Here is a 72089-nt window from a genome sequence, read left to right on the forward strand (position 1 = left end):
GAGATATTATACTTTCCTTTTTAATGCTAAAATGTCATTCTTTTATGAAATAGTAATAAAAACAGACTGTAGTTGGCTAGGGGCAGCTGATTCTACTGGAAAATTTTTTAAGTTGGTACTTTACTTTGAAATGCTACTGGACTGAGAAAACCAGGAATCTGTGAACCACTGCCTTAAAGAGTTAGGATTTACAGGGGTGGAGAGTTCAGGGATGGAAATAGGCAAGAACAAATTCATACAAAGAGGAATCTGCAGGGCATTTTTAGGAGGGTGTAGGCCAGACTCTTCAAAACGAAGTGTTCTTGAAAAGGAGTAGCGGCAATTAAGTTTTCATCCATTTTGAAATACTTAGTGCCTCATGATGTTCGGTTCATAGTAGAAACTCAATAAATATTTGTTAACTGAGTGCAGTGAAAGTTCAAGTCAGCATCAGAAGAGCCAGAAATTAAAGTTTGAACTTCATTTTATAAACCAGAGCTTCCCAGCAGATGTTTCTAGAATGGGTAACCAATGTGCTAAGCTACCAATCTTCTCCCTCCTCAAGAGAGCCAGGCAGGACCCAGGGCATCTGATCAGCTCCAGCCCAGATGTGTTCTAGTATGCTGTACAAATATGACAATTGTCTATAGACGCTATGAGTGGAAGAGGATGGGAAGCAATGAGGGGGTCACTGAAGATAACTGAGCGTTGGCGAGATGATGACAGCAAAATTTCTATGAAGACCATTAGGCTGGTGGTAGAGCACAAAGTGGAACCCAGGCTGGAAGCTAGAATCATTGGGGGAAAAAGTTAGCTAATTGTTTCCCCAAATTCATTTCTTCTCCCCACTTCCTTTTTAATAAGACCCTGATTTTTCCATAGTATGGTATAGGTGGGATCGACTGTACCCCCAGTTCCATGGGTGAGCCCTGATTGGCTTAAACCAATCAGCATTTCTCTCCCCCCAGCCCACAAAGACAGGCACATAACCCAGTAAGAGCTTTCTTTCTTCTTTTTCTTTCCTTCCTTTTTTTTTTTTTTTTTTCTCTTATGGAAAAGAATCTTACATTTCTGTCTGAAGTCGACACTGGAAGCAGGTACCCCTAAGGGCTTGGCAGCCATCTTTGGACCATGATGGGAGAATCAGCCTGAGAACAGAGGAGGCGGAGCAGAGAAATGGAGAAAGGGAAACTGGCTTACCTGAAGCCTATTCTACCCCTGGACTCTGAGTCTCAAACTCCTGTGCCTGCTTAAGCCAGTTTGGGCGTTGTTCTCTTTCAGTTGCTGCCGAAAAACTGTGGATGCACAAGGCTGAAGTGATCCTCAGAGTAAGAGAGGAGAAAGTGGGCATTTGTGGCAATCAAGGACTCTGGGGAAAGCGTAGCTGCTTAAGAACAACACAAGAGAGGTCTAGGAGGCTACACTGAAGTGATTAGTCATGAAGGGACCAGGTGGCTTTGGGATGGAAAAGGAGGCCTGGCTCTAGCTTCAACATGAAAAAAGAGGTGCTCTACAGAATGCCTTCTGTCCTGACCTCTACTTTTACACTACAGCCTTCTCCTCAGGGATAACCAAGGTCCCCGGCTCTTCTCCAGGGCAATGACGCAACCAGTCACTAGATAGTAGCTGGATTAGCCATGAAAGAGTCAGGAAAAGGGAAAGGGTTGCTAGAGCAGGTCCCATGGATAAAAAGAGGGGGATACAAAAATGGGGGAAGGGGAGATCGTGAAAGGGGGAAAAAAATAAAATTGCTAAAGGAAAAAGAAAACATGGATAGAAACCCACAGAATAGGAGAACAGCATAACACGTTGCTACAGTAAAGAGTGGGCCTGGGAACAAAAAGATACCAATTCCAAAATCCCATGCATCACTTACTAGCTGTCTTAATTCACCTCTCTCAGTGTCCCTTTCCTGTCTATAAATGAGCACGATAGTGCCATCTTTAGATGATTGTGAGGCTCCAAAAATATCATACAGGGAAGCCCCTAGCAGAGTTTCTGGCAGGGGTAAGCATTCATTACTTGTGGTTGTCTCAAAAGAATAAAACGGATGAATGCAGGAAGACAGAGGAGGCAGAGAGTAAAACGCTGCTTTACTTAAATCCTGACCCTCCTCCGTAGCAGCCTGTATTCACTCTGTATACAAGCAGCACTAAGGGAAATTAAAAGAAAGGATCACCCTAAAAGAAATGGCTTCTGAACCAACTTGAGGACACAGGGGCAGTAGGGAAGGGTGGGACGTAGTGAGAGAGTGGCATGGACATATATACACGACCAAATGTAAAACAGATCGCTAGTGGGAAGCAGCCGCATAGCACAGGGAGATCAGCTCGGTGCTTTGTGACCACCTAGAGGGGTGGGATAGGGAGGGTGGGAGGGAGACGCAAGAGGCAGGGGATATGGGGATATAGGTATACATATAGCTGATTCACTTTGTTGCACAGCAGAAACTAACACACCATTGTAAAGCAATTATACTCCAATAAAGATGTATTTTTTAAAAAAAGAAAAAGAAATGGCTTCTGAGAAATGCCAATAACTTTTACTTAATTTCCTCTGGTGCTAGTTTCTCACGGAGCCACTTAGTAAACTGAATTGAACTGGACTGACAATACTTGAGAATTTTCAACATACAAGGAGGGGGGAAGGGGAGATCACTTAAAGAACAACGTACTATAACTAATCAAAACCTCACCGGAACTTGGTTTCATGTGGCAGTGTGGTGCTACCTCAAGCTTAATCTGGGCTAGCTGGGCCGAAGGGGCGTCTCGGATTGGAGCGTCCCATCCTCACTCACTGCCCAGGGGCTGGGATGAGCGGGAGGCGGCAATCGCAGGCGCTTTTGTTCACCCCTGAATTCTTTGTCACAAGAGCCCTCCTGGCAATTAGCCTGGGGGTTGGGCGGGGTCCGGCGGGGTGCGGGGTGTTGGAAAGCAAATGTGAGAAACAGAGAGTAGGCGGAATGCCCCCAGGACCAGGAAGGAGAGATGGAATTCTGATTCGGCGGTGGCACCTGGTGCCCGCTACTAATAGGGCTGTCTCCCACTTGAAGGTTCTCTATTGATATTAACAATCTGTAGTCTCTATAAGGCACTCTATTCGGGCAGCAATGAATAACACTAGCCCTGCGCCTGCATTATCTCCTCCAATCTTCTCAGCGTCTTCTAAGGTGTCTTACGGTCACCATTTTGATAAGATCACACCACGGGGGAGTCCAGCCTTGCCCCCAGACCTCCAGACTCGGGCGGAGAGGCGGCCCCGAGGCCCCAGTGAGCCGCAGATCCGCCTTCCCCGCCTTGGGAGGACCGCAGGGGCGGGCCTGGCGCGCAGGTGGCTGCACCCCGACGAGGGGGCGGGCTCAGCCGGCCGGTCGTGCCCCGAAACCCAGGCAGCCCAGACACCGCTCCACCTGCCCGAGAGCACGCAACGGTGCCGGCAGCCCAGGCGCTCCGCCGTCGCCCCCGCCTCGCAGAGCGCCCCTGTGCCGCCCGCCAGTCGTCCGCCCAGAGCCCGCCCCGACGCCGTGCTGCACGCCCGAAGCGCGCCCTCTGCCCTCGAGGGACCTGGGGCCCCGGCCGCCGTCATGCTGCCCGTCATCTACGCGGTCCTGGCGGGGGTGCTGCTAGTGCCGCTACTGGTGAACCTCTGCTCCCCCTACTTCTTCCAGGACGTGAGCTACTTCCTGCGGTTGGCCAGGATGGCCCGGCAGGTGCGCAGCTATGGGCAGCGCCGGCCGGTGCGCACCATCCTCCACGCCTTTCTGGAGAGAGCACACCAGAGCCCGCACAAGCCGTTCCTGATCTTCCGCGACCAGACGCTCAGCTACGTGCAGGTGGACCGACGCAGCAACCAAGTGGCGAGGGCGCTGCGCGACCGCCTCGGCCTCCGGCAGGGAGAGTGCGTGGCGATATTCCTGGGCAACGAACCGGCCTACGTATGGCTGTGGCTGGGGCTGGCCAAGCTGGGCTGTGCCATGGCGTGCCTCAACTGTAACATCCGCGGCAAGTCCCTGCTGCACTGCTTCCAGTGCTGCGGGGCGAAGGTGCTCCTGGCCTCGCCAGGTGAGCCTGGGGACCGCCACGCCCTGGCACCGGGCTCCTCCGCGCCTTGACGAGCCCGCTGCAGCGTGGCGGCGTAGGGGTTAGGAGAGGGTGGGGTTCGGCTCGGAACTGCAGGTGTAGAGGGAAGGGATGGCAGCCCTTCCTGAAAACGCCAATTAATGATCATTAGAACCTTCTGTCGTGGAAGCTGACTGTGCCAGACCCTTTGTTAAGCGCTACACATACAGTGTTGCTGTGAATGCTCACACGGGTAGGGTTGACTTTATAGTTGAGACCGCTCAGGCCAGAGAGGTGGAGCCTTATGCCCCAGATAACAGAATTGAGAGGAGGAGGTTAACCAGATCTATCTACCTCCAGAATCCAAGCTCTCAACCAGGGCTGACAACATCTGCGTTGAAATGAAGAGGGTCATGAGTGTGAATTCCGGAGGATCCAGAGACACTGTTCTCACCTCTGCTGCTTGATTGGCTGTGTGATCATGGGAAAGTCACTTTCCCTCCCTGTATCTTGGTTTCCTCCTCTCTAATGGTCTTCAAGGCTGCTTCCAACTCTCAAATGCTGTTAGCCTCCCTGGATTCTCACGGCAGAGAGAAGGTGACCCCACCTACTCCCCAGGGAGAAGACTTTCGTTACCTGCTGCGGGCTCTGGTGAGCCCCCATTACATCTATAGCAACAGTGACCTTTGGTTCTGTAGTTACCTCCTGCCACATTTCAACCAGACCCAAAATGGTAACTTCATGCCCCAGTGGTCACCAGTTCAGGAAGAAACCAAGAACCTGTTACCCACAGGACTGCTGGGTTTCCCTTCCCAGAAATCTTGTCCCTGCACTTGAATAAGGACCAGGGGGTTGCTTCTCACTCTATCAGTAAGAGGAGGCCTAACCAGGTGCAGGCGAAAAGCCATGGAGGAATAGGGAGCCAGGAAGCCTCACCTTTCTGGAATGTCTTTCTGTGCCAAGCCCTATCCCACATGCTTTTATAACCCTGAGAACTAACATATCATTACCCCCTGCCGTACAACTGAGGAAACTTAAAATTCCGACCTAAGTCTGTCCAGTTTCAAAGCCCATGACTTTCCCTACGTTACGCTACCTTCCTCTACGTGAATGGAAAGTGTTAGAGCTGGAAGAGACTCAGCATCCATCTGCTCTCCCCCTTCATTTCATAGCTGAGGAAACTGAAGCAAGCTAAGGAGGTCACCTAGTATCACACAAAGATGAGATGTCTATTCACTTGTGGGAAACCAGGAAGCTTACACACCTGTTTCATAGGGCATAAAATAAACAATCCAAAAAAAAATGAAGGCTTTGTATAAAAGTTTAAAAGCAGGGGGATAATTTTAAAGGCAGCCACATTATTTGAAGGGGATGGCTTTTCCTAGAAAATTCCCAACAATTTCTAGTTGCCTGGGAAAAGAGACAACTTCACTACTTAGTAACTGGAAGACTCTTAAGCCTATTACTTTACCAGTTGATTCAGAGGAAAGTCATTAGCACAGTGATCTGTGTACCACTTCGGGAGGAATTTAAATACTTTTTACCTGCATATTATCCCAGGCCCTCTGTGAGGGAGGTCAAAGACTGGGAGTTTTATTGACAAAGAAGCTTGGATTTAAATGACTATAATAGAGTTTGGTTCTGTAATCAAATCAGAAATACAGCCAGATATCTCCTTTCCCGCCCAGGCAACAGTCTTCTGTCATTGAGTATTATGCTTTGGTCAGTGTACGTGGAAAGTATAATGAAATTCTGACATTCAGATCAAATTTGAACAGACTTTCCAGTGGACCTACGGCACTCTCTACAGTAAACTGACCTTTGAGAGAGGCCACACATTTGAAAAACATTCTGTTTTTCCAAATCACTGAGAGACCATTACACAGCATGCAGAATTACACTCTGATCTGCAACTCTGATCTGCAAAGGGGGTAACAGAGTCCAAAGTTGCATGCTTGTTAATAAATGTGCCCATGCGTAAATGTGTTGAATGGACTGATTCTTAGAATTCTTTAAAGTTGGAAAGGATCTTAGAGATATTCTAATTTTATAATCCTCCAACTCTTAACGAGTGTGTTATACTGCAATAAAAAGTTTAGAAGAGTCACTTTAATGAGCGTAAGAATCACCTGGGAAGCTTATTTAAAAAAAAAAAAAAAAGGATTCCAGAGCCTCATCCCCCAAAAACACTGATTCGCAGGACTGTAGCGGGGCCCAGGAAAGTGTATTTTTATAGCAAGCCCCATGCCACCCCTAGATGATTTTGAAGCAAATCATCTAAGGACTAGGCTTTGAGAAACAATCAGTCTAGTTTCCACTTGTTTAATAGTTGAATGAACAAAGGCCCAGAGGGGTGGTATCAATTCCCTAGAGTCAGAGAGAGCTGAGGACAGAACCCAATTTTCTTCTCACTTCTAGGACACTTTTTATATTCTATTACACCATCTGAACATGGTACAGAAAGATGAAAAGATTTAGAAATGATGGAGGGGTGACAGTTCAACAGGGTTTGATTCTTTACTTCGAATTTCAGCCTCAGGGCTCATGGGCTAGTAAGAGCTCTTGAGTTTCAGCTATCTGTCAAATTCTGGAGTGTAGATAAAGGACCGGCACAGTGGTATTTATGATGAAGACTGATCCACTTGTCATGAATTTGGGGGACTCTTCACAAAGTTTAACAGGGCTCAACCTTATCAGGCATTTCAGTACCCAATTTTTCATCAGAACTTACTATACTTAGAGAAAACCAAAGACTCACAAACACTTCCCTGAATCAAACAGAACCACCCATCTCCCAGAGAATATAATTTTCTCTGTGGTACATTTCAGGATCCTTCTCCATAGAAGGGTACGGTGTATGTAATCACATGGAAAAATTGCCTTCAGCTATTGAAACCCACATAATGTTGTAGTTGATAGAAACCAACTTGTTGGGCCAGTAGTTTTTCAAGCAACTTCCCAAACATAGAATATGGGTAAAACAGCAAGCCATATTTAATTTCATACAACATAGGATGTTTTGTAAAAAAAAAATTTTTTTAAACACCCAAAAGGGCCCCCAAAATAGTAAGTTTGCTTTGTTTCCATTTACGCTAGCATTAAGATTGTCGCAAAAAATAAATAAATAAAATAAAATAAATAAAAAAAAAAAAAAAAAAAAAGATTGTCGCTAAGCTATCTCTTCTACTGGAAGAGTAACTCATTCATCAGCTCACTGGCCAGGTCTGCATTGCACAGCTCAACATAATCATGCACAGCTCCCCCAGTGCTGGCACTACTCTTGTACAAGGCTTTAGTAACAAAGATACTATGTCTTTCAAGACTGAGATCCAGAGAGGTTATAAAATATTCCAGATTATCTTTGACCTGGTTTTTCAGGGTTGTGAAAAGTAAAATTGGACCTCCTTTAAACAATGTGATAAGATAAAATGCTTCCAATAGCTTTCAAAAGTGTTGCATCATTGAAAGTTCCAAAACAGGAGAACATTCTAAAACTAGTGTCAGGACCAAGGAGAACTCTCATCAAACAAACTTCTGAGGTTAGATGGAGAAAAGCAGATGGCACAACAATTTTGATATCACATCAAGAAATATTTAGAGAGTCCCCGCAAGGTACAAGCTAGTTGCCATGGTGGGATGGGGAGAGAAGCTGAATTAGTTCAAGGATCTTACAGTCCAGTAGAAGAACTAAGCCACATATACACAAACGATTGTGATGCCCAGGAGAATGTGATAAGTATGCTGGGAGAGCTACCGAGTGCTGTGGAGGAAAAACAGCAGAGGGTGAAGGCTTCTTGGGGACACTGACACAGAGCTGGGCAAGTGCACTTGTAGAGGGGGAAGTCTAGGCAAGAGGAGCCCAGAGGCAGTTTTCATCAGGTCCCCAACACCAGTGAGATGCTTCATGAAAGAGTTTTACTATGTAAGGACAATAGCAGGCTGGACTTAAATAATAGTCATTTTTAAGCTGTTTACTGAAGAGACTCTACTGTAGAGAAAATAGGGACTCAGAGAACCCAAGGAATGGCCAACAGTAGTGGCCTCACTTCCATGCAATGAGATAATTTTCTAGTGCAAACTTATTCAAGGATCAGGGCATAGAGATATCCTGTCTCCATTCCTCTTTCTGGGCTGCCCAAGGAGTAACTTAGATGTGTTGCTTCAATGCACTTTGTCTCAACGGCTTACGGTTTTCTCATATATCTTTGAATAATGCCCTAATAAGTAAATGTTTGTGGCATTAATGAGTTCCATCATTTTGGCTGGCTGTAACAGGCTTTCTTCTCCAAAGTCTAAGAACTATTGGGATGGGCATGACAGCATGAAAAATGATGTTAAAAAAATAAAATATATCCTAATCTGAGAAAATCCATTTAGACCCAATCTCCCCCAGGCCCAGCCTCTCCTTACCACAGACTTGTTTTACCTCCCAGTTTACTTCTGGCAGAGGGCTACAAGAGAGAGGTGCTCTCTCTGGGACTCATTGCCAGAGAGGGAGCTGGTGATGAGCACAGGATGGGCTGGGGAGAGTCTGTGTCTAGGATGGTAGAGGACAGAAACCCAGACATCCAATGAGGAGTATATTCAAGAGCTAGGATCCCAGCCAAGTAACCCAAGCTCTGAAGAGAGAGCTAGCTTAAAGATGTTCTCTAAAATTTTTCTTCTTGCCCTGCTAAAGGTGGCAAGGGGGATGGTTGTACGTCTCCATTCAAAAACAAAGGAGCACATTGCTGGCATATTTGGGAATGGTTATCAGTTTATTTTCTTGTTTAGAAACAAGAAGGGAGTGAAGAGGTAAAAACAAAATTAACTCTAAATCAGCTGTTTATGTTATTGAATCCGAAGAAGGATAGCGTTTGAATTACTCTGCATAAGGACTGTAACCGGCCAGTGTTTGAAAAGGACCCTCCCACAGCCTCTGAGAAATAGGGAAGTACACAACTAGTAGACAGGTGACTTGGTTCCTTATGGACATCAAATACTTATAATTATGTAAGGCCTAGAATGACCTGGTAACCTCATGACGGGCCGTTACCCTTGATTCCAGGGCTATTTAGAACGCAAGACACTTTAACTGAGAGAAATGAAAAATAATATTAAGAAATTATATAATTATATAAATAGGAGATGAGTATGTACCTCCCTGTTAAAAATCTGCTTACTCCTAGTGGGACTTAACCCTGATTAAACATCTTTCTGACCTCAGGGTGCTTTGTGTTGTGGGGAAGAGGAGGGTGTGCATGCCTCTATTTCAAGGGTGTTCTAGCACATCTTGTTGAGGTAAAGACTAGACAATAGGTTATTAATTACTATCATTCCAAACTGCCAGGGATAGAAATGCAAAATCACAGTTACAAATGGTATTTTTAAAACTATTTTCAGTCTCTAAGGGCTGTGTTAGAACCAGTTTGTTTCAGTTGCCTTTCTGAGTGAAGAAAAGATAAGTCTTCAATTCTGATTTGTTCATCCACCAACCATTTCACATCATCCTGAAATTCTGATCAAAACCCATTTCCTTTCATTTTCTTCTTTTCAGATCTTACTTTATTAGTAAACATTCCTGGGGTGTTTTATTTAACTAACTTGGTCAGTTACCCATTCAGTGAGGCAATCTAATAGCAGAACAAGCTGCTAGACTGAATGCTTTTCCTATCAAAAAGCAGCAGGTTTAACCAGTAGCATCTTGCCACTTTGATGATGAAGACTGATTCAGCTCACCACCTGCCCTCTCCCCCTGCTTTCTAGGAATGGGCCTGTGTACTCAGAAATTTCTCTTCTTCCCCTTCTTAAAAAAAAAAGGTTATGGGTGAGGGAGGAAAATTCCTATGCTACCCTGATTTCTTTTCTTTTCTTTTTAACAAAATGAATTTTAAGGGGGAGCAGTGATTTCATAATCAGTCGATTTTCCATCATCCAAAGGTGTACTGCTTTCTCTGAGGTTCTATTGCCATCCATAATTTCAGCCTAGACTAATGAAGAAGTGACAGATCCACTCTGCACCCTTTAGGCAACTTTCCTTGAATCCTACTTTTCATAAAGCTTAAGGTTATGCTCTTCATCAAAAAATGAATGAGGGATTATCCATATTACTATGTAAAGGCAGATCCACATGCTTTAACCAGCACTGAGCATGTCAAGTAGACGGTGTCTTATGAAAAATCAAGGCACTTTACCAAAACTTGAACTTGAATGTCTAGTACAAGGAGGTGGGACCCCAGAAGCCTGGTATAATTCTTTTCATTTTGTATATAACCTTCCATACATAGACTCACTGAGCTTCTGTCCTCATTTGTAAAAACAGGGTTACCATCACCTATAACACAGGGTCATTGTGAAAATTATGCGAGGTGATGTATGTAAAGCTACTATACAAATCTTTCTCCACAAATGAAATTTGTAAATCTTTTATCACTAAGAATGCAAGTTGTGGTGGATGCTGTGATATGCTGCCCAAATCCCCACTCCAGGACTGAGGTACTCATTCCTCAGCTGCTGAAAGCATTGGTAGCTGACAGCTGTCAGCTAAGAGCCTTTCCAGGGCTTGCCCTTGGTTGAAGAAGGCTGCTTTGCCCAAGGTCAAGCACTACCACCCCTAATCTGCACCCAGTGACGGGTTAGTGGGTAGGCACGGAGGTAGAATCCACTTCACTTCATTTGGGACAACCTGAAGGGCCATTCTGGGCCCAGAGTCCCTGTAGGATCAATTGAGGGAGGCCACTGTGTGACTGCATCACAGTGCAAGTTCTCCCTCTATCCAATCTACTTCCCGTGCAACCCCACAGGTGTCATTCCCGAGAGCACTCCTACACACAAATCTCAGAGTCCCAGGGAGCTCAACCTGCGACAAGTAGATTTATTTGATCTTACATGTCCCTGTTGATTGCCACTTTTATCTTAAGTAAGCAGACTTTACAGTAAGAATTACAAAAAAAATACACGTGTGAAGCAGAAAACATGGGGCCCAATCATGTTTAGAAAAGACACTAAATATCAAATACAGAGTTAATGAGTTGCATTCACATCCAGAATTTCCCTTCAAATTTCAGTTTATATGTGTGTGTATAGATATGTTTATATAAATATTAGCATCTTTAGTTTAAGGGAAGAAAGGCTGCTACCATAGGACATATGAGGTATGCCCTGACATGGCTGGCGAGCCACTGGAACCTCAAGTCAATGTCCAAATGCAAATTCTGCACCGACAGCCCAGAAGCCATGTAGGGAAATTGTGTTGGGCAGGGGCAATGGCCTTTCCTTCACATAAGCTGACCTCTAAGAAAGGTCAGGGCTCACAAACCAAAAGCCTGCAGAAGGCCAGGTAGGAACACGAGGGAAGTAGAGGATACAATTTGCCAAACTGCTTGAACTGTGATCAAGCATGATACCTGCTTAATTACATCTCCTTTTACTTTTACTATTACTATTATTAATTTTTGATATATCACTAATGCCTGAGTAAATTTTCTTTTAAAAAATTACAGAAAAAATTAAAGTCCCTTTTGACCTATAATTTTTCTCTCATCAAGAGTGTTACCAAATCTAGCCTATTCTACCTCCCAAACATCTTTAAAATGCATCTACTTCTCTCTACCCTCTGCTGCTACCTTAATGCAAACAAGCTTGCTCTACCAAATGGTCTCCCTACCTCTGGTCTTGCCCCCTCCAACCTATTTACCTGACCTAAGCCAGGAACCTGGTCCCAACCTACATCCCAGTTTCTTCTCCCAACCTTCTTTCCCTCCCATTCTACACTCCAGTCAGCTTTATCCTCTTTTAGCTACTTTGGCACCATGCTGTTTGCATCTGGGTCTTTGCATAAGCTGTCCCCTCAGCTACAAACAGGCTCAGTTGCTCTCAGTGGATCTTCATCTTGCCAACTCCTGCTCACGCTTCAGATCTCAGTTTAGATAACACTTCCTATGGGTTGTCTTTGTGCCCCTCCCCTATGCTTCCAAAACACCACCTCCCTCCCCTCCTGTAACACCTATGACACCTTGTTTTAACGGATTATTTCTTTGTCTGTTTCTTCCCCCACTAGATCTGGGCTCTATGAAAACAGGGACAGTATCTGGTTTACTTACTGCTGTATCCAGTGCTTAGAACCATGCACATAGGGAACAGTCTTTAAATAGATGTTGAATAAATGTTGGGAAAGAGAGAGGGAAGGAGTGAGAAATAATCCAGGTAACTTATGAACGATTTAACTCAGTAGCCTCAGTCTCAGGTGAAGGGAGAGAGGGAGAAAGATTTCTTAATTCTTTAAGTAGCAACAGAAGTTTTGTTTTATTTTTAATTTGCTTTTGTAGTCCCTTACTTGTATGCAAGGCATACCCCTATCACAAAAATGATTTAATTTTGCATTTTATTTTATGAGAGGTTTATCAACTCACAGTATTGCAATATCTAAATCCTTTAAAATCAACAGCTTTAGCTTATTCCTCTGTCTCTTCCACATTGACTAATACAATACTTTGTGCAGATTCTTTCAACAGTAAACATTTATTGGGAACTTATCTAGTGGTGGAGGGGTTGCCAAGATGATTATATTATAATCCCTTAACCTCAAAATTTTCACTGTCAAATAGAGGAGAAAAAGAACTGAAGCGTGTCACACTACATACTAAACACATGTGACAGAAGTATATGCAAGCTCCTGTGGGAGGGCTATAGAGCTAAGTACAAAGAGGCTGAGTCTTGAAGGATGAGCAGGAGTTTTCACAGTGACCAGGAACTGGAGGGCATTCCGGGCAGATGAAATCACCTGGACAAAGATAGTAAGATGTGAGAATTATGGGTACACTCACTTCCCATAGATCAGTGTGGTTAGAGGAAAGGGGACAAAAGGTAGATAGAAGGAGATGACATCAGAAAAGTCGGGGAGGGGGCCATAGACTGTGAAGGACCTCAGGACCTCACACACTGCATAGAGAGTGGCTTCTGTCACAAAGGAAGCCATTGAAGGATTTTAAACAGAGCAGGAACAGGAAGTTGGGGAGTGCTGTCACTGATATTGGAAGCAAGGAGAGGTTAGAGGCAAGATCGGTCAGGAGGCAACTGCAATGATCTAGCTAGGAAATAATGAGGGTCTGAACCAAGGCATTGGCAAGGGACATAAGCACTCCAGTTACTGTTTTTACAACAGTAATATTTTTGATGATCTTCTCAAAATACTGAAGAACTACAGAGGAGTCAAAATACAAGAGGAGAGAAGAGCAACAAAAGGGAGAAGCTGATCTGATGGGGGTTGAAAATAAATTGATGTAGGGACTTCCCTGGTGGCACAGTGGTTAAGAATCCGCCTGCCACTCTCTCCACCATGTAAGAACACAGCAAGAAGATGGTTATCTGTACACCAGGAAGACAGCTCTCACCAGAACCTGACCTTGTGGTACCCTGATCTTGGACTACCAGCTTCCAGAACTTTTGAACTCTAAAAGAAGGTAGGTGGACAATCCTGCAGCCTGTGGAACAAAAACCACATTCACAGAAAGACAGACAAGATGAAAATGCAGAGGGCTATGTACCAGATGAAGGAACAAGATAAAACCCCAGAAAAACAACTAAATAAAGTGGAGACAGGCAACCTTCCAGAAAAAGAATTCAGAATAATGATAGTGAAGATGATCCAGGACCTCAGAAAAAAAATGGAGGCAAAGATTGAGAAGATGCAAGAAATGTTTAACATAGACCTAGAAGAATTAAAGAACAAACAGAGATGAACAATACAATAACTGAAATGAAAACTACACTACAAGGAATCAATAGCAGAATAACTGAGGCAGAAGAACAGATAAGTGACCTAGAAGACAGAATGGTGGAATTCACTGCTGCGGAACAGAATAAAGAAAAAAGAATGAAAAGAAATGAGAGAGCCTAAGAGACCTCTGGGACAACAATAAATGCAACAACATTCACATTATAGGGGTCCCAGAAGGAGAAAGGACCAGAGAAAATATTTGCAGAGATTATAGTTGAAAACTTCCCTAACATGGGAAAGGAAATAGCCACCCAAGTGCAGGAAGCACAGCAAGCCCCGTACAGGACAAACCCAAGGAGAAACACACCGAGACACATAGTAATCAAGCTGGCAAAAATTAAAGACAAAGAAAAATTATTGAAAGCAGCAAGGAAAAAACGGCAAATAACACACAAGGGAACTCCCATAAGGTTAACAGCTGATGTCTCAACAGAAACTCCACAAGCCACAAGGGAGTGGCATGATATACTTAAAGTGATGAAAGGGAAGAACCTACAACCAAGATTACTCTACCCAGCAAGGATCTCATTCAGATTCGATGGAGAAATCAAAAGCTTTACAGACAAGCAAGAGCGAAGAGAATTCAGCACCACCAATCCAGCTCTACATAAAATGCTAAAGGAACTTCTGTAAGTGAGAAACACAAGAGAAGAAAAGGACCTACAAAAACAAACCCAAAACAATTAAGAAAATGGGCATAGGAACATACTTATCGATAATTACCTTAAATATGAATGTATTAAATGCTCCAACCAAAAGACACAGGCTTGATGAATGGATACAAAAAAAGACCAATCTATATGCTGTCTACAAGAGACTCACTTCAGATCTAGGGACACATACAGACTGAAAGTGAGGGGATGGAAAAAGACATTCCATGCAAAAGGAAATCAAAAGAAACCTGGAGCAGCAATACTCATATCAGAAAAAATAGACTTTAAAATAAAGAATGTTACAAGAGACAAGGAAGGACACTACATTATGATCAAGGGATCAATGCAAGAAGTAGATATAACAATTATAAACATATATGCACCCAACATGGGAGCACCTCAGTACATAAGGCAACTGCTAACAGCTGTAAAAGAGGAAATGGACAGTAACAGAATAATAGTGGAGGACTTTAAACCTCACTTACACCAATGGACAGATCATCCAAAATGAAAATAAATAAGGAAACAGAAGCTTTAAATGACACAATAGGTCAGATAGATTTAATTGATATTTATAGGTCATTCCATCAAAAAACAGCAGATTACACTTCCTTCTCAAGTGCGCATGGAACATTCTCCAAGATAGATCACATCTTGGGTCACAAATTAAGCCTCAGTAAATTTAAGAAAATTGAAATCATATCAAGCACTGTTTCTGGCCACAATGCTATGAGATTAGAAATGAATTACAGGGGAAAAAACGTAAAAAACACAAATACATGGAGGCTAAACACTACGTTACTAAAATAACCAAGAGATCACTGAAGAAATAAAAGAGGAAATCAAAAAATACCTAGCGAAAAATGACAATGAAAACACAACAATCCAAAACCTATGGGATGCAGCAAAAGCAGTTCAAAGAGGGAAGTTTATAGCTATACAAGCCTACCTCAAGAAACAAGAAAAAAATCTCAAATAAACAATATAACCTTACACCTAAAGGAGCTAGAGAGAGAAGAACAAACAAAACCCAAAGTTAGCAGAAAGAAAGAAATCATAAAAATCAGAGCAGAAATAAATGAAATAGAAACAAAGAAAACAATAGCAAAGATCAATAAAACTAAAAGCTGGTTCTATGAGAAGATAAACAAAATTGATAAACCATTAGCCAGACTCATTAAGAAAAAGAGGGAGAGGACTCAAATCAATAAAATTAGAAATGAAAAAGAAGTTACAACAGACACCACAGAAATACAAAGCATCCTAAGAGACTACTACAAGCAACTCTATGCCAATAAAATGGACAACCTGGAAGAAATGGACAAATTCTTACAAAGGTATAACCTTCCAAGACTGAACCAGGAAGAAATAGAAAATATGAACAGACAAATCACAAGTAATGAAATTGAAACTGTGATTTAAAATCTTCCAACAAACAAAAGTCCAGGACCAGATGGGTTCACAGGCAAATTCTATCAAACATTTAGAAAAGAGCTAACCCCGTCCTTCTCAAACTCTTCCAAAAAGTTGCAGAGGAAGGAACACTCCCAAACTCATTCTATGAGGCCACCATCACCCTGATACCAAAACCAGACAAAGATACTAAAAAAAAAAAGAAAATTACAGACCAGTATCACTGATGAATATAGATGCAAAAATCCTCAAGAAAATACTAGCAAACAGAATCCAACAACACATTAAAAGGATCATACACCATGATCAAGTGGGTTTCATCCCAGAAATGCACGGATTCTTCAGTACACACAAATCAGTCAATGTGATACACCATATTAACAAATTGAAGAATAAAAACCATATGATCATCTCAATAGATGCAGAAAAAGCTTTTGACCAAATTCAACACCCATTTATGATAAAAACTCTCCAGCAAGTGGGCATAGAGGGAACCTACCTCAACATAATAAAGGCCATCTACGACAAACCCACAGCAAACATCATTCTCAATGGTGAAAAACTGAAAGCATTTCCTCTCAGATCAGGAACAAGACAAGGATGTCCACTCTCACCACTATTATTCAACATAGTTTTGGAAGCCCTAGCCACGGCAATCAGAGAAGAAAAAGAAATAAAAGGAATACAAATTGGAAAAGAAGAAGTAAAACTGTCATTGTTAGCAAATGACATGATACTATACATAGAGAATCCTAAAGATGCCACCAGAAAACTACTAGAGCTAATCAATGAATTTGGTAAAATTGCAGGATACAAAATTAATGCACAGAAATCTCTGGCATTCCTATACACTAATGATGAAAATTCTGAAAGAGAAATTAAGAAAACACTCTCCATTTACCATTGCAACAAGAAGAATAAAATATCTAGGAATAAACCTACCTAGGGAAATAAAAGACCTGTATTCAGAAAACTATAAGACACTGATGAAAGAAATTAAATATTATACCAACAGATGGAGAGATATACCATGCTCTTGGATTGGAAGAATCAATATTGTGAAAATGACTACACTACCCAAAGCAATCTACAGATTCAATGCAATCCCTATCAAATTATCAATGGCACTTTTTACAGAACTAGAACAAAAAAATCTTAAAATTTGTATGGAGACACAAAACACCCCAAATAGCCAAAGCAGTCTTGAGGTAAAATAAACAGAGCTGGAGGAATCAGACTCCCTGACTTCAGACTATACTACAAAGCTACAGTAATCAAGACAATATGGTACTGGCACAAATACAGAAACATAGATCAATGGAACAGGATAGAAAGCCCAGAGGTAAACCCAAGCACCTATGGTCAACTAATCTATGACAATGGAGGCAAGGATATAAAATGGAATAAAGAGAGTCTCTTCAATAAGTGGTGCTGGGAAAACTGGACAGCTACATGTAAAAGAATGAAATTAGAACACTCCTTAACACCATACACAAAAATAAACTCAAAATGGATTAGAGACCTAAATGTAAGACCGGACACTATAAAACTCTTAGAGGAAAACATAGGAAGAACACTCTTTGACATAATCACAGCAAAATCTTTTTTGATCCACCTCCTAGAGTAATGGAAATAATAAACAAAAATAAACAAATGGGACATAATAAAACGTAAAAGCTTTTGCATAGCAAAGGAAACCATAAACAAGACGAAAAGACAACCCTCAGAATGGGAGAAAATATTTGCAAACAAATCAATGGACAAAGGATTAATCTCCAAAATATATAAACAGCTCATGCAGCTCAATATTACAAAAACAACCCAATCCAAAAATGGGCAGAGACGTAAATAGACATTTCTCCAAAGAAAACATACAGATGGCCAAGAAGCACCTGAAAAGCTGCTCAACATCACTAATTATTAGAGAAATGCAAATCAAAACTACAATGAGGTATCACCTCACACCAGTTAGAATGGGCTTCATCAGAAAATCTACAAACAACAAATGCTGGAGAGGGTGTGGAGAAAAGGGAACCCTCTTGCACTGTTGGTGGGAATGTAAACTGATACAACCACTATGGAGAACAGTATGGAGGTTCCTTAAAAAACTAAAAATAGAATTACCATATGATCCAGCAATCCCACTACTGGGCATACACCCAGAGAAAACCACAATTCAAAAAGACCCATGCACCCCAATGTTCATTGCAGCACTATTTACAATAGACAGGTCATGGAAGCAACCTAAATGCCCATTGACAGACGAATGGATAAAGAAGATGTGGTACATATATACAATGGAATATTACTCAGCCATAGAAAGGAATGAAATTGGGTCATTTGTTGAGACGTGGATGGATCTAGAGACTGTCATACAGTGTGAAGTAAGTCAGAAAGAGAAAAACAAATATCGTATATTAATGCATATATGTGGAACCTAGAAAAATGGTACAGATGAACTGGTTTGCAGGGCGGAAATTGAGACACAGATGTAGAGAACAAACGTAGGGACACCAAGCAGGGAAAGCCACAGGGGGATGGGGGGGTGGTGGTGTGATGAACTGGGCGATTGGGATTGACATGTATACACTGATGTGTATAAAATGGATGACTAATAAGAACCTGCTGTATAAAAAAAATAATAAAATTCAAAAACAAAAAGAATCTGCCTGCCAATGAAGGGGACACAGGTTCGAGCACTGGTCCAGGAAGATCCCACATGCGGTGGAGCAACTAAGCCCATGAGCCACAACTACTGAGCCTGTGCTCTAGAGCCCGCGAACCACAAGTACTGAGTCCACGTGCCACAACTACTGAAGCCCGTGTGCCTAGTGCCCGAGCTCCACCACAAGAGAAGCCACCACAATGAGAAGCCCATGCACCGCAATGAAGAGTAACCCCTGCTCTCTGCAACTAGAGAAAGCCCGTGCGCAGCAACAAAGACCCAATGCAGCAAAAGATAATAAACAAATACATAAATTTATTTATCTTTTAAAAAAAGAACTGAGGCGAAGTACATTAAGGAATGATGGCCAATAGAAACTCCAGGAGAAAACTGTTCAAGAAGGGAAAGATGATTATTGTGTGTTACTTCGCTCTGCAGTCATATTTACAAATAATTACATTGTCATAATCTTGTCAATCCTGATGATTGGTTCTAGAGCTTCTAGAGCCAACACACAGACAAAGGTAGGAAGACAAAATTATAGTCTCAGAATAGATGTAAATACCATTAACCCAGACGATAAAGTGAAGATAATAACTGTTGGGGGTGGACAAGGGGGATGGGGATCAAAAATGATAAGTCAAGAGGGAGCAGGAAAAGCACATAATTTGGTGATGGAGAAGTGATTGCTAGAAGAAACAGCTAAAAAAACTTGAAAGTCATTGCCTCTAGGCAGCAGGTTTATTTGTGAGATAAGGGCCTGTTGATTTTCATTATAAACTCTTTTGTACTATTTGATTTATATTTGTCAGGTGTATGATTGTTTTGGTTAAAAAGTTTTAAAACTTTTTAAATGCATCTATCGAGATGATATCTCATGTCTTGATGGAGACATCATACATAAACATGTAAAAAACAAAGCATATAAGATGAATCAGGTTTAGCCTCCCTAAGGTAATTCCCTGGGATATTGAGTCACCTTCCTATTAAGGATAGGCCTATTCACTTCAGTTACCACCATTCAAGACAAATAAGCTTAAAGACCATCTCATCTTATGGTTTAGCGACACAAAAATCCAAGTAGCAAACCTGAAATGTGGTTTGCATATTACATGAATGCTTTTTAAATTTCTTGACCTAGGGCTTCCCTGGTGGCACAGTGGTTGAGAGTCCGCCTGCCGATGCAGGGGATGTGGGTTCGTGCCCCGGTCCGGGAAGATCCCACATGCCGCGGAGCGGCTGGGCCCGTGAGCCATGGCCGCTGAGCTTGCACGTCCGGAGCCTGTGCTCCGCAATGGGAGAGGCCACAACAGTGAGAGGCCCGTGTACAGCAAAAAAAAAAAAAATGTTTTGACCTTGACCCACTGTAAAAACTACACTTTTGTGTGACTCAGCACACACACACTCACATAGCTGAAACGAAACTTAAAAAAAACCTCTTCCTGTGTGTGATATGCTCTGAAAATTTCTATTTTATTTTTTAGAATAATGGTCACTTTAAATGATTTTAACAATCCACTGCTGTATTATGACCCATAGTTTGAAAAACATGCTAATCGATCCATTTTTTCTTAGGCCAGAGAATGTGCTTGTGAGATTTGGAGCTTATGTCTCAGATCAGCTGAACCTTCCTAGTAGAACTACTTGTTGCTGATATGTAAAAAAAATGTGTTATATAAAATTAGCTTCTATCATCTTTGTTAGTAGCATGGCTCCCCTGCTTTCATTTCTCTTTTTCCTTAAAATTTTCTTTTTTTTTTATCACTGGTCCTGTGGGGCACATATTAGGAATAACTATATATATAACAGATATGCATAAAAGTCATACACTTACATAATCTTGGTTTTTACCCATATGTCCATTTGTTTGCAGTTGTCATGTAAAATACAGACTTCAGCCAACCATCTGCTGCTTATGAAACCATTAAAACCCAACCTCCCCTCAAATATTGGGATCTTGGGATATTTTCAAATTTGGTAAATTCCATGTTAAAAATGCATAACTCTAAGTATCACTATATCTACACGTTTTAGCAAAGTTTAGGGAAAACAAAATCACTGCAAAATTTATTGCACTAATAGACTTGAATGAACTAATTTAGTTTGTTTGGATTTTTTGTCTCATTAAATTAAGAACTACACGAAGCTGTTGAAGAGGTGCTGCCAAGCCTGAAAAAAGATGGTGTGGCCATCTATTACGTGAGCAGAAGTTCTAACACCGATGGGGTCGACTCTTTCTTAGACAAAGTGGATGAAGTGTCAACTGAATCCATCCCAGAGTCCTGGAGGTCGGAAGTGACCTTTTCCACTCCTGCCGTATACATTTATACTTCTGGAACCACAGGTAAAAATAAAGAGAGGATTCTCCAAGAAATGGACCTATCCTGAAAGTGTTAAATGTTAGGTTAGATTTTCAAATGCTCTCTTTCTTCAGCAAAACTAATCAGATAACTAATACTTCAGGGGATTTAGCTCTTTGCCTGTGGGAACTGATCTTGTTTCATAGCATATGAAACCATTTGGGTTTCTCTAAGCTATGCACACCTCCCCCTACTTGGTGTATAGAACAGATAAAGAGGTTAACCAAGAACTACAAAAATAGTTATGATGATGGATAAGATTTGGCACTGAATAGGTTGTTGGAATTTTTTTAATGATTGCTGCATTTTGATTATATTATATCCAGAGTCCATATATAATGTATAACCAATTATAAATGGACCACCAACGAAGACTGCAGAACAATAATGGGGTTATATTTATACAAATATTTTGACCACTACCTTTCCAAGCAAGACTGACTTGGAGCTGTTGGTGCTGTGGGTGTAGGATGGCTCTTAGCTGAGGGCCTAAAATAATGTATTTCATCAAATCTAGGATGCTTTACACCTTCAGTGTAAGCTGCACCACTATTTTGTAAGCCACTAAGAGAAAACACTGCCAATTATCGGTGTTGCTGGAACCCTGCTACATGGAACAGGCAATATTAAAGGTAGGATGTACTAGGTGCTCTTTTAGGAGCTTTACGGCATTTGTTCATACAATTCTCCCACCACTCCCACCCACAGTTACAGGTGGGTACTACTCTTATTCCTATTTTACAGATTCAGAAACCGATGCTTAGAGAGGTTAAGAACTTTCCAAGATCAGAAGTAGAAGTGTCAGGATTCACCTTGGTAGGCTGACTCCACAGCTCATGCAACTGACCACTCTGCCAGAACACCTCCTAGTTCATCCATTTAACAGCTATTTGGTGTCTGCCTATTCTAGGCCAGGGGAAATGTTACCAAAACGTAATCAAATGAAGCCTGAGTGATATATTTAAGAGGAGGGCAGGAAGCTAGCCCCAGCATGCTAATTATTAATATTGGGAAGTTGACTATGTGAATCATTTATCTCTTTTGGTTAAAATTTTAACTTAAGCAGGTAATACAAACATGCATTCTCCTTGTAAAATTCTGTTAAGACCGTACAGAAAACCTGAACGAACTTTTTGGCCAACCAATAGATAACGGTTCCTTTGAGCCTCATGAGGAGGGGTGGCTGGGGATGACCTATTAAAGCTGATTCCCAGAGCATAATGTCTGTCACTGTTTTGTCAAAAGTTATATATCGCCATGCCAACAGAATGGTAGGATGACACAGTTAACCAAATGCTTCCACTACATCCAGACACTATGTTAATATATGGAAATTTTACCTTCATTTTTAATAGAATGGTAAAACTAAACTGAAAACTTTGGTTTGGGAAATAATTGAGATAAAACAAGCCCTTTTAGTTAGTGACTGGGTGTTCTAGTCTTAATACTACGTAGGTAAGTATATAGTATTAAGACACTTCTTCACAATTGCAGGTTTTGACATCAAATATAAAACCCATTTTAGGGGAAAACGAGAATAAGCAGTCTTTAATTTAATCCTATAATTCAGAATTTAGATTTAATTGGAATATAATTGGGTTGATGTTTATATTACTTTTCTTCTTCTCTCTGAATAAAATATTTGTTAAGTTACTCTTCCAAACATTAATTAAAAGAAGTCATTTAAGCAATCAGAGAACAAAATGTTTTCCTTGTTCCTCAAAGGCAGTCAGTAGCACAAAATTATATAATAGTTACCAGATATTCTTATTTCTTCATTAAAAATTTTAATTAGGAAAGTTTCTGAAAGTACTTCAAACCAGCAAAGGATGTGCATTTCTTTTTGTTCTTTTTTTTAAATATAATTCAGAGCTTTTACTATCTGGACAATTTTTTTCCAAGGTGAATACAATTGATTTATTGATGCTTTCTTCTGTTTCAACAAAGACCATGAATTGTGAATTGTGTTTATGATGATGGTAGTTTGCCAGCCATACTGCTTTGCCTTATAACAAATTACTTTTATTCAGGCAATATCCAGCTAAGGTACCATCAAATATTGAAGCATCTGAATCTACAGAGAATTGCCTTCCTCTTCCCAAAGCCAGTTTACCCACTCAGGTCTTAAACTCTAGCCCCAGCCCCTTGGTAATGACTTCATGCCCTTCCCAACTGAACTGACTCCCATGGGAAAAAATATAAGCATACTCTTTTAATTGAGTCTTACAAAAAACTTACATAAATTATAGTTAAGAAAATGCAAATGTACTTAGTGTAATAAAACTACACTGAGATACCATTTTTCACCTTTTAGATTGGCAAAAATCCCAACATTTGAAAGGATACCTTGGAAGGGCTATGAGGAAACAGGTGCACTCAGGTATTACTGATGGGAGAGTAAATGCCTTATAAATTGCCTTATAACAGGCAATGTGGCAGTGTCTATCAAAATTACAAAGACATATCTTTTGACCTAGCAGTCTCACACAAGCAAATTTATCCTACAGATGGAGCGTCATTCATAGTGCACAGTGCCATGTGGACCAGGTTATTCACTGCAGCGTCATTTGAAATCGCAAAATAATATGAATAAATTATAACACACACACAAAGGACTTGATGCAGCTGAGAGTGAGAGTAAATGAATGAAAAAATAGGAGAAAGTTCTACATACAAATATGGACAGAACTCCAAAATACATTAAGTGGAGCAGGGACAAGTGCAGAAAAGTGTGTTTTTTTTAAAATGGGGGAAAGGGCAAGAACATATGAGTAAATGAGCTTATATTTGTATAAAGAAACTCTAGAACAGTACATAAGAAATTCATAAAAGTGGTTATGAAGGAAGGAGATAGGATGGATAGGCTATTTACTCTTCCTGAATCTCAGCTTTCTCATCTGCAAATTAGAGAATATAATTCTACTTATTAATTATGAGAATTAAATGAAATTTTGAAAATACAGTTGACACTTGAACAATGTGCAGGTTAGGGGTACTGACCCTCCACACAGTTGAAGATATGCATATACCTTATAGAAGGCCTTCCATATAGGTTCCTAGGTATCTGCAATTTTTCATTCATGGATTCAATCAACCATGGATATATTTACTATTGAAAAAATCGTCACATAAGTGGCCCCAAGCCATTCAAACCCCTGTTGTTCAAGGATCAACTATACCTTGCAAGGTGGTAGACCAGAGCAGAAATTCAATAGACATTCTTTCCTTTTTTCTCAACTTACTACTGTAATAACCATCTAACTCAGAGATCAGCAAACTATGGCCTGTGGGCCACAAACAGCCCCGCCACCTGTTTTGTAAATAAAGTTTTATGGCAACAGAGCCAAGTTTGTTCCTTTTTGTGTGTGGCTGCTTTCAGCTATAATAGCAGAGTTGAGTAGTTGCAATAGAGACTATGACCCTGCAAAGCCTAAAACATTTACCATCTGGTTCTTTACAGAAAAAAATTGCCAACTTCTGGTGTAACTGAATGCAATCCTCTAATCACCAGCTGATGAATCTTCCTAAGCCACATCTCTCTCCCAGACCACATGTCTATAAATGACCACTCTTGGTTCACTCATGGCTTCTCTTGTGTTTACAAAGGTCTCCCGAAAGCTGCAATGATCAATCATCTTCGCACTTGGTATGGAGCCAACCTTGCTGCTACCAGCGGGATAACGGAGAATGACGTAGTCTATACCACCCTACCCTTGTACCACAGTGCTGCGCTTTTGGTTGGCTTACATGGATGTATCCTGACTGGTAAGCTTTTTCTCTCAACAAGGTGTTGGAGCCCAGTACACATTCAATGTGCTCATAAGGAAAAGTAATACAAAATTTGCTACTTTCCTGTGTGCCCAGAACGGTGTTTAATTCCATGTTGATAACTAGCTTGTTTGGCTCACAATAGCAAGCATCCAAAAGAATTTATAGGGAATTCCCTGGTGGTCCACTGGTTAGGACTCCATGCTTTCAATGCCAAGGGCCCGGGTTCAATCCCTGGTTGGGGAACTAAGATCCCACGTGGCAAAATAAATAAATAAATAAAAAGAATTTATATTTTCTCATGCCTGCTTGTCTAGTAATATAATGCTATAATTGTTCAGTATATCAAAGAGGAAACTTCTTTAAAATATTTTAGGTCTTTATCCAGGTTAAGGTACTTGATCCTTTGATTCCATAAATAATTCTCCTATGTCATTTCTGTCTTCAGAAATCTGCATGTTGATCTCCATTAGCATCTGATTTAAACTTCTCATTCAGTTGTCCCATTCTACTTTATTCTTCCCTACTTCTGCAGGTCCTCAGCTCTGGTCAGAATATATAGCTTTCCATCTTTTCTCTCTACTTCTGAAACTTTACCATTTAAATTAGAATTGCCATCCTTTCTCCTGTCAGTAGGATTTCTGCCCTTTGTGTATATAAAGTCTCAGTCCAATATCCACCTCTTCCAGGAAACCACGTCTAAGTTTCTAACTAAGCTAAAAACCTTAATTTTTTCTGCCATGTGACATTTTATTTTAAATAATTATTTATTATATATAGTAGCATATATGCATATACAAATACACATATGATTCTCCAAGCCTCTGCTCCTTTCCCTCATCAACTTATTGATCAGCTATAAAACACTTAGCCCAGCATCAGTACTAGTCTCCAAATCAGCAAGGAATGCCTGGGTCTGATCATATTGTTGGGCCCTTCAAGAACAGGGTGACTCTGAAGCTCTCGTAGGGACAAATCAATCACTCACACATTTGCTTAAGCACAATTGATATATGCTAAAAAAGAAAATATAGTATTTTTAAAAATTTCTCCTAAAATATTGGACTTTTGTATACTTAGGAGTAGAAATAAACTAATAACGTGAAAAATATTTGTGACATTTTTTAATTTCACTTTACTACATTTCATACCTATCATTAGATTGGATATGATAGATATTGTTTTTACCCATTGTATTAGTTTCCTATTGCTACTGTAATAAATTACCACAAACCTAGTGGTTTAAAACAACACAGGTTTATTCTCTTACTGTTTTGAAAGTCAGAAGTCCTAAAATCAAGATGTCAACAAGGCTGCATTTCTTCTGGAAGCTCTAGGGAAGAATCCATTTTCTTGCCTTTCCCAGTGTCTGGAGGCTGCCTGCATTCTTTGGCTTGTAGCCCCTTCTTTCGTCTTCAAGCATTTCACTCCAATCTTTTGTTTCTGTCATCCTTTCTCCTTCTGCCCTTGATCTTCTTGACTTCCCCTTATAAGCACCCTTGTGATTATATTGGGCTCTCCCAGACAATCCAAAATAATCTTCCCATTTCAAGATCCTTAATTTAATTACATCCACATAGTCCCTTGTGTCATGTAAGGTAGCATAGTCACAGGTTCTAGGGATTAGGATGTGGATGTCTTTGGGAACCATTATTCTGTCTACATCACCCATCAAAGAAGAATATCGCCTGCTTCCTGAAGACCCTGGCTCTCCATCGCTTATAAAACTGTCAGGCTCCTCCCCTGGCACTTACAAACTCTCCAGGATTGCACCCCTAGCTGCTTCCCCAGGTTCATCTCCCTTGACCCACCCAGGCTTCACCACTCTAGTCACAGGCCAGCAGAGTCTTGGCCATCCCCCAACCTTCTGGACTGTCCTGTCTTTATGTTCATGCTTTTTCCTCCGCCAGGAATTCTCTCATCTTTCTCGATATTCACTTCTCAAGACCTAATTCAAATCCTATGCCTTTCTCAGCACTTGCCCCCAAGTAGAATTAGTCTACACACACACACACACACACACACACACGCACCCTTAGGGCCTCACTAAGGGTGTGTTTATTGCACACTGACTCTTAGAAAAACTTGTGTCTTCTCCCCCATTAGATTGGAAGCTCCTATAGGACAAAACTGTGTCTTATTTATTTTTTTTGCATTGAATATAATTGGTAACTAATACTTGTTTGTGAATATAATTCATATATAAATTTTTTTAAATTTCTAAATTTCAAAAGTGACAAATATAATTAGGGACTTTTTGGGTAGCATTTCTTTATTAGTACTTTCTATGCCTTCTCTGTAGGTGCTACTGTTGTTTTGCGGTCCAAATTTTCAGCCAGTCAGTTTTGGGATGACTGCAGAAAATATAACGTCACTGTCATTCAGTATATCGGTGAACTGCTTCGGTATTTATGCAACTCTCCCCAGGTAACACTCCCCATGTTTCATTATCTTTTCGAAATGCATAAGATGGGAATTCAAGTCACTTTGGGTCATGCTAGGTTTCAGCTGCTTCTCGTATATCAGTTTTCAGTTTACACAACAGTTACTTTTCATGATAAAGAGCCTGGCACCACACCTACCACAGGGGATTTACCAGATGGCAGCTGCTGTAATAACATTATCATTCCCTACCTTTGTACCTGTTTTCACATCTGACCCTCTACCTAGCATATCCTCTGCTTCTTTCTCTACCTGTTTAAACCCTACTCATGGTCAAAGCCCAGTTCAAATGATACCTCATATGTTAAACTTATTTGGGTCACCCCAACAAAAGTCATTGCTCCCTTCCCCTACCTCATTTGTTTTCTCCTCCTTTGTGGCCCTTGTCAGATTGCAGGTGTTTGTCTTCACGCCTCCCATCCTCCCTAGGCTGTAAAATCTTTGATGGCAGGGACCACATCTTATCTCCCTGCCCTCTCTTATACCACAGGCATGCAGGAAACTTTTACTTAATGTTGCTTAATGAATAAACCCCCATATGGCTTTGAAACCATCTGACAAAATCTGTTACCAAGCTTAGAACAGATGCCCCAAAGGTAAGTAACTCCAAGGGCTTTGGATCTGCCCTATTTGCAGATATCCAGATATCTTGAAGGGGTTGTTTGAAAGAGTTCCTTCTGCCCAGTCCCTCAGCTCTCATCAGAGAAGGCAGCCTGCCTGGGGACCAGATGAAGGTTTCTCAACAGTGGCACTGCTAATATTTGTGGCCAATTTATTTTTTGCTGTATGGACTTATCCCATGCACTATAGGATGTATAGTAGCATCTTTGGCCTTTACCCAGAACATGCCAGTGGTACCCTGGCATCCCCCCAGGTCATGATAATCAAAATGTCTTCAGACATTGCCAGATGTCCCCTGGCAGGCAAAATCAACCCCAGATGAGAACCACTAGACTATATAATGCAGTAAAGTCACAAGATTCTACTTTCTTTAATCCTTTCACTCATCATAAGAAAACAAACTCAAAGGATCACTAAGTTGATCAATTGCTATTTATAAGAAACTGTTATGTTCAATTTATATAAAACCTACCTCAGAGATATTGCAGATTCAGTTCCAGACCACCACAGTAAAGCAAATATCACAATAAATCAAGTCACATGAATTTTTTGGTTTCCCAGTGCACATAAAGTTATGTTTATACTATACCGTAGCTTGTTAAGTATGCAATAGCATTATATCTTTAAAATGCAGTGTACATACCTTAATTTTAAAATACTTTATTACTAAAAATGTTAACGATCATCTGATAATGCCAGTTTGCCAAAAAACCTTCAATTTGTAAAAAAAAAAAAATGCAGTATCTGCAAAGTACAATAAAGCGAGGTATGCCTGTAACAGAAGCAGTGTAACATAAAGAATTATAAGATGCTCTTGCCTTAGTTCTTTCTCTCCTCACTTCATTCAGTCTCTGCCCACATGTCGCCTCATAAAAGAGACCCCTCCTACAAATTCTCAAACATACCACCCTACCCCTTACCATGCATCTCGTGGGTTACTGCTTTTCGTGGCACTGTCACTTCTGACATAGTGCATGTTTATATGACTGTTATCTTTGTCCTCCAGTTAAATGAAAGCTCCATGCACCAGGAGCTTTGTTGATTGCCAGATCCCCAGCACCGAGATCTGTATCTGGTACATCCTATGTGTCAACAGATTTTGCTGAATGAACCTCTAAATTCTTGCCCCTGAAAGATGTATAACTGACTTGAGGGAAGTAATGTGTTCCCCCAAGATGTCTGTGCTTAGCACATATTATTCTGATTCAGGGGGTACATTCAACAGATTTATGAGGGTCATAATTAGCTGTAAGCTGGGTGAGGACCTTTTCCATAGCACTGGGTGAATCTTGAGGACATTACATTAAGTGAAATAGCCAATCACAAAGAGACGAACAGTGTATGATTCCACTTATATGAGGTACTTAGAGTATTCAAAATCATAGAGACAGAAAGTAGAATAGTGGCTGCTTAGGGCTGCGGGGAAGGGGGGAATAGGGAGGTTAATGGGTATGGAGTTTCCATTTTACAAGATGAAAGGAGTTATGGATATGGATGATTGTGATGGTTGCATAACATTATGAATGTATTTAATACCACTGAACTGTACAGATAAAATAGTTGAGAGTAAATTTTACGTTGTATGTATTTTACCACAATTAAAAAAAAATCACAACAGGAGACCCAGGTTCTATAAATTTAAAGGGAGCTTAAAGAAAGATTGTATTAAAAGGACTTCTCAGAAGTGGATACAGACAATCTTGCAGTCTGCGGAATGGAAACCACAATCACAGAAAGTTAAACAAAATGAAAAGGCAGAGGATTATGTCCCAGATGAATGAACAAGATAAAACCCCAGAAAAACAACTAAGTGAAGTGGAGATAGGCAACCTTCCAGAAAAAGAATTCAGAATAATGATAGTGAAGATGATCCAGGATCTCAGAAGAATGGAGGCAAGGATCAAGAAGATGCAAGAAACATTTAACAAAGACCTAGATGAACTAAAGAACAACCAAACAGAGATGAACAATACAATAACTGAAATGAAAAATACACTAGAAGGAATCAATAGCAAGAATAACTGAGGCAGAAGAACAGATAAGTGACCTGGAAGACAGAATGGTGGAAATCACTGCTGTGGAACAGAATAAAGAAAAAAAAGAAAAGAAATGAAGACAGTCTAAGAGACCTCTGGGACACTAAATGCACCAACATTTGCATTATAGGGGTCCCAGAAGGAGAAGAGATAGAGAAAGGACCTGAGAAAATATTTGAAGAGATAACTGCTGAAAACTTCCCTAACATGGGATACAAAACAGTCGCCCAAGTCCAGGAGGTACAGAGAGTCCCAGGCAGGATAAACCCAAGGAGGAACATGCCGAGACACATAGTAATCAAACTGACAAAAATTAAAGACAAAGAAAAAATATTAAAAGCAACAAGGAAAAAATGACAACATACAAGGGAACTCCCATAAGGTTAACAGCTGATTTCTCAGCAGAAACACTGCAGACCAGAAGGGAGTGGCATGATATATTTAAAGTGATGAAAGGGAAGAACCTACAACCAAGAATAGTCTACCCAGCCAGGCTCTCATTCACACTTGATGGAGAAATCAAAAGCTTTACAAACAAACCAAAGCTAAAGAATTCAGCACCACCAGACGAGCTTTGCAACAAATGCTAAAGGAACTACTCTAGGCGAGAAAGAGACCAGCAACTTAAAACAACCTTGTACATATATAGACTGCTATATCAAAACCTCATGGGAACAGCAAACCCAAAAACTACAATAGATACAAACACAACACTAAAGATGGTCATCAAACCATAAGAGAAGAGAACTAAAGAGGAAGGGAAGAAAAAAGACCTACAAAAACAAACCCAAAACAATTAAGAAAATGGCAATAGGAACATACATATCAATAATTACCTTAAATGTAAATGGATGAAATGCTCCAACCAAAAGACACAGACTGGCTGAATGGATACAAAAACAAGACCTGTATATTTGCTGCCTACAAAAGACCCACTTCAGACCTAGAGACATATACAGACTGAAAGTGAAGGGATGGAAGAAGGTATTCCATGCAAATGGAAATCACAAGAAAGAGGGAGTAGCAATACTCATATCAGACAAAATAGACTTTAAAAAAAGATTGTTATAAGAGACAAAGAAGGTCACTACATAATGATCAAGAGATCAATCCAAGAAGAAGTTATAACAAGTCTAAATATATATGGACCCAACATAGGATCACCTCAATATATAAGGCAAATACTAACAGCCATAAAGGGAGAAATTAACACAGTAGTTGTGGGGAACTTTAACACCCCACTTTCATCAATGGACAGATCACCCAGACAGAAAATCAATAACAAAACACAGGCCTTAAATGACACATTGGACCAGATGGACTTAATTGAAATTTATAGAGTTCCATCCCAAAGCAGCAGAATACACATTCTTCTCAAGTGCACATGGATCGTTCTCCAGGACCTGACCACGTGCTGGGCCACCAAGTGAGCCTTGGTAAATTTAAGAAAATTTAAATCATATCAAGCATGTTTTCCAGCCACAATGCTATAGATTAGAAATAAACTACAAGGAAAAAAACTGTAAAAAGCACAAACATTTAATTGTGTTTGGAGGCTAAACAATATGCTACTAAACAATCAATGGATCACTGAAGAAATCAAAGAAGAAATCAAAAAATACCTAGAGACAAATGAAAATGAAAGCACAACGATTCAAAACCTATGGGATGCAGCAAAAGCAGTTCTAAGAGGGAAGTTTATAGCAATACAATCTTACCTCAGGAAACAAGAAACATCTCAAATAAACAACCTAACTTTACAGCTAAAGAAACTAGAGAAAGAAGAACAAACAAAACTTAAAGTTAGTAGAAGGAAAGAAATCAAAGATCAGAGCAGAAATAACAGAAATAGAGATAAAGAAAGAAAATGATAGCAAAGATCAATGAAACTAAAAGCTGGTTCTTTGAAAAGATAAACAAAATTGATAAACTTTTAGCCAGACTCATCAAGAAAAAAAGGGAGAGGATTCAAATCAATAAAATTGAAAATGAAAAAGGAGAAGTTACAACTGACACCACAGAAATACAAAGGATCATAAGAGACTACTACAAGCAACTGTATGCCAATAAAATGGACAACCTGGAAGAAATGGACAAATTCTTAGAAAGGTACAATCTCCCAAGACTGAACCAGGAAGAAATAGAAAATATGAAACAGACCAATCACAAGTACTGAAATTGAAACTGATTTTAAAACTCCCAACAAACAAAAGTCCAGGACCTGATGGCTTCACAGGCAAGTTCTATCAAACATTTAGAGAAGAGCTAACACTTATGCATCTGAAACTGTTTCAAAAAATTGCAGAGGAAGGAAAACTCCCAAACTTATTCTGAGGCCACCATCACCCTGATATGAAAACCAGACAAAGATACCACAAAAAAAGAAAATTATGGGCCAAAGTCACTGATGAACATAGGCACAAAAATCCTCAACAAAATACTAGCAATCCAAATCCAAGAATATATTAAAAGGATCATACACCACGATCAAGTGGAATTTATCCCAGGGATACAAGGAAATGAATCAGTGTGATACATCACATCAACAAATTGAAGAATAAAAACCATATGATCATCTCAATAGATGCAGAAAAATCTCTTGACAAAATTGAGCACCCTTTTATGATAAAGACTCTCCAGAAAGTGGGCATACAGGAAACCTACCTCAACATAATAAAAGCCATATACAACAAACCTACAGGTAACATCATACTCAACGGTGAAAAGCTGAAAGCATTGCCTCTAAGATCAGGTACAAAACAAGGATGTCCACTCTCACCACTTTTATTCAACATAATGTTGGAAGTCCTAGCTCCAGCAATCAGAGAAGAAAAAGAAATAAAAGGAATCCAAATTGGAAAAGAAGTTAAACTGTCACTCTTTGCAGATGACATGATTCTATACATAGAAAATCCCAAAGATGCTACCAGAAAACTACTAGAGTTCATCAATGAATTTGGTAAATTTGCTGGTTACAAAATTAATGCACAGAAATCTGTTGCATTTCTATACACTAACAACAAAAGATCAGAAAGAGAAATTCAAGAAACAATCCTATTTACCATCACATCAAAAAGAATAAAATACCTAGGAATAAACCTACCTAAGGAGACAAAAGACCTGTACTCTGAAAACTATAGTAAGACACTGATGAAAGAAATCGAAGACAACACAAACAGATGGAAGGATATACCATGTTCTTGGATTGGAAGAATCAATATTGTCAAAATGACTTTACTATCGAAGGCAATCTACAGATTCTATGTAATCTCCATCAAATTACCAATGGCATCTCTCACAGAACTGGAACAAAAAATCTTAAAATTTGGGTTTGGAAGGGGAAATAAGATAGACCAGAACCCTGAAACAGCTGAATAGACTCAGCTCACCTCCCTTATGTTGTCTGCCTTCCCTCCAAAATTAGGTAACCTCTGTGGTCCTTTCCCAGCCTAAAATGTCTGTCTCTGCACCACCTCCATTCAGATAGAAAACAGAATGGAGGGGGACTTCCCTGGTGGTCCAGTGGTTAAGACTTCATCTTCCAATGCAGGGGATGTGGGTTTGATCCCTGGTTGGGGAACTAAGATCCCACATGCCTCGTGGCCAAAAAACCAAAACATAAAACAGAAGCAATGTTTTAACAAATTCAATAAAGACTTTAAAAATGGTCCACATCAAAAAAATCTTTAAAAAAAAGAAAACAGAATGGAGGAGTGTGTAGCAGCACAGAGTAGACAGTGGCCAGTTTGTCCAGGACAGGGGTAGACCAGGGGAAAGAGGGACAGAGAGCAGAATCAGGGTAGGTTTGCCAGAGAGGTGAGTTTTGAAGGGTGCAGAAAAGTTTTCCAGCCATGCAGGGAAAGAAGGGCTAATGATTAGCTGGAACAGCATGGCAGAGCAGTGGAATAAAGCACCTGCCATATTGGGAACTGCAAGCAGCATGGCAGGAGGCGAGACTGATTGGCTGGGCCAGGTAACAAGAGTTTTACTGTTCTGAGACTCAAGTGTGAATGTGATAATGCACCATGAAACGGCCTGAGAGTGATGTGGGAGGTGGTTTTTAAAGACAATCCCTTTGGGTACAGTGGGAAGATACACTAGACACAGAAAGCCCTCTTCTGTAAAACGAAGAGGTTGAATTTCACCCTTTTACTCCTGTCAATGGGTGCTTTCTTTTCTCCTCAGGGAGTCAAGCAGAAGTATAGCATATTAGTTGTTAAGGACATGGACTGAGGAATTTTTCTAAGGTGGTGAACAGCTTCTGCCCTTTCACCCCTTGGAAGTCTTCCCCAAAACGAGGAGGACAAGAAAAAGCCACACAAGCTCTATCATCCTAGAAACTAACAGACATTGCAACCAGGACCTACATAGTACAGAGATCTGAAAGATGAAGGTCATTGCCATAGCAGGGTTGAGAGGGGTGAAACTTGAGAGGCAATTACCAACAAGAAGGAAGCTGATTGACTCCCTAAAGCCTGAGAAATTGGAGGTACCAAATACAACTGAAGTTTGGATGAGGTACCAGGCTTGAAAACAGGAGAATTTTTGAAAGTCTGTGTATGAAACAGCTATACCTACTGCTCCCATATCCCACTTCTGTAGGAGACAGGAGGCTTATTCTCTGGAGAAGAGCTAGAAAAGCTTTGAACTCAAGGATCCCAAGAGCAGAGGAGGGCAGCGGTGAGGCACTGAGAGCAGAGATTGAGTAACTGTCTACTTACTGACCAGGGAGACCCCAGCTCCCTTCCCCTGCCCAGCTTCCAGAACTCCAGTAGTCAGTTTATGCTTGCAGGCAAGAGAGCAGAGGAGGGTTATGCTTAGGAAGAACTAAACATTCTCAGAAAAGAAACTGGACATTGGCTCACTGCCCTATTACCAGACAGTGCAGCCAACCTGGCAACAGCCCCTACCTACCACACAAAATGGCTCAAACATCTTTTTGTTGCTTTACTTCTAAATATGAACAGATACCAAAGGAAAGCCTCTAACAGGAAAGATCATTTTCTAAAAAGAAGAAAAAGCACCATCAATTCAAAGAGCAGGAGAAGACTTCCAGAAATCAATAATAATATTCTTAGAAATATTAGAGATTTTATACCCATTAAACAAAAATAGTATGCTATCAAAAAACAAAACAGAGTAAGACCTCCTGAAAGATAAAAATACGATTTAAAAATTACTTAATCCATAGAAAGTTTGGAAGATAAAGTTGAGAAATCTTACAGAAAATTGGAGGAAAGACAAAGTGACGGACATGAGGAGAGACAAAATTAAAAAATTAGAGGATCAATCCAAAAGATCCAATATCTGATTAACAAGAAATAGGGAAAAGGATAGTGAAAATGGAGAGGAAATTATTAAAGAAATAATACAATAAAACTTCCCAAAACTGAAAGACAGATTGAAAGGGCTAATTGAGTACCTAATAAAATGAGTGGAATTTTTTTTTAATTCTTAAAATATACTATGATGATATTTAAGACTATCAAAAAAAGAGAGAGAGGGACTTCCCTGGTGGCACAGTGGTTAAGAATCCACCTGCCAGTGCAGGGGACATGGGTTCAATCCCAGGTCCCGGAAGATCCCACATGCCACGGAGCAACCAAGCCCGTGCACCACAACTACTGAGCCTGCGCTCTAGAGCCCACGAGCCACAACTACTGAGTCCACGGGCCACAACTACTGAAGCCCATGTGCCTAGAGCCCGTGCTCCACAACAGGAGAAGCCACCACACTAAGAAGCCCACGCACCGCAATAAAGAGTAGCCCCCACTTGCCACAACTAGAAAAAGCCCGCATGCAGCAACAAAGACCCAACGCAGCCAAAAATAAAATTATTTAATTGATTAATTATTTTAAAATGATTGCCTATTTAAGAAAAAGAGAAACAGAGAAGATTCTATAAGAATAACAGTTGACTTGCCAACAGAAACACTCAAGCTGGTAGCTACAGGGAGCAGTGCCTTCAAAATTCTAAGTTAACACTATTACCTATCCAGAATTTCATATCCAACCAAGTTATCAATCAAGTATAAAATAAGAATATTTTCAGACATTCAAAGTCTCAAAAAAATTTTACCTCCTGTATACCCTCCTTTAGGAAGTTCCTATAGAAAGTATTCCACCCAAATAGGAGAGTAAAAAAAGAAAAAGGAAGATACAAGATCCAGGAAATAGAGGCAAAGGGTATCCCCAGGCCTGGAAAACAACTCATCCAGATTGGAGCAAAAGGATAAAAGGAAGAAAAATGGAATAAAGGAAATTATATCATCTGATAGAAGGAGGAACATTGTATTTAGATGCTTTTGGAGGGTAAGGAAAGAACTACAAACAGAAACTAAGAAAATGAAGCAAAGGGACAGGGAGGAAATTAATTCCAGGAAAAACAAACATTTGTTCAAGAATTTGTTCATAGTATATTATACTTAGCTCATCAGTGGTGGATTAGGGGCAAAGTAATGGGAGCACTGAATATTGATTTAACCAAAAATTGTGATATCGAAAAATTGGGAGAGAGCTTAATCCCCATCCAGCACAATAGGAAATCATTAAGTAATGTCTAAAGTGATTAATCAAAAGATGGTGGTAAAAGCATTTAATTTAGAAATATGCAGGTGAGAAGAAACAGCTACAGGGGTTAAACATGTCTGCCTCTGGGTGGTAGGCTGAAGGCAAAGGATGAGGACAGATAAGTGGAATAACATTTCTTCATGTAAGTCTTTCAGTACTATTTGGTTCTTAAACTCTGTGTGTGTGTCGCTTTTTTTTTTGACTAAGGAAAGGAGTGCTCTCCAAAGTCACGTAGATTTGGATTTGAATTTGGGGACAACTGTGTTTCTACCTGTGTGATCTTGGGCAAATTATTTTAAACTTCTCAAAGCTCCGTTTCCTCAATTGTAATATGAGGCAAATACTTGATTACCTCTCACATTTCAGTAGGGCTCCTTAGAACCTTAAGATAATGCAGGGCAATTGCCTGGTACACAGCAAAGCCCTCAGTAAAATTCTCCTGCTTCCTCTGATTACCTGGTGCCCCGCACCCTCTCTGGACACCCTGATCTCTCACCCTTCGTCAGTCATTCAATCCATGGTGGATTAAAATCCCCCAGGTGTGTCTGCATGTTGCACCTCACCTCTAATGTAGAATAGAATGTTCGATCTTTGTTAAAGAAAAATGAGGTGACCCTTGACCTTTGGGAAGTGGCTTTGGTGGTGAGGAAATACTGTTTCTTTTTTTGGAGAAACACCAGTACTCTCAGGCCCTGGTGAGCAAAAGCTTAGATGAGAACCAGACATCTCTGAAGCCTCCAGGGCCTCTTTGTTTGTGTCCACAAACATTTCTAGCCTACAGCCTTAATCCCTTCTGCTGGTGTAATAAGATCCCTCAGTTTATGATGAAAACTAAGCTGATGGCACTGTGACTGTGAGTCCAGCTACCTGGCACCCGCAGGTGACAGCTGCACCTCTGAGGCTGGCCCGCTTCCCACAACTCCAGAGCACTGCTGCCTGCTGCACCGTAAACCCTGCCCTGGTGCTGATGTCCCGGCCATTAACTGTTTGAACAAGGAAGTTGAGGGTTTCCTGGTGGAGGTTATTTCTTCTTTTACTGCAGGAATTGCACTATATGCAAAGCACAGGTCCAGGCATGGTGGATGACAGAGAGAGAGATTAGGCCTCAAAGGAGCTTACAGTCTAATGGGAGAGATAAATGTTCACCACCCAGTAGACAAGGAAATGAACTAAGAGGGTGATTGTGGGCTGCATATAGAAGAAGTAAGGTCTCCGGTCTACACACTGGAATGCTACTTTGGAGCTTCTCACGCAGGCCTGGGACCAAGTCAACCCCAGGTCAGGTGGTTATTTTCAAGCAAAAGTAAGTATTCCACAAATATTTGTGATGGTTTATTCTCAGAGTGGCAGTGAGGGACAGCAGTGTGGGGGGCAAGGGTAGCCTCTGGAAAGCTGACAATCCTTGCTGAGGAGAGTAGTGCCTTATGGACTGGATGACCCTATAAACCACTATCCAGGGGGCTTCACCTGGTGGCGCAGTTGTTGAGAGTCCGCCTGCCGTTGCAGGGGACACGGGTTCGTGCCCCAGTCCAGGAAGATCCCACATGCCGCGGAGCGGCTGGGCCCGTGAGCCATGGCCGCTGAGCCTGCGCGTCCGGAGCCTGTGCTCCGCAACGGGAGAGGCCACAACAGTGAGAGGCCCGCCTACCACACACACAGAAAAAAACAACAGAAAAACACTATCCAGACAGGGACATTTGAGAATTAAAGGAGTGTCATTAATAAGCACATCAGGACATCAGGTGTAAACCAGGATCGGCCCTGGCAAACCAGATATATAGCCTCCTGACTTAAAAGTACTTAATAATTAGAAAAGGGAATCGATTCAGTGACTTAGGGACCGATAGAGCTGATGAAGAGAATAGGTTCCCACTCAGCCAGAACAAATAAGTTCATGCAGATTCAGAAGGCTTCTCAGGTAAGTCTCCTCAACACCCTGGTTAAGAAACATTGGGACAACACACCTAGTCTCCCTCTCTCTACACATTTCCTCCTCAAAAAGACGGCACAAGGGGCCCAGTTTTAACTAGTGAAAGGTATCGTCCGCCTCTCTGGTTAGGACTTCTGAAAGAACCTCGCCACCTGAGTTTTGACCAAGGAGCTACTTAAAAATTAAATGCATACATGCTGCTCCACGGGCTCCTTGGCTTCTCTCACTTGGAAACCAATTCAAGGTTTGTTTGGTTTGGTTTCTAACTGCCGTATCAAAGGTCCTCCCCTTGTCAGAGAACTGCCAGCCTCTCTCTGCAAACGTTTTTTTTAAAAAAGGATCTCTTATTCCAAAATCACTTCACAGTGATGTCACAGAGTAGGAAATAAGGTACAAAATACCCCTTAGAACATTTGCTCTTTTAAGCAAGTTGCTGTTCAGTCAAAGAAATTCACATTTGATAGGAGAGGAGAATCCTAGTTACCTGGTACTTCTACCCCACTCCGTCCTATTTTCTGTTAGAGTAGAGGTCATCAAGTTACAGATTTTGCAAGTTAAAATTATACTTATTTACCTGTCCCTCCCTCCAGGCTGTGATCTCCTGACATCACATCAAATGCCTTATTAATATAAAATATCATTAAAATTACCCAAGGTTTGGACATATTTGTAGGGCCTCATAAATGGAAAGCAGACCAGCCCTCATCCCCCCCTCTTGCTCATACAAGCTCTGCTTTCAGTTCTTATACCCAAAACAGCCTTTCCTTTGTGATTTTTATTTATAGCAAAGCATATTCCTCCCAGGCCACCTCAGGCAACTGGGAGCCAGCTTCCTCTCTCTCTTCCCCTTCCCATCCCATCAGAACAGTTTCATTGTGCTGGTTCAGCTCTACCTGCTCTTGTGACCACTGGGTCTATCTGTTAGACGAACGCATGATCAAGAGTCTTCTCCCCAGTCCTGCCAGGCCCTCACATGAATTCTCTTGAATGACTGTAGAAAATGATTCTCTCTTTTTGCCTGGACTGTGTTCCCATTTTCTTCGTCACAGTCAAGTGAAGATTATCACTTCAGATTGTGTCAGTCTCTGACAGACCTCTCCCATGGGGCCTTTCCTTTCTGGCAATTCACTGAGATCCACCAGCCTTATCAAGAAAACAATCAACACATGACTTAAGCTTTAGATTGGATGTGGGTTAAATGCTGGCATCACTTAGTTCGGTCAAGTGACAAATCAAAATGGGAAAATCCAAGCCTTTCAACTATTAAATCAGAGTTCCCACTGTCGGCCCATACTGTGAGTGTTGGTAGGCGGGGGGACGTGTAATATGTGTGGATGACAGAAAAGGCATGCACTAAGGTCAGCTCATAACCAACATAAATATGTAGAAACGTAAAGGCCACTATTAATATGTAAGTACAGGCTCCAAAGATGTTTCAGCTTGGTCTCTTCTTCGTCCCGCTACAGAAACCAAACGATCGTGACCATAAAGTGAGAATGGCATTGGGAAATGGCTTGCGAGGAGATGTGTGGAGAGAATTCATCAAGAGATTTGGGGACATTCACATTTATGAGTTCTATGCTTCCACTGAAGGCAATATCGGATTTATGAATTACACGAGAAAAGTCGGTGCTGTTGGAAGAGTAAACTACCTACTGAGAGTAAGTACATTGAAAAATGAGGGCAGCCAGCTTTCAGCACATGGAGATTTCTTAAAAGCTATGTCATGATGATGTTATCATCAGAATCCCATGCAGTCTCAGAGCCATGGCCCATTCGTATCACCAAGAGAGGTTTTGCTCAGGCTCTGTGACAATGACCTAAAAATGACAGGGTCCTCGAATTTTAAAATATTAATTTCTATTAATAACAACCCATTATGCCTTTGCCATCTGCAACTTCTGTGAAGTCTTCTAATGCCATTTATACTTGTATTTGTTAAAACACCTGAAGGTTACCAGTTCTGTATGTTTACTATACACCGTGAAATGTGGTACTTCCCTTTCATCACACTGTACGTTACCACCACCAGGGGAATTTTTTATACATATAGGTGCAGGGCCCCCACCCCCTGAGCTTTGGATTCAATTGTTCTGAGGGGGGGCCCAGGCATCAGTGTTTTCTTAAAGCTGTTCAGCCAGGGTTAAGAACCACTCCTTCAAGATAACCAGGGTGCATCCGAGTTGTAGGATCTTGTAAACATTTGTTTTCACCTAGTAACTACACCAGAAAGATATTTCTTATGTGTAAGCCAGCTCTCACAGCATTCTCTTTTCCCTCTCATTTTATTGCCTCACCTCCAGACAATCTCTTTGCCTTTTATTGTGCTCGAGCAGTCAGTCTTCCAGATGACCACCTATTCTGCAAAATTCCAGAAATATTCAGCAAATGCTGAACCTTCACTTGCTTGAGCAGTCATTACTGTGGTTATGCCTTGGGCAGCTCATCCTGCCTGGGCATGAAACAGCCACACCAGAGCTCCCAGGCAACCTGTGTCCCCGGGGACTGACCAGCAAAGTACAGAGGACAATAGTCCATGTGCATAAGAGATCTGGCCCAAGAGATCAAATTCCACTACCATCACAGACTAGCCCAAGGTCATGCCCTTTGTGTTACTTAGGCCTCAAATTCAGAATCTATAAAAGAGACAGAAAGAGAAAATATAGAGCCTAGTGCCTGGCCCAAACTCAGTGTAATAAGGGAAGAGAGTTCTTGAAAGGATTACATTAAATAGGATATAACCCAATGCCTGTCATATAATAGCCTTGAAGAGTTATTAGTTGTAAAGTTTATTACTGTTCCATTCCTTGTATTCTGGCCTGATCTCCAGGCATTCCCAAGTCCAAGGAACCTCTCTAACAACAGCTAAACCTACACTACACATGTCCCTCCACTGTGTTCCACACCTGCGCCATCCAATACAGTAGCCACTAGCTACATGTAGCTATTTAAATTATGTAAACTTTTAATCAGTTCTTCATTCACCCTAGCCACATTTCAAGTGCTCAGTAGCCACATGTGTTTAGTGATGACCACGTTGAGTAGTACAGTTATAGGACATTTCCATCATCACAGAAAATTCTACTGGGCAGCACTACTACAGACTGAGAATCAATTTCCTACTCCCCACTGGAATCGCTGCTGAGAGGGTTAATCTTCTCTAGTTAGCATCAGGCCAACCTGAACCAGCCCAAACCTGGATACCCAGGCTAAATGCAGTTCACAACAAGAGAGGGCAGAAAGCTGAGCTGACGCCTGGTGCAAGCTATCTATGTTGTCACTACTAACCCTCAGAAAACGTGAGTTGCAGGGAAACTTTCATTTCAAACTAAACCTGAGGACCCGAGAAATTGATGCTGTATATTACTAGTTCTTTGCTTCTCATCCATTGATTGCCATGTTTTATTGTCAGTTTTTCTACTTTAAACAAAACCATATATTTTAACTAGAAAAAAAGGAAGACGATGACCCTGCATTTGATGAGGAAAAAAGCATTACTTACCAACCCAAATTTTTTTTACATTCTTGCAAATAAACAAGTTCTACATTTGTTGAATATGAATGCTATTTGGTTTCTAATGGTTAACTGCTACTACCAAAGCATATGATTGGTTAATTTATCATACAGATTTGAAAACAAATTTGAAATGGACATAGTAATCATGGTTAATAATTAAATCTAAACACTGCCACATTTGTATTTTGTTGCCAATATAGAAAATAGTATACTTATTGCTCTTACTGAATTAAATTTAAATTCTTATGCCCTTGAATTATAGTAACATGAAATATGGTGGAATTTTAATAATTTAATAGCCATGGGCATGAAACAAAGTATACCATTATATCATTGAATCTTAAATGTATTGGAGAACATGTCCCTGGAATGCGAAACATCTAACAGTAGTGGATAAAGGTTAAACAAGATTTTTTTAATAACATTTTTATTGGAGTATAATTGCTTTACAATGGTGTGTTAGTTTCTGCTTTATAACAAAGTGAATCAGTTATACATAAACATATATCCCCATATCTCTTCCCTCCTGCATCTCCTTCTCTCCCACCCTCCCTATCCCACCCCTCTAGGTGGTCACAAAGCACCAAGCTGATCTCCCTGTGCTATGCGGCTGCTTCCCACTAGCTATCTATTTTACATTTGGTAGTATATATATGTCCATATGTACACTACCACTCTCTCACTTTGTCCCAGCTTACCCTTCCCCCTCCAGTGTCCTCAAGTCCATTCTCTAGTAGGTCTGCGTCTTTATTCCCGTCATGCCACTAGGTTCTTCATGACCATTCATCTGTTGATGGACACTTAGGTTGCTTCCATGTGCTGGCTATTGTAAATAGAGCTGCAATGAACATTGTGATACATGACTGTTTTTGAATTATGGTTTTCTCAGGGTATATGCCCAGTAGTGGGATTGCTGGGTCGTATGGTAGTTCTATTTGTAGTTTTTTAAGGAACCTCTATTGGCTGTATCAATTTACCACCAACAGTGCAAGAGGGTTCCCTTTTCTCCACACCCTCTCCAGCATTTACTGTTGGTAGATTTTTTAATGATAGCCATTCTGACTGGTGTGAGGTGATACCTCATTGCACTTTTGATTTGCATTTCTCTAATGATTAGTGATGTTGAGCATCCTTTCATGTGTTTGTTCACTATCTGTATATCTTCTTTAGAGAAATGTTTATTTAGGTCTTTGGCCCATTTTTGGATTGGGTTGTTTGTTTTTCTGATATTGAGCTGCATGAGCTGCTTGTAAATTATTGAGATTAATCTTTTGTCAGCTGCTTCATTTGCAAATATTTTCTCCCATTCTGAGTGTTGTCTTTTCACCTTGTTTATGTTTCCTTTGCAGTGCAAAAGCTTTTAAGTTTCATTAGGTCCCATTTGTTTATTTTTGTTTTTATTTCCATTACTCTAGGAGGTGGGTCAAAAAGGATCTTGCTGTGATTGTTGTCAGAGTGTTCTGCCTATCTTTTCCTCTAAGAGTTTTACAGTGTCTGGCCTTACATTTAGGTCTTTAATCCATTTTGAGTTTATTTTTGTGTATGGTGTTAGGGAGTGTTCTAATTTCATTCTTTTACATGTAGCTATCCAGTTTTCCCAGCACCACTTATTGAAGAGGCTGTCATTTCTCCATTGTATACTCTTGCCTCCTTTGTCAAAAATAAGGTGACCATATGTTCGTGGGTTTATCTCTGGGCCTTCAATCCTGTTCCATTGATCTATATTTCTGTTTTTGTGCCAGTACCATATTGTCTTGATTACTTTAGCTTTGTAGTATAATCTGAAGTCCAGGAGCCTGATTTGTCCAGCTCCATTTTTCTTTCTCAAGATTGCTTTGGTTATTCCGGGTCTTTTGTGTTTCCATACAAACTGTGAAAGTTTTTGCTCTGGTTCTGTGAAAAATACCATTTGTAATTTGATAGGGATTGCATTGAATCTGTAGACTGCTTTGGGTAGTAGAGTCATTTCCACAATGTTGAATCTTCCAATCCAAGAACATAATATATCTCTCCATCTGTTTGTATCATCTTTAATTTCTTTCATCAGTGTCTTATAATTTTCTGCATACAGGTCTTTTGTGTCCTTAGGTAGGTTTATTCCCAGCTATTTTATTCTTTTTGTTGCAATGGTAAATAGGAGTGTTTTCTTAATTTCTCTTTCAGATTTTTTCATCATTAGTGTATAGGAATGCCAGAGATTTCTGTGCATTAATTTTGTATCCTGCAAATTTACCAAATTCATTGATTAGCTCTGGTAGTTTTCTGGTCGCATCTTTAGGATTTTCTATGTATAGTATCACGTCATCTGCAAACAGTGACAGTTTTACTTCTTCTTTTCTGATTTGGATTCCTTTTATTTCTTTTTCTTCTTTGATTGCTGTGGCTAAAACTTCCAAAACTATGTTGAATAATAGTGGTGAGAGTGGGCAACCTTGTCTTGTTCCTAATCTTAGCAGAAATGGTCTTAATTTTTCACCATTGAGAATGATGTTGGCTGTGGGTTTGTCATATATGTCCTTTATTATGTTGAGGTAAGTTCCCTCTATGCCTACTTTCTGGAGAGTTTTTATCATAAATGGGGGTTGAATTTTGTCAAAAGCTTTTTCTGCATCTATTGAGATGATCATATGGTTTTTATCCTTCAATTTGTTAATATGGAGTATCAGACTGATTGATTTGCATATATTGAAGAATCCTTGCATTCCTGGGATAAACCCCACTTGATCATAGTGTATGACCCTTTTAATGTGCTGTTGAATTCTGTTTCCTAGTATTTTGTTCAGGATTTTTGCATCTATGTTCATCAGTGATATTGGCCTGTAATTTTCTTTCTTTGTGACATCTTTGTCTGGTTTTGGTATCAGGGTGATGGTGGCCTCACAGAATGAGCTTGGGAGTGTTCCTCCATCTGCTATATCTTGGATGAGTTTGAGAAGGATAGGTGTTAGCTCTTCTCTAAATGTTTGATAGAATTCTCCTGTGAAGCCATCTGGTCCTGAACTTTTGTTTGTTGGAAGATTTTTAATCACAGTTTCAATTTCAGTGCTTGTGATTGGTCTGTTTATATTTTCTATTTCTTCCTGGTTCAGTCTCGGAAGGTTGTGCATTTCTAAGAATTTGTCCATTTCTTCCAGGTCGTCCATTTTATTGGCATAGAGTTGCTTGTAGTAATCTCTCATGATCCTTTGTATTTCTGCAGTGTCAGTTGTTACTTCTTTTTTCTTTTCTAATTCTATTGATTTGAGTCTTCTTTTTTTTCTTGATGAGTCTGGCTAATGGTTTATCAATTTTGTTTACCTTCTCAAAGAACCAGCTTTTAGTTTTATTTGCTATCATTGCCTTCAGTTCTTTTTCATTTATTTCTGATCTGATCTTTATGATTTATCTCCTTCTGCTAACTTTGGGGGATTTTTGCTCTTCTTTCTCTAATTGCCTTAGGTGTAAGGTTAGGTTGTTTATTTGAGATGTTTCTTGTTTCTTGAGGTAGGATTGTATTGCTATAAACTTCCTTCTTAGAACTGCTTTTGCTGCATCCCATAGGTTTTGCATCATCGTGTTTTCATTGTCATTTGTTTTTAGGTATTTTTTGTTTTCCTCTTTAATTTCGTCAGTGATCTCTTGGTTATTAAGTGATGTATTGTTTAGCCTCCATGTATTTCTATTTTTTACAGAATTTTTCCTATAATTGATATCTAGTCTCATAGCATTGTGGTTGGAAAAGATACTTGATACAATTTCGATTTTTTTTAATTTACCAAGGCTTGATTTGTGACCCAAGATGTGATCTATCCTGGAGAATGTTCCATGAGCACTTGAGAAGAAAGTGTATTCTGTTGTTTTTGGATGGAATGTCATATAAATATCAGTTAAGCCCATCTTGTTTAATGTATCATTTAAAGCTTGTGTTTCCTTATTTATTTTTATTTTGAATGATCTGTCCATTGGTGCAAGTGGGGTGTTAAAGTCCCCTACGGATTGTGTTACCATCGATTTCCCCTTTTATGGCTGTTAGTATTTGCCTTATGTATTGAGGTGCTCCTATGTTGGGTGCATAAATATTTACAATTGTTATATCTTCTTCTTGGATTGATCCCTTGATCATTATGTAGTGTCCTTCTTTGTCTCTTCTAATAGTCTTTGTTTAAAAGTCTATTTTGTCTGATATGAGAATTTCTACTCCAGTTTTCTTTTGATTTCCATTTGCATGGAGTATCTTTTTCCATCCCTTCACTTTCAGTCTGTTTGTGTCCCTAGGTCTGAAGTGGGTCTCTTGTAGACAGCATATATACGGGTCTTGTTTTTGTATCCATTCAGCCAGTCTATGTCTTTTGGTTAGAACATTTAATCCATTTACATGTAAGGTAATTATCCATATGTATGTCCCTATTACCATTTTAATTGTTTTGGGTTTGTTATTATAGGTCTTTTCCTTCTCTTTGCTTCCTGCCTAGGGAAGTTCCTTTAGCATTTGTTGTAGAGCTGGTTTGGTGGTGCTGAATTCTCTTAGCTTTTGCTTGTATGTAAAGATTTTAATTTCTCTGTTGAATCTGAATGAGACTCTTGCTAGGGAGAGTAATCTTCGTTGTAGGCTTTTCCCTTTCATCACTTTAAATATGTTCTGCCACTGTCTTCTAGCTTGCAGAGTTTCTGCTGAAAGATCGGCTGTTAACCTTATGGGGATTCCCTTGTATGTTATTTGTTGTTTTTCCCTTGCTGCTTTTAATATTTTTTCTTTGTATTTTATTTTTCATAGTTTGATTAATATGTGTCTTGGCGTGTTTCTCCTTGGATTTATCCTGTATGGGACTCTCTGTGCTTCCTGGACTTGGGTGGCTATTTCCTTTCTCATATTAGGGAAGTTTTCAACTATAATCCCTTCAAATATTTCTCAGTCCCTTTCTTTTTCTCTTCTTCTGGGACCCCTATAATTCAAATGTTGGTGTGTTTAATGTTGTCCCAGAGGTCTCTGAGACTGTCTTCAATTCTTTTCATTCTTTTTCCTTTATTCTGCTCTGCATTAGTTATTTCCACTATTTTATCTTCCAGGTCACTTGTCCGTTCTTCTGCCTCAGTTATTCTGCTATTGATTCCTTCTAGAGAATTTTTAATTTCATTTATTGTGTTGTTCATCACTGTTTGTTTGCTTTTTACTTCTTCTAGGTCCTTTTTAAACGTTTCCTGTATTTTCTCCATTCTATTTCCAAGATTTTGGATCATCTTTACTATCATGACTCTGAATTCTTTTTCAGGTAGACTGCCTATTTCTTCCTCATTTCTTAGCTCTGGTGGGTTTTTACCTTGCTCCTGCATCTGCTGCGTATTTCTCTGTCTTCTCATTTTGCTTAACTTACTGTGTTTGTGGTCTCCTTTTCACAGGCTGCAGGTTTGTCGTTCCCATTGTTTCTGGTGTCTGCCCCAGTGGGTTAGGTTTGTTTAGTGTGTTGTGTAGCCTTCCTGGTGGAGGGGACTGGTGCCTGTGTTTTGGTAAATGAGGCTGGATCTTGTCTTTCTGGTGGGCAGGACCGCAACTGGTGGTGTGTTTTGGGGTGTCTGTGACCTTATTATGATTTTAGGCAGCCTCTCTGCTAATGGGTGGGGTTGTGTTCCTGTCTTGCTAGTTGTTTCGCATGGGTTGTCCAGCACTGGAGCTTGCTGGTCATTCAGTGGAGCTGGGTCTTAGCGTTGAGACAGATATCTCTGGGAGACCTCTCATCAATTGATATCATGAGGGGCTGGGAGGTCTCTAGTGAACCAATGTCCTGAACTCGGCTCTCCCACCTCAGAGGCACAGGCCTGACACCTGGCCAGAGCACCAAGACCCTATCAGCCACATGGCTCAGAAGAACAGGGAGAAAAAAAGAAAGAAAATAATAAAATAAAAGAAAGTTATTAAAATTAAAAATAATTACTAAAAACAAAAAATTAAAAAGTAATAAAAAAGGAAAGAAAGAAGAGAGCAACCAAACCAAAAAAAGAAATCCACCAATGATAACAAGCTCTAAAAACTAACTGTAGTTAAAGAAAGAACAACAAGAAAAAAAGCAGACAGACAGAACCCTAGGACAAATGGTAAAAGCAAAGCTATACAGACAAAATTACAGAAAGAAGCATACCCATACACACTCACAAAAAGAGAAAAAGGAATAAAATATATATATCATTGCTCCCAAAGTCCACTGCCTCAATTTAAGATGATTATTTGTCTATTCATGTATTCCACAGATGCAGGGTACATCAAGTTGATTGTGGAGACTCAATCCGCGGCTCCTGAGGCTGCTGGGAGGGATTTCCCTTTCTCTTCTTTGTTCGCACAGCTCCTGGGGTTCAGCTTTGGATTTGGCCCCACCTCTGCATGTAGGTCGCCTGAGGGCGTCTGTTCTTTGCTCAGACAGGATGGGGTTAAAGGTGCAGCTGATTCAGGGGCTCTGGCTCACTCAGGCCAGGGGGAGGGAGGGGTACGGATGCAGGGTGAGCCTGCAGCGGCAGAGGCCAGCATGACGTTGCACCAGCCTGAGGCGTGCCGTGTGTTGTCCCCGGGAGGTTGTCCCTGGATCACGGGACCCTGGCAGTGGCGGACTGCACAGGCTTCCGGGAGCGGAGGTGTGGATAGTGACCTGTGCTTGCACACAGGCTTCTTGGTGGCGGCAGCAGAGGCCTTAGCGTCTCATGCCCGTCTCTGGGGTCCGCGCTGATAGCCGCGGCTCGCACCCGTCTCTGGAGCTCATTTAGGCGGTGCTCTGAATCCCCTCTCCTCGCGCACCCCGAAACAATGGTCTCTTGCCTCTTAGGCAGGTCCAGACTTTTTCCCAGACTCCCTCCCGGCTAGCCGTGGCGCACTAACCCCTTCAGGCTGCGTTCACGCCGCCAGTCCTCTCCCTGCACTCCGACCGAAGCCCGAACTTCAGCTCCCAGCCCCCACCCGCCCCGGCGTGTGAGCAGACAAGCCTCTTGGGCTGCTGAGTGCCGGTCGGCACCTATCCTCTGTGCGGGAATCTCTCCGCTTTGCCCTCCGCACCCTGTGACTGCGCTCTCCTCTGCGGCTCCAAAGCTTCCCCACTGCGCAATCCACAGTCTCGGCCCGCAAAGGGGCTTCTAGTGTGTGGAAACCTTTCCTCCTTCACAGCTCCCTACCTCTGGTGCAGGTTCCGTCCGTATCATTTTGTCTCTGGTTATTCTTTTTTCTTTTGCCCTACCTGTGTACGTGGGGAGTTTCTTACCTTTTGGGAAGTCTGAGGTCTTCTACCAGCATTCAGTAGGTGTTCTGTAGGAGCAGTTCCACGTGTAGATGTATTTCTGATGTATTTGTGGGGAAGAAGGCGATCTCCACATCTCACTCCTCCGCCATCTTGAAGGTCTCCCCTAAACAAGATTTTAAAAGCCCACATGTGATGTGTCCACCAAAACACATGCATGAGAATGTTCATAACAGCTTTTTATTTAATAGTCTAAAACTAGAAACATCCAAATGTCCATTAACAGGAGAAGAGATAAATAAATTGTGGTATAGTCATACAAGGAAAGTTGCATGGCAATAAAAAGTACACCACTGACACAAACACCAACAGGGAGGGATGGATATCACAGACATTATGCTGAGTGAAAGCAGCAGATACTAAGGCATATATTTATTTCACTTATTTGATGCTTAAGACTACTTGATGGCAATAAAAGAATAGTGACTTGACAGAAAGGGGCAGGAGGAAACTTCTTACGGTAATGAAAACGTTTAGTATCTTGATCTGGGCAGTAGTTACATAAGGGTATGCATATGCAAAAATTCATCAAGCTGTACACTTAAAGTATGTGCACTTTGTATGCTTTATGTATGCTATGCCACAATAAAAAACAATAAGTTGTGAAAGAATATGTGCTCAGAATGATCCATTTTAATTTTGCTAGAAAGTCATAACTTATGAGCTGATTAAATATGATGTGGAGAAAGATGAACCCGTTCGAGATGGAAATGGATATTGCATCAAAGTTCCCAAAGGTACAGTGGATTTTTGTTCAATTAACCTGTGCCTTTTCTTACCTTAACCAAGTGACTCTTAAGAACTAACATATCACAGCTAAAATGAACACATGGTAAAATTTATCAGAGTGGGGGAAAAAAAGAGGTTTATTTTCATACTCTTGGAAATAGATAAATTCCAAAAGATAGTAATTTACCACTACACGTAATATAACTATAATTTGAAAGCTAGCTTAATAATTTCTTGATTATGAGGTAAGCATTTTGCAGAAGCGGATATGTAATTATGGTTGCAAAACTACGGTTAGCTTTAGCGGACCTTTCCTTTAAGCTTAAACTACTATGCGTTTGTCTAATTGTGTGTGTAAATCATTATTCAGTGAAAGATTAGTATTAAAAGAATTACAAATGTGTGACCATAGAGAATAATGTACTCTGTGTGTGTGTGCATGGTGTATATATGTGTGTATATGATATACATGGAAATACATGTACACATGCATGTAAAATGACTTCCTGCAGCCAGCTTGTTGCCACTGGGTTGTATGGCATCAGTTTTAAAAGGTTAATACTAAAAGTTGCCTACTGCTGGTACATAAAATAACAATTTACTTTCTTCTGTCTTAGGTGAAGTTGGACTCCTGGTTTGCAGAATCACACAACTCACACCATTTAGTGGCTATGCTGGAGGAAAGTCTCAGACAGAGAAGAAAAAACTGAGAGATGTCTTTAAGAAAGGAGACCTCTATTTCAACAGTGGAGATCTCTTAATGATGGACCACGAAAATTTTATCTACTTCCACGACAGAGTTGGAGATACATTCCGGTTGGTTTCTCTGAATTATTGAGCCGAAAACAAACACATGCACAGTTTGGCTTACTCCTAAATTAGAGTCGCATTCCACTTTGGTTATGGTACTCCATTTCCTTCTGTCTCTTTGGTGTGTCAATTCAACCTCCTGTATTCCCAGAAAACAAGGCGCAAAATACACGGGGTATCACTCTGCAATGCATAGTTATCTTGGTTGAGCAACACCAGATGAAACTAGGAGAGAAAACCTGTGTCTGATTTTGGGCACCTAAATAACTTAGTCCATCCAATTCCTCCCATTTATCCTCAATTATTACCAGTCACTCAGGTCAGCCAGGGATTTTCATACTGTTTCCAATCATGAGGCTTTTTCTCAGATAAAATCAAATGCAAATTAATGTGAAGCTGATCTAGTTGAAGAGGAGGTGAGGGTTCTGAGCCCCATCTGCTCCTGTCCCTCCCACTCTCCATTCCCAACCAGATGGTTTCCCACAGAGCCCACAAGTCAGCACAGTGGAGTTTGAAAGTCATCGTAATAGACCATGAAATTAATTCTCAGCAACAGCATGGTCCTCCAGCTTCATGACACTTCTGTTTAACCAGCTTCCTTCCCGTATAAACTCTCTCAGGCCAGACCCTGTGTCTGCTTGTTCACCCCCCAGCACCTAGTACAGTGATTACTTTTTGCATGAATGAATGAGGAAGAGATGGAAGTTGTCTGTCTGTAGTAGAAAGAGCATGGATATGAATGAGAAGAACTCAGCTCCCAGGCTTCCTCTTTACCCCTGAGCAGCTGTGTTATCAGGCAGGTAATCTTTCTGTACCTCAGTTCCTTCACCCATGAAATGAGGGTCCCAATGATCCTTACGGTTCCTTCCATCTCTAATATCCCATGACTCTGGATCTATATCATTATGTTATGCCACCTTCATGTTACTAAAAAAGATACTTCTGGGAGATCTAAAGAATTTTTAAATGTAAGACAAAATTTAACTCTTTATTCAAAGAAAAAGTAGCACCTGATTGGGCACTAACATTATTCTCCCTACAAATAGAGTATGATATTTTCTTTCTTATTAAAAGCTTTTTCATTGCCATAAGACCCTGAAAAACAAGTATGAAATTCTAGTTAATAGACATTTACTAACTGAATTAAATAGCAGCCAAAGTTAGTGAGTGAGGGAAGTGAGAGACTTAAACACAGCAAAAAGTCATGGAGATTTATTTTTGATTTCTAGTGCCTTTCTTAGGCCAAACCCATATTTTAACATTAGAACATCATTCTGTGTATCACATTTCATGTGGCAAGGTTAAAATTCCACATTTTATTCTTTAGGTCTATGCCTTTGTCTTTCATGCCTCAAGCAGGGTGCCTCTCCCATGACTAAGTTGGAGAGTTTGGGGGCCAAGGTGAGGAAGACAAACGCAGCCACCCCACAGAGGTCTGGAGGAAACACCTGTCACAGACAACCTGCACCGCAGACCACCAGTGACCTCTGCTAACCTTGCCTTTTCTTCCAGGTGGAAAGGGGAAAATGTGGCCACCACTGAAGTTGCTGACATAGTAGGACTGGTTGATTTTGTCCAAGAAGTGAATGTTTATGGCGTGTCTGTGCCAGGTATGCACAAGATATTATAAATCAATGCCAAAACTCCTACACTAACAGAATATAATTTTAACCCCCGTGCAAAGTTTGTCATCACTTCCTCCTGCCAGCTGGAGAATCAAACAACTCTTTCCCAGCCTCCTGGGAGTAAGGGGCTTATGTCTGGTTTATGTGCCATTATAAATCAGACAGGTCAGTACATCTGAACCTGGCCTTCCTCTGTGGTTCACTCCCCAGCTGTTCTTGGGCTCTCAAGCAAGCCAAATCTCTCCACGATGCAGGGTCCATGCAGCATTTGGCATGCCTCAAGAAAAGAGGTATCATGCTTGAGAGCTTGGAAGTGGTATCTTGGCCTCTGAACTGGGAGGCACAAGTAAGAGCAAGTGCCGTTGCTAGAGGAAAAAAGCCAGGAAGGAGCTGATTTTTTCCAGACTCTTCTTTTAAACCAAGTCCCTGACCCCAGCTTGCTCCACTGAGTTTCAGAATCATCACACAAAGTGCTGTCACCAAGCCTCTGTCTGCAGATCTGCCTCTGCCAGCAGAGTGGGGAGGGTGAGGTCTGATTTTGGGTCCTGGCTCCAACACCTGCTGGCTGTTGGACTTCACGCAAATCACTAAATTAGAGATAATACCAATCCTGCAGTTAAGATTGTCGAGAAAACTAATTCATTTTAATTACATAAATACTAAATGTATATTTATCAGACACGTACATGAGGGTTGTCATGAAAAGAAATCATTTTAATTATAGATGTCAGAGAGGATTAAAACTTCCAAATCACTATCCAAATATAAGGTACTAGGGGAATCGGTATTCCCTAGAACTCAGTATTTGGGATTCTCATCTATACTCAAAATGGAAATCCCAAAGTCCCTTTTACCTGAGCTATGATGGTTTCACATGACATTGTGCTGGCCTTTTATTTTTTAAAGAATATTTGAGGCTTTCTCTTGCCTGCTCCTCTCCAACCCGGTGACAATGACTTGACAGGAAGTGTAGCCACATCTCAGGTCAGAGTCTGAGGGGTGCAGAATACTTCTCATGTTGGATTTCAGGCTGAATTAACACAAGGGCCCATATTGTGGTTGTCAGCCATGGCACCATGCTGGCCTCTCACAGACCCCATCTGGAATATGTTGCATGCCCTTCTAAATGCTGGAGTTTTTAAAGTAACAGTACAAAAGAATGAGTATGAGAAGGTAAGAGAATATGGGAAATGGAATGGAAAGGCCTAATCCACTGCTCTTCAAAGTGGTGTCACCTACAAATTGGCACTCGCCATCTGCCTCTACAAGGATCAAATTACGAGCCGCTGCAGCTGCAGACCTTCAACACGCCCTGAAAGGAGTTCAAGGTGGACATCAGGAATGAGGCACTCTGTGCTCTGGGAAAAACTGGCAGAACAGGTCTTCAGATAGATATTTTCAGGAGAAGATTTTATGAGCCCAATTCTTGCATCTCCTCATATCTAGAAAAGCACTAAAATCCTTCATGGTGACATCTGCTCCTCGTGACTAGCAGTGTCCTTCGTGAGACTAGCAGATACCTTCTGCAAAAAATATGTGCCTGGTTGCATGTACTCCCCCCCTTCACTAAAATCCCATGTGTACTGACCTTCTGCCCTACCTCTTTGGAGCAGTTTCTCAGAGCTATCTGAAATGCTGTCTCCCAGGCTATAGTCCTCATTTTGCCCCCAAATAAAATTTAACTCACAACTCTCACGTTGTGCATTTTTTTCATTTGACAGTAGGGTCCCTGGGCCAGCAACAGCATCATCGCCCAGGAGCTTGTTAAAAATTTAATATTTCTCATGTTAAAAATGCCCACCCCAGAACTACTGAACCAGAATCTCTGGGGTGGGGCCCAGGGAGCTGTGTTTTAACAAGCCCTCCAGTGATTCTTAAAACAAATGAAGTCTGGTTTTGGAGTGATGAAAATGTTCTAGAGCTAGATACTGGTGATAGTTGCATGACATTGTGAACGTACTAAATGCCACTGAACTGTATACTTTAAAATGGTTAAAATAATGAATTGTATGTTTTACCACAATTTTTAAAAAACACTGAAGTCTGAGAAGCCTGGAGGCCTAGTGGTTCTGAAAATTTAGCCAGTCATCAGAATCATCTGGGAAACTTTTTAAAGCCCAGATCTGGGGTTTGGGACTAAATCTTTGTGTCTTTTTTAAATTCCCAAATGGGTCTACCACCCAGTAAAGTTTAGGAGCCATTGATATAGAACAAAGAAGAGGAGGCTAATGGGTTTCAAATGATTGGGAGACAAGTCAGGTAGAACAAGGAGCAGCTGTGTTTATGTTGCACTGGAGAGCAGAATAAAACGGATGGATTGAAATGACGAGGGAGCAAATTTTAGCCTGAGAACTCTCCTGTAGCCAGAGGGACCAACAACAGAGTGGTCTGTCTCCTGAGGTAGACAATGTCCCACCAACTGGGATGTGTAAAGAGGCTGGCTGTCCACCTGGGATCCTGTAAGAATTCTTACAGCAGTGAAAGATTAGAGATGAACCCTAAAGTCTCTCCTATTTTCAGATTCTGTGATTCTCAGTGCCACTCTTGCAGCCTAGAAATGTGGCAGATCTATCTAGAGAAAGACATCAGTCCACCAGGGTGATTCTCACTACCGAAGGGCTGAACAAGGCCTTCACAGAGCTCAGCTTTGGACCAGGAAGAAACTTGTAAGTTTGGGCCTAGACTAGAGATGACATCAGAACTGCCAAACTACTCTCTAGAGCTTTATATTATCAATAGAACTTTCTGCAGTGTTCTGAAAATGTTCTATATCTGCACTGTCCAGCATGGTAGCCAATAGCTACCATATGGTTGTTGAGCACTTGAAATGTGGCTAGTGCAACTGAGGGACTGAATTTTTCATTTTATTTAATTATAATTAATTTTAATAGCTACATGTGACCAGTGGCCACCATATTGGATAGTGCAACTCTAGAGAACCTCTGGCCCGAACTGCTGCAGACAGGAACCTTCCCCCTGGAGCTGAACTAGCCCCAGCCAACCTCTGGGAGTCAGGACAGAGACCTGAGATCCAACAGCCCCATTTGCCTCTCGGTTGGGCATTGCCTCTGTCAGAGCAAGAAGCAAGGAGCCAGTCGACTCTGAAGATTTCTTTTGCATCAGCCTCTGCCTTAATTCTAAAAGGAGCTCATTGGAGACATTCAAGATTCCTGAGACCGGTACCTTTGAGACAGCTACCAGGGACCCCTAGAGAAAGAGGGTATGGTGCCCTGCCTCCCTCCTTCAGATATGAGGCAAAGCAAATGAGGATGCATTTCCTTTCTTATAATTTTTCCTCTTGTTTTCTGACTTCTTTAGAGTCATGGGAAAACACACAACCACCATGGGAGAGATTTTGAAAGCTGGGGCCCAGGTGACGAAGGGCGGCTCCTTCCCCCTCTCTGATTACAGTTAAGTAGTTCAGGGAAGTGGACCTGGACTCCCACTGGGTCTGCCCGATCACGTAGAAGAGGTATTAATATGTAATTACCACTGTCCTCACAAGAAAGCAATGGTAATTGTTCTAAACACCGGGAAGAAAGAGCTGTTAGGATCTGTTTCCCCTGTGGAGAGCACAACCTCTCTGGACTAGAAGGCATCCAGGTGGGGAGGTGGGGGTGCAGTGGGCACATACCTTGATCTGCCTTCACCCTCCTGTCCTGCAGCCTCTCTGAAATGCAGAGGCAAAGCTATTAGGAACCGTGATTATATGTCTCAGAGGTGAACATCTGTGCCTGGAAGCACAATAGACCTGACCTGCGACCCAAAGAACCACCTGAGCCCAATTATCCTTGACAGGGGAGCAAGGGTTTTTCACCAGAATCCAAAAAATTTTTTAGCCACTAATTCAACCTTTTTCCCATTCTGGTGTTTACATCTAGGCTGCCAAGAAGGATGATGTCAATAAGCACAGGATCTTTAGCTAGCCTGCCTCAATTCCATTTCTGGCCCTGCCTAGTATTTGCTGCATGAATTTGAACAAGTCTTTTAATGTCATTAAGCCTCAGTTTCTTCACCTGTAAAATGGAGATAACCTTTGTACCTCTTCATAAGGTTGTCGAGGGTTAAATAAGATAGTACATAAAGCACACTTAATAAAGGACCTGGCATGTAATAAAGATTCAATCAATGTATAGCTTGTTGTTTTGTTGTTATCTTTAATTCACTTTAGAATTTAACTTCAACATATATTTGCAATAAAAATTCCAGCTATCCAAAAGAAACCCATGCCATAAATCTGTCTCAGTTCTCTGTACTTTGACCTAGCAAAGGTCATTTATTTTATCATAAATAAAATAAATAGCTACAACCCACCTAATTTTTTCTCACTTTAACTCTAGGTCACGAGGGTCGAATTGGCATGGCTTCCATCAAGATGAAGGAAGACCATGAATTTGATGGAAGGAAACTCTTTAAGCATGTGGCCGATTACCTGCCCAATTACGCAAGGCCCCGGTTTCTAAGAATACAGGTGAGACCCCTTGTTATAAAGTTCAGTTATCCTCTCTCTTGGAGACACCTGAGTCTAAGGGAACAATTCCTCTTCTACCATGGGAGCACAACGGCCAAATTTTCACTACTCTTTCAGGAAGCTAAATGAGGAAGCAGAAATACCAGAAAATATAGCTAGCTGAAACCAAATCCTAATCCCTTTTTCCCTAAAACCACAGGCAGTTCATTCAGCAACAGTGTTAGCAAATAACTCACAAAGTCTGTTTGATGAGGTATAACAAACACATAAAATAGAAATGCTCTGACCCTCTTACTTATTGTTTCCAGTTTTAAAGAATGGAAAAATTCCCTGAGGTCCTGCACCTTTCTGTGATGTGAACTTTAATTGGGCATCATTAGCCAGTAGGAACTACCAAAGGCTAAACCGTCACAGATAGAGATTTTTTTTTTCTTTCTCAAACATTAACCCCTTAGTTTAACACTCTCACTTTTGGACCTTGAGCTCTGTGATTCTGTAGCTGAAGATGTGAGAAAAGAAGTGTTAGATTACCAGATATTGCTAAGGTTAAACGGTTATTTCTGTTGATGTTCATAAAACACTGACATGCTTTACAGTGACGGTTGAGAGACATGAAAGTTGAAATATCCTCAGATCATCACCTATTTACTGAAGAAGAAACAAGTCTTCAGTGTCACAAACAGGCTGAAAAAAAAAGTTGTCTGTGTGTACATGATTCCTTTCCCCACCCCACCATTAATCAGAATATTCCAGGAATACTGGAAGCTCACCAAGTGACAGACTCTTCTGCTCCGTTTTGCACTGTCTGCAGACTCTCTCCCCACATGTGATCGTCAAGCTTTAAGGGAAGGAAAAATACCTCCACAGAGGGCCCCCTAGTGGAGGTTCTGAAGACAGGATATCTTGGTATCACACAGAACCTGCTTTCACCTGCTCTCAAATGATTGTTTGATGTTTTTCAGGACACCATTGAGATCACTGGAACTTTTAAACACCGAAAAGTGACCCTCATGGAAGAGGGCTTTAACCCTGCAGTTATCAAAGATGCCTTGTATTTCTTGGATGACAAAGCAGAAATGTATGTGCCGATGACTGAGCACATTTACAACGCCATTAATGATAAAACTCTGAAACTCTGAATATTACCAGGAGGATAACTCAGTGTATTTCTAGAAAGAAACTGAATGGACCTAGTACAGCCACTTGATATAATCCCACTTTAATTTGATTGAAGATTGTGCAGTGCAATTTTTTTATGCATACCAGTAAGGAGAGACTTTTTAAAATTACACCCGAACCTTTGCAAGTGAAAAGACTTATATGTAATTCTTTTTCAATTTGCACCTACTGTTTGTATTTGCAAACTAAGCTTGTTAGAGGGAGGATGTTATTTTTTAAAATATGTAATAAAATAGATGAACACCAACATATGCAAAGGCACTTCTTCCTGACTTGATTCTAAATGCCAACGCTGAGCCTGACAGTATCATTGGCAATTTTTCACAGGTGTCCCCTTTATAATGCTAATGGCATTCTGAGTAAAAAGTGGTAAGGAGTTGGGAGGTGAGGGGGTAGGTTCCCAGTGAACAACCCAATGGAAATCCAGCTCTAGTGTAAGGCCAACCCTACCCCCAGAAGCATCCTGGCCACTGTCTACAGCATTAGCCAACAAGTGATAAAGCCACCCATAGTCTTTGAAGGAGCTTAAGTCTAGAGCATCAGAGCTCTATACATAAAAGGTATCCAGCAAGCTTTTTAGCTATATCAAGGGTTGCAAACTCAAGTGGCTTCAGGATTTGTATTGGTAATGCGGATGAGAAGAGCAGGTCCCAAATGAACGTGGAAAACGTGGGGACAGCCACGACGCAGCTTCAGTCAGCTGATTATTGTCATGGGGCTATAGAGCCCAGGTACTTCCAAGATCTGATTATTCACAAAACAGAAATCCAGATATTTATGTGAATCTCCCAATTTTTAACATGTAAAGTCTCACATTTTTTATAATTTCCACTCACCCCAGAGAAAATGCAACTGTGCACCAGGGAAGTCCCAGAGGTCCAGCTCGCACCCCCAGGCTCACGTGCTCCTCAGTCTAGAGCTGGTTTCACTCCACAGCCAGTCTCCGGCCAGAGAGCCTATTCAAGGACCGAGGGCTTTGGGCGTGGCACAGGAGGATCTGGGAACAGCAAGGAGCTCTCTCAGACAGGCTCTTTGTCCTTACACTCAGCTGCCACCTTTTCTGAGTAGAACCCCATAAGCTCTGCATGTGTCAGTCACAGAGTTCCAGGAGCAGGTCCTTGGTGGCGGCCCTCAAGATGACGTATTCCTTACTAGAGCTTGTCCTAGGTCACAGGAGCATCATGCTCACTAAGTTCACATCTAGGAAGTGTGACTCGAGTTCACCCCAGCCTCCCTAAAACAGGTAGAGTTTCCTTCCCTAGAGAACATCTTCAGACGACCAGGAGCTAGAAAGGAGCCCTAATTCTCCCTCAATTTAGTCCCTAAATTGAAAAGCCCCAGGCAAATGTATTCAGGGATTCTCAATGATACATGATGAGGGGTGGCCAGCCCCACCCCCAACACAGTATTAGAAATATTTTTTAAACTCTCTCCACTTTTTTAGAGGGGACTCCTAAGAAGACTCATGACCAGAATCCCGCTCATTATGCCCAACAGTAAACATTCCCTGAGCACTTAATATGCATGAGGGACTTGAGGATGGCCTAAGGAAAACTCTGGATATCACTGCATCTCTGTGAATTTAGGCAACAATTTAGAACAACTGTTGCTTGTGGGTCAGCATTTGGGAACTTTTGCAAAATTCTAGGTATCTCTGCTTTTGCTTTATTGATCTCCCTGTGAAAATTTTAACCCAAGTGATGGGAAATAGCCCAGCCTTTGCTTTTGAAAGTATAACATTGTGCAATTGTGTTACTTGGAATCTTGTTAAAGTGAATCAGGTTGTAAGCAGAGATTGTTAAAGCTGTGATGTCATTCTGTGTCACAGGGGACATCTTTTTTGGGTGACAGGTCAGCACTTACACCAATATCCAGAACAGTAGTGTTCTGGAACCAAAGCCTGCTGGGGCCTGACCACCTTTGATCCACATCTTTGACTTCCCGGTTAGAAACTCAGAAACTCTCCCTCCCAGCCGGATGGCTTCCTCAGTCTCTCGCTTCCCCAAACCTCCGTGACTGAGGCCAGGAACCACAGCTCTATTGGGACAGATAGAGACACCAGCACGATATCCTCAATACCTGGGTTTGCATATGTATAAACAAAATCAAGCCATCCTGTGACATAATCAACTTTAAAGACAGATTTTTCTCTTTTAAAAGGGTCAAAAATTGTGTCCGTAGAAATGTCTGTACAAGTCATCTTCCTCATTTGAAAGTACAAGTGAGTTTTTTTAATATGCTGATACCCATGTAAATCATTCAACAGATCTCTGATTTCAGGTGTATTGTTTGGAGACATATAATGAGTCTCCAAACCAAAATAATTCGGGGGTAAAACTAGTAAATGTCATCATCTGAAATGGAAGCTAACAAGAATCAGTATAAAAACAGTGACCCTCCCTAAGAGATGATCTCTTACATGTGTTGCTCGTTCCTACATCAGCTCTACGAGCATTTAGTGGGTCCCCGCTAAGGACCAAGAGATGAGCTCAGCGCAGTATGATGGTGTTTTCCAAGCCTCTATCTGGGAAGTCATGTCAGGGTTTCAAAGAAAGCTGACTGGAAAGACCCCTAGAAGGAAGGCCAGAGTCTTTTCCATGTGTTTGAACTTTTCAAAAATAATTATTTTGTCACTGCAGTTGGCGGGACTGCACGAAGACTGTAAAGAGACAGCTAACAGGAAAGGTGTCCCTCAGCATCACTGCGGCACTGTTCTAGGGGAGGCGGGCCGACTGGCCAACCCAGGTCTTCTAGTTGATGTGGGTGCCGTCTCCCCAGAGCGCACAGAGCGCCATGTTGTAATACGGATATATAGCTGATGGTGCATTCCATTATGATTGACAATTTCCCTCTGCACAGACGTCATTCTTCTATGAAGCTGTAAGCTCCATGAGAGTAGAGAGTCCATCTATTTTCCTCATCATTATATTCCCAGTGCCTGGCACCAGGTAGGCAATAATTATCCATTGCTTTTTCATCAAGCAATCCTGATAAACAACTGGTTCCCTATGCAAGCTTTGCTATATGTGCGTGGGCACTGGAGGAGGCATGTTGGAGGCAGAGAGGATGAGCTAAATAGATGGTCTGAGTCTCCTAGTTCAGGCACAGCAGTGAGTCTCAGACTTGAGCACTGATGAACTGGGAGACTGGGATTGACCTATATACACTAATATGTATAAAATGGATAAGGAATAAGAACATGCTGTATACAATAAATAAAATACAATTCAAAATATACCTTAACTCTTAAAGGTATTTTTCAGTAGTTGAATTTATAATGAAGAGAGTGACACTTTCATCATAATAGTCATTAATCTAGAGAAAGAATTTTGTAAGAGAGGACTTAGGAGATTGATATAGTCTAAAATAAACTATTTAAAGCTTAAAAAAAAAAGAAAATTGAGCACTGAGAGTCACCTTCACCAAGAAGTTTTATTAAGACAGAATGATGGGCCCATTCCCCAGAGTTGAAATTAGAATTGGAATTTGCAGTTCTAACAAATTCCCAGGTGATGCTGGTGCTGTTGATTAGGGGCTGCATTTTGGTAAACCACTGACAGAAAAACATCCCGCGTTACACATCATGTGTGCTTAGTTAGTACTTCACTTCCTCGGACATGGATTATCTTTTATTAACTGAAGCTCAGATCTTAGATCTGGTGGGACTCAAAGTGCAGGCATCAGGAAAGGCCTAGTAGAAAGCAGCACTTCGTCATCTTCAGCCTGCAATTGTTCTTGAAAACTCACATTAACAGTGTCTATTTACTAGATACACAAATACGTATTATTTGCTACAGCAGAACTAAAAGCAATCCTAGAGAGTGTCTAGTCAAACCTCTTTGTCTGATAAAAGAAAAAAAAAAGCCTGGGGAGGTGACGTACATGCCTAAAGTCACACAGCTCATTGGCATCGCTAAGCTCCCGCCTAGCACTGACAGAAGACCGGAGAGTGGTCCCAGACCAGCAGCATCAGCATCAGCTGGGAGCTTGTCAGACATGCAAATGACCAGACCCCACCCCAGACCTACTGAGTCAGAACCACTGGGGATAGGCCCAGCAAGCTACGTTTTAACAAGCCCGGCTGGTGACTCTGAAGCAGGCTCAATTTGAGAACCACTGGCTTGGAGCAGGGCTTCTCAAGTTTTAAGGTGCATAAGAAGCACCTGGGGATGCCACTGCTTCTACTGCCCACATCCCTCGGAACAGCAAGCAGCTCTAGAACAGTACTTCTCAAACATTGCTGCACATTAGAATCACTTGAGGAGCTGTCAAAAATCCCAAAGCCCAGGCCCATCTCATAACAATTAGATCAAGATTTCTGGGAGTGAGAGCCAGGCATCATCAGTACTTTTTTAAAAGGCTCCCAGGTGATTCCAGTATGCAGCAAAGTTCTGCAACCGCCAATTGAGAGCAAGGGTAATAGAAACTATAAGGTCTTGACAAAGATTCTCTCCCCGACCAAACTCTACCCAGGCTCCTCTGAGCCCTCCTCCCTACTAGGCCTCAACCTTGGCCTATAAAGACTTGAACAAAACAGTATCATAATTTCTAACAGCTCAAGGCCACACCCCTGGGATGATCCTACATCCCCTTAAAATGCCTGCCTGAGAAAACACGAGGCTGCCAAAAGATTTACCGTTTATTCCAGCCAACACCTGAAGAGAGGGCCCCTGTCCCCCAGCCTCTGTGGGAGGGTAGGAGGCTAACTTCCATAAGCATCAGTTAGCAAACCCAGATGGGCTTCCCATGGACCAACCCCCTCTTCCTGCTTTTTGTAATTTTTCACTTCCCTGACTCTACTAAGTCCCTGCGTGCCTCCTTCCTGTTCCCCCATTCTCCCTCTAAAATGCCCGGTGACCGCTGTACAAATCAAGTTGAGCCCAGTTCACGCCAGACTCTTTTTTCTATTGCAGTCGTTATTACTGATTAAAAATCTGTCCTTACTACTTTAACTAGTGGCCAGCTTTGTTTACCTTTAACACTGTTAATATAAACAGTTTCAGAACCACTCCCTGTAAAAGCACCATCTGAAATGGAAAGAAAATGATTTTTTTGGCCTATGAACTCACCATGGGTAAGCTGCTCGTGAGCACAGCTTTTACTTGACTATAGTGTGCAGGAATAAAAAAAATGTACAAGTTCCAAACTGAGAGAGGGAACATTTAACAGCAGTGAAGGACTAGAGGGGTCTGCTGAATGGTGAACTTCTGATCAAGGACAACCGTGAACGTTATGGTCTGCTGGGAATAGCATGGGCTTTACTGAGGACAAGGAGACCTGGGTTTGCCCACGTATAAGCTGTGTGACCTGTGGCCTCCGTTTTCTCATTTATAAACCGTAAGCCACAGTGCCTAACTCAAGCTGTCTGCCTTCATACCAAGGGCTCCTCCAAACTCTTTTTCTCACAAAGTCAAATCTTCAGCATACTAAAAAGCAAAATCCCTAAGTACATTCATTTAGGTTCCAGAACATGCCCTGGTTAGCTAATCCTTATTTCAGTGGTCAGCAAAGGAAACCATAAACAAAATGAAAAGGCAACCTATACACTGCAAGAAAATATTTGCAAATGACACTACCAACAAGGGCTTAATTTCCAAAATACAAAAGCAGCTCATACAACTCAGTAACAAAAAAAACAAACAACCCAATCTAAACAGACATTTCTCCAAAGAAGACATACAGATGGACAAAAGGCACATGAAAAGATGCTCAACATCACTAATCATTAGAGAAATGCAAATCAAAACTTCATTGAGGTATCACCTCACACCAGTCAAAATGGCCATCATTAAAAAGTCCACAAACAGTAAGTGCTAGAAAGGATGTGGAGAAAAAGGAACCCTCCAACACTGTTGATGGGAACGTAAATTGGTGCAGCCACTATGGAAAGCAGTATGAAGATTCCTCAAAACACTAAAAATAGGGTTGCCATATGACCCAGGAATCCCACTCCTGGGCATATATCTGATTAAACTATAATTCAAAAAGATACATACAACTCAATGTTCATAGCAGCACTATTTGCAATAGCCAAGACATAGAAACAATCTGAATGTCCATCGACAGATGAATGGATAAAAATGTGGTACATATATACAATGGAATATTACTTGGCCATAAAAAAGAATGAAATAATGCCATGTGCAGCAACACGGATAGACCTAGAGATTATCATACTAAGTGAAGTAAGTCAGAAAGAGACAAATACCATATGATATCACTTATATGTGGAATCTAAAATATGACACAAATGAACTTATCTATGAAACAGAAACAGATTCACAGACATAGAGAACAGACTTGTGGTTGCCAAGGCATGGTGGGGGGAGGATGGTTTGGGAATCTGGGATTAGAAGATGCAATCTATTATATATAGAATGGATAAACAACAAGGTCCTACTGTACAGCACAGGGAACTATATTTTACCCTGTAGTAAACCATAATGGAAAAGAAAAACAAATATTTCAGTGGTCAATTAAGTGACACAGGATATGCTTTTTTCAGGGACAAGCACAATTTATTTCCACATTATATTTCATGAAACTTGAAAGTTTCAGTGTCACAAGCTAAACCACAGAAGCTGCCTGTCAATACACCACCCTAGACCCTTTCTCTCTAACCAGCGTGCTGGAATCTTCTGGATCATGCTGGCTTAAACTCTCTATTTGTATCCTATCATAGGTCATGAACTTCTATGAGAATCTGATAAGAAATCATTGGCTTTCTCCCAAGAAAAATGCACATAAACATAAGCACATAAATTCAGCATACAATTTTGAGGGCTTCAGAGACTCCCTGAAACACATTCATGGACCCTGGCTGAACCCCCTGGTCTAAACTGTTGCCTGCAGAGGGCAGCAGGGCAGCTGGAGCCCACATTGAGAACTGCATTCAGGAAAGTTGGGGACACTGTAGAACTTGATTAGTTTTCTGAAGGCACTTTTCTTTAGCATCATCATCTCTTCTGGAAACCTAGAAAAGATTCTGACCCGGCAGGAGCCGCCATTCTTCACAGAGCCATCTGTGGGCAGTGGCTTCTGATCGCCTACAGGCACGCTGTTGCAACTGAGGGAACGCACTGCCTTCTTATTCTGCACAGACAAATAATTGAACAGGAAGGAGGACAGCTTGTGCTTGGTGAGGTCTGGGGCCTCTTCTGAAAAGCAGTCATCAAGTGGGTCCAGCAGGGTTTCAAGGTGGCGGCTGCCTTCCCTGCTCACGGGACTGGCTCCCACATGTGGAGGCTGCTTGATGATCTTCCTGGCCTGGTCTGGGTCATCTCCTGCCCTGCTGACAGATGGAAAGGACGGTTCCTTGGCCAAGGCTCTGGGGCCCCTGGTTTGGGGGATGAGGTTCCCCCCCTGAGGGCTAGGCTGGGAAGTACAATGCTGACTCAGGATGAGAGTGGCAGCATCATGAATGAGATTCCAGTCTCTCAGGATGTCATCCCTGGTGGTGAACTGGGATGTCACAGTGAAACGGATAATCAACTTGTCCTGGATAGTGGCTGGGATGAGAAAGAGACGGCCAGCTTTAGCTATTTCCTTTAACACACTTTCTGTGAGGCAATTAGGACCCTGTTTGAAGGATAAAGAGAAGTAAAGTCTGTATCACATTCCCTGTAAGCATCTCCAGAAGCCCAGTATTTACATTTCCAAGAGGCTGAAAATTACCAAATAACACCCTTCACATGAGATGGAAGATGGCATTACCTTTAGACGAAAAACCACCAGGCCAAGGTGCCTCTTGGCAGGAATTTCAAAGAAAGGTTCGTTTCTGACCAGAGATTCAAAATACTTAGCCATTTCAGTACCCTGGAATTGTGAACATCGAGAGAACTGAGATTAATAACAGGCAAGAGATGACCGTGCGTAAACTTCCACACTGTTAAACGGGTTTAAACCAGTCACATCTTTGAACCAAAGAGACCTAAGTGGCTTCTGCCTGATTTTCTTCTCCATTTGATTTTGCTCATATTCCAAACTATAAAACCTCCAATGGCTCCCTATTTCTTGTCACATTAGCTCCACTTTGAGAACTCATGTCTCAGGGACCTCTTTCAATCCACTCCCAGAACCAGAAGGCTTGTGGGATCCTAGTTCCCCCACCAGGGATTGAACCCGGGCCCTCGGCAGTGAAAGCGTGGAGTCCTAACCACTGGACCACCAGGGAAGTCCCAGAAGACATGTGCTTTGCCATCAAGGATATGCCCTCATATCCCGGCTTCACATATTTTGGCTTACAGACAAGCCAAGAGGGCTAGCAGGGGCCACAGCCCAGCCCAGGTTCTGCATTCCCAGCCAGGTGCCTCTTACGGGCTACAAATGCTCAGAGGAAGAGATTTTTGTTTCTCCTGTACATAAAGGCACCATGTGAGCTGTCAGCAGCCCTGCCCCCATATCCTAAGTTGACATCTTCCCCTTGCCTCTCAGACCTTTTCACCTCAAATGCCCCTCATCCCCTTTTTTCTGACATTCCACAAAGAACATATTTTTACATATCATACCCATGTACACCATGGAGAAGGCTTTAAACCTGTTTAATGGGTACAGAGTTTCTGCTGGGGATGATGGGAAAAGTTCTGGAAATAGACAGCAGTGACAGTTGCACACATTGTGAGTGTACTTAATGCCACTGAACTGTATGCTTAAAAACGGTTCAAGTTGTAAATGTTACGTTATCTATATTTTACCACAATAAAAATGTTTTAAAGCTTTGTACCATATTAATCTTTCACTGAAGTTATAATTTTTTAATTTCCTCTTTTTTTTACTTAGTATTACTAACTAAACAAGGACAGGACTTGCCCTTTCTTTCATTTTTAAAAATTTCTCCAGGCATCCAGAAGGATCTCAAGAAAATATTTTCTAAGTAATGGCTATCACCTGGTTCTCATACTGGGTACTCTGTTTCAAGAGAAGTCATAGGATTCAGCTAACAAGTTGCTACAAACCCGATCCAGAACCACTTTCTCTCTCTACTGCATGGTCTGTTTAAAATGGTCTCCAATCCCTACCCTAAGCATTTTTCACTGTCAAGTCATAAGGCTCTCTCTGGGAAAGCAGACTGCTAAATGTTTTCTCACTGTTTTATACTTTTGCAGTTTACTTTCCAATTTTGTCATGATTCTCCCGTGTGCCTCCTTCCCTCCAGGCCCATTTCCATCCTGTCCTGCCAATTGTGAGATCTTTCTGTGTAAATGTTTCTCAAGTCTACATGAGTAAGACATCTCAGGTACAGATCCAGAATCAGGCTAGACAAAGACCATGAAACTGATACTTCTGAGCAAGGAAAGAGAGCCAGAAGTCATCTTTGTTCAACCTCTTCATTTTCTAGAAAGAGACAAAGGAAAGTGGCGTCCCCAAGGTAGCAGCGGCAGAATGCAGGTCTCTGGTCGCCAAGCACACCCCCTGCCATGCTCTGTTGTCTCCTGTAACACACGCTCTCGGCAACAAGAGAGAAGAGGGGCCAGAGGAGAGAGAAAAGAGCACAGGCAGCATCCCGCCACCAGAAACCACCTACCTTTATGGGAGATGAAAGCAGGGCTACAACCAGTGCCCTGTACCATCCTAGGGCAGAGGCGGGCAAACTGCAGCCCCCAGGCCAAATAGAGCCCCACCTCCTTCACACCCGTTTTTGTAAATAAAGTCCTTTGGAACACAGCCACGCCTATTTGTTAATGTACTGTGTATGGCGGCTTTTGTGCTACAATGACAGACTTGAATACTCACAACAGAGACCGTATGGCCTGCAAGGCCAAAAATATGTACTCTCTGTCTTTAAAGAAATAATTTACAAACCCCTTTTATTGTAGGTGATAGGAGATGATGGTGACGACAATGCTGAATTATTATCATTAGAAGAAGGAAAAATTGGAGAAGGGGGAGGAGAAAAGGAGAAGAAGAAGAGGAAAGGGGAAGGGGGAGGAAGAGGAAGTGGGAATAGGAAATATTTGAGTACTTAGTGGAATATTAGGTCTTGCACTAAGTAAGGGCTTTATGTGTATTATTTATCATCACCATAAACCTTTGAGAGAGGTATTATCATTTTCTCATTTTATAAATTAGGAAGGCAAACACGGAAAGTTTAAATAATTTGTCCAAGGTCACCAAACAGTAAAGGGTAGAACTAAAAAATCAAACCTGTATCCCATTCTCTAAAGCACTAATCTATAACAGGGAGATACACAACTTGGTTTTATATGACTTTCAAGAGCTCACATAATAGAAAATAGCCCAGAACTGTAAAGAAAGGAGGCCCTCCTCTCTTAAGCAGGGCAATTACCATCTCTGAGCCTCACCCATAAAATGGGGTTCATCAGGGTGACTGCCCCAAGCATTGTTGTAAGAACCTAATGAAACCCTATAAGTTATTTCTTTAAGACACTGTGCAAGTAAAAATAATTATGATCGCAGTCAAGCTGGAGAGATAAAATTAACTCACATCAAACAACTTCATTTTAGTTCCACCCTTTACTTTTGTGGGACATTGGTAGCTTTTAGAGCTCAGTTTTGTAGGTGTGCTTGAGTAGGTGGTCCTAGGAATGCCGAGCAAGCAGAGATGAGGGCAGATGGAATAGTCAGGGAAGCTCCTGGGAGAAGCGGAACTTAATCCACTAGCAACATTTGGAGAAGAGAGGGCAATGCAAGAGGGCAATGCACAGGTGAAGGTGCAGAGGCACACTGAGGATGCAGCTGGAACGGGTCAGTGAGAAGCCTGAGCTTAGAGGCTGATAACTGGGTCCTCGAAAGCCGGGCCCAGGAGTCTGGGCCTAGTGTAGGCGAAGGGGAGCCGATGGGAATTCAGGGCTTTGAGTTGGGAATTCAGGGCTTTGAGTTGGGAGAGGCAGCATGAGGGTAATTAGCCAGCACCTGCACGTTGAATATCCAGTCCTGAGTTGGAACCAGATGATAACCTGTAACCTCCAGCACCTCATCCCCCAGCTACCTACTTCCCGTCTTGAGTCTGAAGATAGAGAGAGAGCAAAAATGCCTAATGTCCCTGGGTGACAGCCACTCATTGATAAACATCCGGTTAACCAACACCTTGATGTTGATAACAAATGTGAAGTTACCAACAGTAAGCCAATCATACATACTGATTCAACCACTGCACTTGGCCTTGTGTTTGCTTAATGAGGACGGAATTCCCTAGAGGAAATGTGGCCAGGGAAAGACACGCAGAGGAACAAAGGACAACATCTTTGGAGTAACCCTCTTGTATTTGTCAATAACTTTGTCTTTCTCATAGGCACTCATAAAAATGAGAGAAAATTGCTGCTGACCAAAATTCTTAGTTAAGTTCCACCCCTTCCATGAAGCCTATGACAGAGGGACTGTGCCTGTCTCATTCACCTCTGGGTCTCTTTCCTAGCACAATAATTGTGTGGTTGAATTGAGTTGAAATAAATTGTACCAAATATGCCTTCAGTAAATACCTCTTGACATCATGCAGGGATGTTTGTTCCAGACTTGCAGGTCTACATGTCCAAGCCAGGCGAGCCCTGTTTCTGGCATAACCATAATAGTGACTAAAATTTTCAGACAGCCATGACAATCAGAGTAATTTTTTAAAAGATAGGCTCCTACCCTGGCCACAAGCTGCCCTTTGATTTACTTTCTATTTCCTTCTCTGCAAACTAGGCTCTCGGGCCATCCCTCCCCAGTGCTCGATGATAGCAGAAGGGATGGTGAGACAGTCAGGTGGGGGACAGACACCAGACAGCCCTCAGTGTCATGTTCGGCTCAGTGATCCTCTAGCTAGCAAACAGACGGCTGCCCTGAATCATCAAGTCCCGGGAGCTCACAAACAGGCCCAGGCACCTGAGGCATACATCGCACATCCCCCCGGGAAAGGTCTGCAGAGCAGAAACCAGCCTTCCTCCCCACTAGGCCACAAAGCGAGCCTGGGCTCCTCCCAAGGCCTGCCCACTACATACATGTCTGATGTGCGCTTGAAGATTCTTCACCCCGAAGGACCGGATCACAAACCAGAGTTTAATAGAGCGAAACCGCCTGCTCAGGGGGATCTGCCAGTGCTAGAACAAAGGAGCACAGTGCCATGGTTAGAGACAGGGACCCCTGCTCCTCCCACACACACTCCTGAGCTTTATCATCTGTTGTCTGCACAACCCTCCAGGGATGCACAGTGTCACCATGATGCCCGAGGCTGTTGCTAAGGAGAAGCCAAGGCAAGATACACAAAGGCTACCTCGTCATGTGACCAAACCCTTGTCCAAGAGCAGCACAGGTAGAAACCAAGTCCATGACCCTGGACCAAGGAGAAGACACTTTGCTTTAAATGCTGCTTTAAAAATTTCATCCCATAGAGTGTTCTGCCTATGTTTTCCTCTAAGAGTTTGATAGTGTCTGGCCTTACATTTAGGTCTTTAATCCATTTTGAGTTTATTTTTGTGTACGACATAAATCACAGCAAGATCCTTTTTGACCCACCTCCTAGAGAAATGGAAATAAAAACAAAAATAAACAAATGGGACCTAATGAAACTTCAAAGCTTTTGCACAGCAAAGGAAACCATAAACAAGATGAAAAGACAACCCTCAGAATGGGAGAAAATATTTGCAAATGAAGCAACTGACAAAGGATTAATCTCCAAAATTTACAAGCAGCTCATGCAGCTCAATAACAGAAAAACAAACAACCCAATCCAAAAATGGGCAGAAGACCTAAATAGACATTTCTCCAAAGAAGATATACAGATTGCCAACAAACACATGAAAGAATGCTCAACATCATTAATCATTAGAGAAATGCAAATCAAAACTACAATGAGATATTATCTCACACTGGTCAGAATGGCCATCATCAAAAAATCTAGAAACAATAAATGCTGGAGAGGGTGTGGAGAAAAGGGAACACTCTTGCACTGTTGGTGGGAATGTAAATTGATACAACCACTATGGAGAACAGTATGGAAGTTCCTTAAAAAGCTACAAATAGAACTACCATATGACCCAGCAATCCCATTACTGGGCATATACCCTGAGAAAACCATAATTCAAAAAGAGTCATTGCAGCTGTATTTACAATAGCCAGGAGATGGAAGCAACCTAAGTGTCCATCATCAGATGAATGGATAAAGAAGATGTGGCACATATATACAGTGGAATATTACTCAGCCATAAAAAGAAACGAAATTGAGCTATTTGTAATGAGGTGGATAGACCTAGAGTCTGTCATACAGAGTGAAGTAAGTCAGAAAGAGAAAGACAAATACCGTATGCTAACACATATATATGGAATTTAAGAAAAAAAATGTCATGAAGGACCTAGGGGTAAGACAGGAATAAAGACACAGACCTACTAGAGAATGGACTTGAGGACACGGGGAGTGGGAAGGGTAAGCTGTGACAAAGCGAGAGAGAGACATGGACATATATACACTACCAAACGTAAGGTAGATAGCTAGTGGGAACCAGCCGCATAGCACAGGGAGATCAGCTCAGTGCTTTGTGACCGCCTGAAGGGGTGGGATAGGGAGGGTGGGAGGGAGGGAGAGGGAAGAGGGAAGAGATATGGGAACATATGTATATGTATAACTGATTCACTTTGTTATAAAGCAGAAACCAACACACCATTGTAAAGCAATTATACTCCAATAAAGATGTAAAAAAAAAAATTTCATTCCAGGCTGAAATTCAAGATAGGGGCAATACGTTTTTTCTCTAAAAGAACCTAATCTACCTTGAATAGCAGAAAATAGAGTTTGATTTCTCTTCCCCACAAAAATGTAAAGTATAGGGTTCAGGAGCTCAGATGCTGGAGCCTCACAGACCTGGGTTTCTCCTCCATCTCTACCTCTTACTTGAGCATTGCCGCCTCACTGGCTCCTCGTGAGACAAAGAATGAACAGCACCTCCAGGGATGTGGTGTGAGGAGAACCAGGGTGAAGAGTTTCACAGGAAGTTGTCAATAAGTCCTGGCTATTTAGATGATAAAAATGCGAGCCACAAATCACAATGGTGTTTCTGCCTAGAACCAAGATGATTATTATTTAATTTCTCTGTCCTGACCTTATTTTTCCTGTGACATTCTATGCCCTCAGGAGGACACCAGCCCTCAGACTGCAAATAAACATCTATACCTCGGCCTTTGTTAGACTAAAACTGACTCTCTGTTCCTGATGACCAAATTCAACAGAGCTTAAAGTTCAAGGTTTCGGGCACCAAAGGTCTGAAAATTTTCAAACCAATTCCAAATCGATTTCTCTGATCTGTAAACAGAGCAAAGGGT

At 41.4% G+C, this 72089-nt stretch overlaps 2 protein-coding genes across 7 annotated transcripts in view; one reads left to right on the forward strand and one right to left on the reverse strand.

Moving 5' to 3' along the window:
- The first annotated feature begins 3354 nt into the window (after positions 1-3354).
- Positions 3355-58097, forward strand: SLC27A2 (solute carrier family 27 member 2). Of its 3 annotated transcripts, none has more exons than XM_027096648.1 (10): positions 3374-4040; positions 20768-20869; positions 24492-24650; positions 26956-27080; positions 39719-39913; positions 49669-49759; positions 50369-50567; positions 52074-52171; positions 56527-56657; positions 57620-58089. In XM_027096648.1, exons 1-10 carry the CDS (start codon positions 3563-3565, stop codon positions 57794-57796), a joined length of 1755 nt encoding a protein of 584 aa, XP_026952449.1. In that variant the 5' UTR covers positions 3374-3562; the 3' UTR covers positions 57797-58089. The 3 variants fall into 3 exon arrangements, with proteins under 3 accessions (XP_026952450.1, XP_026952449.1, XP_026952448.1); XM_027096647.1 differs by having other exon boundaries at positions 3492-4040; positions 20660-20869; positions 57620-58092; XM_027096649.1 differs by lacking the exon at positions 24492-24650 and having other exon boundaries at positions 3355-4040; positions 20660-20869; positions 57620-58097.
- Positions 58098-64335: 6238 nt separating this feature from the next.
- HDC (histidine decarboxylase) overlaps positions 64336-72089 on the reverse strand; it is a 23081-nt gene continuing 15327 nt past the window's right edge. For 2 of the 4 annotated variants that reach the window (XM_027096651.1, XM_027096650.1), the window contains 3 exons: positions 69776-69874; positions 65550-65651; positions 64336-65414 (listed from right to left, as the gene is read on the reverse strand). In XM_027096651.1, coding sequence (XP_026952452.1) covers positions 64671-65414; positions 65550-65651; positions 69776-69874 — 945 coding nt within the window. In that variant the 3' untranslated portion in view covers positions 64336-64670. The remainder of the gene's footprint in view (positions 65415-65549; positions 65652-69775; positions 69875-72089) is intronic. The other 2 variants (XM_027096654.1, XM_027096652.1) reach the window with 1 other exon arrangement.

The sequence above is a fragment of the Aethalodelphis obliquidens genome, unplaced genomic scaffold, assembly GCF_003676395.1.
Source record: "Aethalodelphis obliquidens isolate GAN/ISIS:26980383/991018 unplaced genomic scaffold, ASM367639v1 scaffold105, whole genome shotgun sequence".
Lineage (NCBI taxonomy): Eukaryota > Metazoa > Chordata > Mammalia > Artiodactyla > Delphinidae > Aethalodelphis > Aethalodelphis obliquidens.

Bases quoted from the DNA above. Each gene is read 5' to 3' on its own strand.
- SLC27A2 (XM_027096647.1), top strand. From the start codon at position 3,563: ATGCTGCCCGTCATCTACGCGGTCCTGGCGGGGGTGCTGCTAGTGCCG. The intron at 20,870-24,491 runs GTAAAAATAAAG...GTGTTTACAAAG, and splicing joins TTATACTTCTGGAACCACAG to GTCTCCCGAAAGCTGCAATG. The intron at 24,651-26,955 runs GTAAGCTTTTTC...CCTTCTCTGTAG, and splicing joins ACATGGATGTATCCTGACTG to GTGCTACTGTTGTTTTGCGG.